Source organism: Chanodichthys erythropterus, chromosome 18, assembly GCF_024489055.1.
Source record: "Chanodichthys erythropterus isolate Z2021 chromosome 18, ASM2448905v1, whole genome shotgun sequence".
NCBI lineage: Eukaryota > Metazoa > Chordata > Actinopteri > Cypriniformes > Xenocyprididae > Chanodichthys > Chanodichthys erythropterus.
Window position 1 is genome coordinate 26,259,300 of NC_090238.1, and position 72,089 is coordinate 26,331,388.

General features: G+C 37.0%; 1 protein-coding gene across 3 annotated transcripts; it reads right to left on the minus strand.

Annotated features, from left to right (window-relative positions):
* Positions 1-1,692: 1,692 nt before the first annotated feature.
* On the minus strand, positions 1,693-52,266 carry luzp1 (leucine zipper protein 1). Of its 3 annotated transcripts, none has more exons than XM_067367482.1 (4): positions 52,106-52,266; positions 13,455-16,677; positions 6,636-6,814; positions 1,693-6,477 (listed from the first exon to the last, which is right to left on the minus strand). In XM_067367482.1, exons 2-3 carry the CDS (start codon positions 16,401-16,403, stop codon positions 6,662-6,664), a joined length of 3,102 nt encoding a protein of 1,033 aa, XP_067223583.1. In that variant the 5' UTR covers positions 16,404-16,677; positions 52,106-52,266; the 3' UTR covers positions 1,693-6,477; positions 6,636-6,661. The 3 variants fall into 3 exon arrangements, with proteins under 3 accessions (XP_067223583.1, XP_067223584.1, XP_067223585.1); XM_067367483.1 differs by lacking the exon at positions 52,106-52,266 and adding an exon at positions 25,679-25,721; XM_067367484.1 differs by lacking the exon at positions 52,106-52,266 and adding an exon at positions 20,297-20,495.
* Positions 52,267-72,089: the final 19,823 nt, after the last annotated feature.

Here is a 72,089-nt window from a genome sequence, read left to right on the forward strand (position 1 = left end):
GCAACTATACTACAAGCAAACTTATTTAAATGGATAGTTTACTAGTTACATACTAGCCTTTTTAGCTTGAAATATACTCTGTTAACTACTAGTAATTTAATACTGCAGGTATACTTCATCATATAGGCTACTTATAGTTTACTATTTATATATTTTTGCACTTTAAGTATACAACTAAGTATAAGTAAATATTAAGTATATATTTAGATATTAATTTTTATACTTGAAATATACATTCAACTGTACATTAAGTAGATTTGAAGTAAATTCTTATGTGCACTACCAGTGGACAACATAAATTCACATACTCAGAATTAGGAACATATGTTTGCTTTATAAAGTGTATACAACTGTAAAACTATGCAAAAAAGTATTTAGTAGGCTACTCTATCAAAAGAGTAAACACAACTACAAGCCAAGTATACTTAATTATACTATTGATCAAAAGTATATGTATAAGTATACAAGAGTATATGCTTAAGTATATGCTAAATTAAGATGTTTTTTGTCGGTTTAAGTCACACTGTCAAGTATACTTGTGAAATATTAAGTATATTTCTGAGAAGTACATAAAAAGTAGACAAGTATACTTTATTTTTTAGTTTAAAAGAAGTATTCTAATAGAACACTTGAATAAACTAAACTTTTTCTTTTTTTTTTTGTAAGGGCACCCTTATATGAAACACTAAAGGCCTATTGTTCACATCAATGACTATAACCATAGCTATTAAAATTAAAATTTTAGTAATCATTCCAAAAAATGATGACAATAGGGAAATCCAGACCACAACTGTGGATCAATATTGTTGGGGAATCACATTTTAGAACGATTTATTCCAGCTGACAAAAAAAAAAAAAAAAAAAAGGACAGCCAATCAGAATCCAGATGACTTTTGCAGTCCAGAAAAATGTCCAATGGTCATAAGAGTTTGACAGGCATGGTTCTTCGCTTATTGGTAAATCCCCAGGTGTAAATCTTGAATGACCTAGTTGGTGGCACCTACTAAACACAACTTATTACTGTAGCATTCATCCCATCCATCTGCCACTTATTCTTGTATATTTACAATAAGATTGCAGATGGAAAGTGAAATCTGACCATTTTAGGATGAGAGCAATTCAATTGCTATTAACAAAAAATGGTGTAAGATTTACATTGTAATTATTTGTGAAATGTATTAGCAATTTCTGAGTGAAATTTGTTTCAAAGAAGTGGCAAGTGACATTAAATTAAAAAGTTAATTGAAATTCAGAAGTAGAAAGACTGGGGAAAAAAAAATCCATATAAGGAAAGTGAAACAGGATCAGACCTCTCAACCTTCAAAATGACAAAAATGTTAGGCTAAACAGAATTATTTATTGTTGTTACTGGAATATAGTGTTGTTCACTCTAACTTAAGACCCAAATCGTTATTTAGATCTATCTGAAGAATATGTCCTGCCAGCTGAAACCAATGGGCTTCCAATGGTTTATTGTGTCTGATTACTGCTGTTATCACCAATTCATCTATTAAAAGATAACAGAGCTTCTTGGATGTACATGCAGCTCTATAAAGCGATTTATCACACCATCATTCCATTCAGTCATAGTTTTGGTAATCAACTGCCAACAAATGAACTGAAAAACCCCAAAACAAATGAATGAGCCACTAGATAAACACACAAAACCAACCCTGTTACAAACAAGTTGCTTTTTATTATAGTAGCTGGAATACATATAGTTTGCAGTTCAGCCTAAAGAGGTGTCTAGCTCCATGCACAATGCTGAAACATGCACAAATATTACAGTACAAAGGTGTAAGACTGAAACACAGAATGTGTTATTGCTGATACTGAGAGGCTGAATACAATGAGCATGTTCACCTGTGTCCTCACCGCAGGTTCACTCTACATCAACATCTGCTCGACAGCCATTTACAAGCACTGCGTTATCAGAAAAACACCACTCAGCTTCTGTCTCCCTTCTTTAACTATGCAGACCTGTATTTATATGTGCAATGTGTTTAAGAGACTGTGTAAGCAAGTATCAGTGAACTTTAATTCAGTTACTGTGTGGCGCGTGTGTGTGTTAAGGCCTAAAATCTGTCTTTGGCAGCACTTTTAATACAGCACAGGAGATGAATGAACCCTGAATGAGCAGAAGGGAAACCCACAGTTTGAGCGGTTCATAAAAGATGAGAACAGAACTGAACTATACTGAGCCCCTGGCTCAACATATCCATCTTACATTTAATAAACACTTCACCCAGACACTTCTCTTAAAATGAAAGAAAAAAGCACAAGTTGGTAATGTTTGAAAAGCTGGTTAATTAACACTTTTAACTGAGTCTAACTTTAATAGTTTATACAAATTATGAATAAAACACAAGATTGAAATTAAAAATCAAAAAAAAAAAACTCTCCAGGAGCCCATTAAGGTACACATCTACACAAATAAAAAAAAGGGGGAAAAAATCTTAACATATCTTAAACATGGCCCACTTTACAAAATTACAAGATACTTTTAAATAAAACTGATTGTAGTTTGAAAAAGCAGTTAAAAGGAAAAGCTTGTTAACAGAAATATTTACCCTTTTAATTTCATAATTGCTTTTAAGAAGCCATTCGTTTCCATGTAAACTACAAAAATACCTTGGAATGATTTTTTTTGGCACACTGTGTCAACTAAAATATATATCGCACATGGCCTTACAGGAAAAAAAAAAAAAGATGACACAAATGAAAATAAAATGCTTTGCAAACTGTACAAATCTCAACCCAGAAAAATATAAGAGGTGTCTCACAGTTGCTGCAGGTGAAATTATTCTGCTATTGTGGCCAGTGCACAAACACATGTACATATATACACATCTTTGATGGCTGTACATTCACTTAATTCGGGGATAAGCGATTAAAAAAAAAAAAGAAAAAAAGAAAGGGAAACCATATTAGAAAATTAAACCCATAAAGATTAAGTAAATAGGTTAAAAGAGTCATTTAAGTGCTGGTTAAGTGCAGATTCTGCATATTTCATGACACTATGACCTATTTTTGGCCTTTTAGGGCCAATGCCAGCTTATAATGCGGGCACAACATGTCAAGGCCTTCAAATGTTCTCTTCTGTACATTCAATATTACTTTATTGCTTAGAAATGGCTTTTATAAAATAATTACAACTACTTTCCTTTAAAAATAGTCACTACAAATGATTAAAAACCATTCTGAGTCATCACCAACTGTCAGAAGCTAGACATGATAATGCTTCTTGACTGGTGTCATAGCTTGGTTAAGTTTGGCTACCTAAGATGTACATTAAAGTGATATAGATGGTAAAACCTTGATGTAGGAAGAAGTATTTTTATGATTTAGTTCTTTTAAATGAACAATATGTGAAACTATATGACCTTTGATCCGTTCTGAGACGTGTAACCGAATCTCGCACCGATTATTTCCACAGAGAGCAAAAGACAAAAGTGGAGGAATGAAAATCAGACGTGTTAGATGACTTCTGAGGGTGAACGGTGTATAGACACTTTAGTAAATGGGGTTGAGAAATGAAGAAGAATTCCTTGAGAATTGTGGTTTCAGTCAGCCTCTTTAAAAAGACCTCTTTCAGAAACTCTGGACTGTCTTGTGAGCACATAAAATCTACGGTTTCCGACAGCTGTGGTTGAGCATTGAAGCCACAGAGCAGCCGAGAGACCTTTGCCTGGCCGGGGGGTTGGGAAAGGGAGATGTAGTCTGCTGGTATTTCCAGTACAGACTTGCTCTATATCATCACATCAATCTGGGTCATGCTGCAGTTTTAGGATCATGTTTGCAAGCTTTGAGTGGGCACAATTTTATTATAGAGGGATTTACAATTCATAATGCCTAAAACTATTTACGGAAGTTGGGAAACAGCTAAAACCTTCCCTTCTCTTCAGAATCTTGGCTGACCCTCCTGGTTCTTCTTGGTACCACACATGGACACCATCCTGGTCACCAACTCTGCTTTTTTTTTTTTGCTGCCAGCTGGTCCCACTTCCTCCCTCAGAAGTTATAAGCCCATCAAATGCAGCGCTGACCTCCGACCTGCAACCAACCCAGGGACCGTATATCAGGCCTGCTGCTGCTGCTTTAGCCAGCCAATAAAATGGCTTTAGGGACCGGCAGCTTGGATTACAGCAGCCCAGGGCACTAGGGTATTCTGAGAAAGCAAGGGCATGAGATACAGGAGCCAGCATATTCACTTCAGCCCAAGACCCCTGAACAGGAAGTAGAGGGAAGTCTGCGATATTCATTTGGAAAGACAAACGTTTGTTTTTACGGTGCCGAATAAAGTAGGGCAAATTTGAGAAGAACAAAGCCAAACTGCCGCCCGAAGTCAAATGAGTTCTTGGAAAACGTTCAGAAATTAATACAAAAAATATACATATTATACATTTTGTACGGGCAGCTTGGTGAAATGTAATACATTTTAAGTTGGTAGGCAATATTATTTAGGGAAATGTGAACTTATGTAAGCAAGACTATTTGTTTCTAAGCCATATCAATCATGTGTAGCCTCTCTATTTCTGAGACAACCAAAGCTAAGAACATTTTGTAAACATCAGAAAGATCTAGTCTGTTTTCTTATGTTTATGAGTTTTAATGATTTAAGTGCAATTACAAATTCATTAGAATGACTTAAATAAAAAAAGATAAATTGATAGACAAACAGAAATTTCCAATTTTGTTTCAAAGACTCCATCCAGCCCAAGCCAGAGGGATGAATAACTATTGAGGACACAGAAGCACGGGAAACCAGAACAAAGCAAAACTGACCGTGATGGTGAGGCGTGGATCTTTTTAAATCTGTAATAACCAAGTGAGACGCTGCAAACTGTCCACTTGAACATCAACCCCCAGAACAACATTACACATACAGCATTAGATTAAAACAAACAGAAAAATAAAACAGCCCACATTCCAGTGATATTGGAGATTGAGATCATCTGGTGGGCCGATGGATAATTGACCCTTTGTCGCCATCGTCGGATTCAAGGTATTGGATAAGAGAGATATTAATACACATGGACACTTAAGAGCAGTGTACAAGGACAAAAGGAATCTGAGCCGGAATAAGAAAATAATCATTGGTGGCACTGAACTGTTTAAAATCTAATAGAAACAGTACACAACATTTCAACTGCAGCAGCTCTATTCAATAATATTTCAACAAGTACTAACCACATGAGGACATGAGGAAGTGATGGGCATTCCGATGTTTTTTCAATGGTGAGGCCGTTTATCCAGGCATAGGCATTCCTAACTGAAGCATTCTGGATCCTTTGTGGTGTCATGCTAGCCACCCTCAAGGCTCAACAAGCTCTACGGCTGAAATAACATGAAAACACAACCCGTCTTGGGGTTTATTAGACTGACTCGGACCAGCAGAATCCCAAACGCTGGTTTTCTGTGACACACCGAGAGTTCGGGTCATTGTCTTTCTGTGCAAAGTTTGCGATTAGAGTCAAAGAGTGGCTGTAAAGAGTCTGCTCTGAAAATCCTCTATAAATGTCCAGAATTTGGGTTAATCCCGGTTAGCTACCCAGATGGACAAGGTCACATCGAGATGAGCTCTAGGTGATTGGATTCTTCTCCAGTGGTTGGGAATCCAAAGCCAGCATCCCTTCAGAGCTACCGAGACGGAGAAAGGTCAACATGCAGATGCATTTCCCAGCTTTTCTTAAAAACGTTTAGTGTCGTGGCCCTGTGTTTTTCGCTATGCTGGTTGTGAGACCATCAAATCCAGTTAAAGAAAAGATGAAGAAAACAGACAAACTAGTAATAAATTGACATGATACAAGGAGCAAATTACAAATGAGATCAAATAAACTTGGTCACCAGGCACTTTAAGATGAAAAATTGGGCATATGTACATCAATGCATAATGAAGACTGTTGGCCTTAGCATGTACTTCTAGAATGTGGCTGACAAAAAATATGTGTGATTGCCTGGATAATCAATGAATCTTAGCTGTGTGCAATAATCCCAATGAATTCCTTAATTAAACCATCCAGCAAAAAAGAAAAAAAAAAGAAGTGTGATCTAATTGAAAAGCCACAAGCTGTAACTTGCTCCTTGTGAGAATAACACATGAAATTCAAGATCTGTGGCACCAACAAGGTCTGTGTGGGGTTTTCAAAATGCTGATAAATGACCCAAAGCCCCTTTTACATATTCCCAACAACATGTCTGCACCTCTCCCTTGTCATGTTTGACGACTTTAATACACTACAAGGAGCAGAAGAGGATTCATCGCTGTAGGAATATGAGACTTCCATTCGAAAAAGCGACAGCTGGAAGATGTTGAATTCATACAGGTTGATGTACGAGTACTTCAAAGTTCCCAGTGGTCACTCGGGGTCTACCTGGAAATCTGATCAGCTGATGGGTCTGTTAAAGTCATGGCATAACTGAAGAGTTGAGATGAGCTTCATTCCTTCACACAGGGGCTGCTTTGAGATGTATCAACTGAGGTAATAAAAACACACAAGGACACTTTGGGTCAGGACTCATTAACATGAGAGTAATTAGCTTCTAGCTTGCTTTAATTAAGTATAACCCAGAATCCTCTATGGTCTCTTGCTTTTGATAAGTTTAACTGAATAAGGCTATAAGAAGACACATACCTAGTTGGAAATGTGGGTAATATGGATTAATTGTCCAGGTGTCGGTTTGACCACGACCGGCTTCCATCTGCTGTGCGGTTTCTGCTAGACCACGCTCCACGACTCCCAGGCCTATCGTACGAGTCCACGTCACCTGTGGGCTGCCTTCGCCATGGAACACTTTCTCCATCATCTGCAGACTGGGAAGAGAACAAACATACAACAAATGCGATACAGAATACTAATGACTTCAATAGACTCAAAACATTCCACTTATAATTACTCTTCCATTTATCCACCAAATTCTGTCATGTTCTGAAGGGTTGTTTAACTTGTTTACAGGTTGAATCAACTCCACTGCAACTACATAAATGTATCCACCATCCATTTAGAAATGTCCAGTTGCATCCTAAAAGGTGTAACTTCTTCCTGACTCTGTCCATCAGTGTCTGACTCCGGTTTGAACAATGTAAGGCTGAACACCGTTACTGACGTAATTCTTTTTCTTGTTTTTATTTCATTTTTAATGCATTTTATATCAGTCTTTTATGTATAATCTTTTTATTTCTGACTTTTAATGCATTTTAAAACTTGCTGTCTGGTTGAAAGAACTGGGAGAATTAGGAAGTAAGCATTTGTTATCCCTAGATGGAGCTCTGACAGAGTTAGTCCAGGAAGATTTGTCTGTAAGTGTAAACGCACAACTACCTGACAAATATTTTTACAGTTATCCCTCCATTTAAACGCACCTGACAAATATGAATAGTTATCCCTCTGATAGATAGATCCGTTCAGATCTGCTCTGACAGACAACAAAAAACTCCCTGAAACTTCCTAAGTCTTCCATCCAGATAGCGTAATTTTCTGTTTTTACTGTTATTTCCATTTCTTATGTGTTCCATTTTTATTATTTATCGGGTTCTTCTTTATGTAAAGCACTTTGAATTACCATTGTGTATGAAATGTGCTATACAAATAAAATTGCCTTGCCTTGCCTTACTGACAATCGTCATTTTGACTGCGTGAGATTCTCCAGCTTTGTTGTTGTTGAGCAACCGCGGCATGGGCTGTTAAAGCTCTGCCCTCTTCTGGAAAGGGGGCCGGGAGCAGCAGCTCATTTGCATTTAATGGGACACACCAAATAGGGGCAAATTTGGCAAGCTACCATATAATAAATGATCTGTGGGGTATTTTTTAAGCTGAAACTTCACAGACACATTCTGGGGACACCAGAGACTTATATTAGATCTTGTGAAAAGGGGAATTAGAGGTCTCCTTTAAAGACATTAGGGCAGCATAATGAAACAGCATAGTGAAAACAGAAAACAGCATAGTGTGGCCCAGATCCGGCCCACATCTGGTACATGTGGATTACACACGGACCAGATGTGGGCCGGATCTGGCCCGACACCATGTTGCTGTCAGGGATTCTAATAATCACAATAATGATAATAAACAATATTCTTTGACCAATTATTTATACGCGACTTTCCTATTCATTTGTGATTGTATATTGTATAAGATAAATTTTATAGAAATTCACAGACTGACAAAGAGATTTTTTAATAAGCGAATGTACTTATTAATAATATGTACATAATAATAAAGCATTTACAGTAGAAACTTCCAGGACATTTTCCATGACTTTTTAAAACATTAATTTCCACAAATTATCCTGGCAGGAAAATCACAGTTTTAAAATTCTCTGATATTTTCAGATTTTTAATGTCTGTGGTAAAAATGTGTAAATCATGTAAATTTGCTGGGTTCTAAAAAAAATAATAATAATCTGTGTGAACAGAGCAAGGGCCAAAAGGTCTCAGAATTCTTAATTTTTCTACAGACCAAACTTTTATGAGATGTCAGAGGAAAGAAATTGCTCAGACCGCAGAACAAGTCCTAATATAGAACAACTATTGTCTCTTTTCTTTACCATGAAGGTGGAGACTTTACACAGCCAACCAAATGGTTTATGACGTCAGTTATAAAAAGTTCCCAAATGAGGCAGCAGGATATGCCACATACTGCTGTGGAATTTCGTACGCAGCAGACAGATGCTAATTGTCCATAATAGGGCTTGAAGCCTACTGGGATACGAGAGGTGGGTGTACAGGAAACCAGTTACGATGCATTGGCTGCCAAATGGGCAGGCGCAACCTTGCAACTTCCTGTGTCACTCAGGAAGGGGCAATGGGTGGAAATGACAAAAGCACAATCATACAGAAAGATGTCATTAAGGAATGGGCTCCATGTAAGACCATGGTACAGGAAGTTTAAAACATCTGAATATTAGTATTGTTAGTGCTGAAATGGCAAATGTCTATTTTTCTTTTCTTTTTTTCTTTTTTTTTAAATAAAAAAAAACAGATCAAGCAATAATGTACTCAGTACCAAGAGTAGAACACATGACCTATTGCAAGACATTATGAAAAGGGTTTAATAAAAGCTAATGCAATGTGATTCAAGTATGTGTTTATGCAAGTCTGTGATTATGCGAGTTAAACTATTCTTTAAAAACATTCTTTTTTTTTAACTAAAATTATTAGTTAGTAGTTTATTATATTATATTATATTATATTATATTATATTATATTATATTATATTATATTATATTATATTATATTATATTATATAAACCTAACTGATTAAATTAAAAATACATTAAAAAGTGTCAAAAGGTAATAACAAGGTATTCTTTTAGGTATCCTGTAATCCCATGATACCATGGCATACTGTATAATAAAGTACTATGGTATTACCTTATGAACTCATGTACCTACTTAAATGGATAGTTCACCCAAAAGTTGTTCCAAAACTGTATGAGTTTCTTTCTTCTGTTGAACACAAAAGAAGATACTTTAAAGAATGTTAGTAATCAAACAGTTGACGGTAGCCATTGACTTCCACAGTAGGGGAAGAAAATACTATGGAAGTTAATGGCTACTGTCAACTGTCTGGTTACCATTCTTTAAAATATCTTCTTTTGTGTTCAACAGAATAAAGGAACTCATACAGGTTTGGAACAACATGAGGATGAGTAAATGACAAAATGTTAATTTTTGGGTTAACTATCCATTTTAATCTATAGTAGCCAACTGCCACATTACTTTTTATTCTTGTAAGGTTTATGCATTTTTAGGAACACTACAAATTAAAAAATAATGAATAACCAATTATGTTTAGTGCTAATACACTTTTTTTCTTCGCTTAGTTGAAAGTGTCTCCTCATTAAGAAATATTTAACAAGATAACAGCACATCCAAAGTGTAATAACAAATGACTGTCATTTTTGTGACTGTCCAGACAAGCTTTTAAAAGATTTTAAAAATCACACACACAGGTGCCATTTAACATTGTATGGCAGACAGTCACTTTCAGTACTCTACATTTTTAAGCAGCTAATGGCTGCCTATATATAAACACACACCATAATGAACCTGTGATCAAAATTCCTCCATAAATCACTCCAGATTTGTGTAATTTTATAAGCACGGATGAAAAGGCATTCCAGCTCTTAACATAACATGACATCTGGCTGAATGGGATTACTTTACTTTATACAGCTCTCCTTGCAGCAGGAGTATTAATGACTTCAGCACATATATTTGACTCACATAGGCTTTGTGTCAGAGACATGAAACAGATGACCTTGATCTTCGAGGACAGTCCTGGACATGTGCCTTCATTAATAATGGAGGAGGTAAAACCTCTGCCTCTGTCAGCACAATGACACCGCATCAGTGATGGACAGATTCAATCTCCCTCGAATCACTGTGGTATTGATCTTATTTATAAGACACAGTCTAGAAATCTGTCTGAAGGTTTAAATAGAGACATCCATGGCCAAGCTATTCCACTGTAGAGTACGCACAGATAAAAAAAAATATATATATATATTGATGCAATAAGATAAATAAATAGAAATAAGGGAATCACAAATTCAATACTGTATCCACAGCTGTGAATGTAAAACTTCAGCTAGTAAATGGAACAGAAGTAAATTACAATGTAACTCATAATAACCTACAAACGACTGATAAACAGACCAAATTCTCAGTGTAAAGGGTTTCTTCATTTAAACATTGATCATGTTGTATGTGTGTGTGTGTCACAATCATTGTGATAACCCAGAGTGAGGTATTTATTGAGAAGATTAGACTAAATTCAAGAGGGAAAAAAAGAAATCACATGAGTTGGAGATAAAGCTGAATGCATGCCTGACCCTGGCTGATTAGATAAATCCTTCCTAATGGACTCCAGATTGAGTGGGAATGGATGAAGTTTGCTTTCAATCAGTTGCTGAGAATATGTGGGTGCTTCTTCAAAAAAGGGCATTCATTTATTTATGCTACTTTCCACATTGATTTTATGGTTTTAGCCTCATCCAGGACCCAGATTTTCAATATAAAACTTAGATAATCCATTATAAAATATATTTCATTTTAAAAATATCAATTAACATAAATAAATAAACATAAATCATTTCAAAATTTGTCTGTAAAAGTTTTCCCAGATTTTCCCCTACTGTGACGTCACAGGTTCATATCCTCGCTATAGCACCTATTTATATAATGTCTGCACCACATAAACTTTACAAATGTTCTGTTTTTGAAAGTATTAAATGAACATAAGTGTCTCCACAGACTCCTGGCATCTGAGCCACTGAGGAGTAGATGATTTATACATGATCATGATGAAACAGGCTAATTGATAAGCTGAATAAAGTTAACTCAACACAACAACTAGGCCTACATAAATTCATCAACTAACCATTCAGAAAAGTCCTGTTGCATTCTAAAATTTTTTAACTCAATCTGTGTCCAACTTCAGTTTGAACAAATAATGCTGAACACCATTACTGACAATTTCTGACATTTTAGCTGCGTGAGATTCTCCAGTTTTGTTGTTGCTGAAGTATCTGAAGCACAAGCTCCGCCCTCTTCTAGAAAGGAGCAGTTGCATTTAAAAGTACACACGAAAACGGTGTGTTTTTGCTCACAATCAAATAGGGGCAAACTGGACACCCTATAAAACATGATCTGTGGGGTATTTTGAGCTGAAACTTCAGACACTTGTATTAAATCTTGTTTAAAGGGGCATAATAGGTCTCCTTTAAGGGAATTCATGCCAAAAATTGTTCACAATTGAAGAAAAACCCATATAAACACCCACTGGAACAACATGAGGGTGAGTAAATGACAAAATGTTTGGGCGAATATCCATTTTAATGTATAGTACTGCCACATTACATTACTTTACTCTATGCAACCAACTTTTTCTTCTTTTTTTAAATTTAAATTTTAAATTTCCAAAAGGTTTATACTACAAATTATAGTACAATATAGTACACATTCACTTCTACAGATGGAAAGATGCTTTAAAGATAAAAAGATAAAAGATTAATGATGGAGTATCCCCAACAGAGAGAAAAAAAAATGTGAGTGAATGGGGTCACAATTGCAGTATATTAACTTACAGCTGCAATGACAGTATGAAGAACCATCTGTAGAACAAAGAAAACTAACCTTCACTGAGTGATAGAGAGAAGGGAGTAAAACAAATGATCTGACCTCTGCTTATGCAAGTGCTAAAATTCACTTGTGCATAAATCTTTCAGCTTTCTCAGAAAAATGATCAGGCATTTGCCATCCATCAGGTCAAAAGACAAAGAAAACAAACATGGCATGAAATAGAATGTGAGAAACCAGAAAGAGAGGGAGAATGAAGAAGGGGCAGTTTTTGTTTTTGAAGGCGTGTGCCAGGAAGGGGCCATGTTTGAGGGCCATCTCAGTGATTTAATTAGGTCTTTGTGGGTAAATTTGAAGGCTGGGCTGTTTGAGATGTTTAATGAGAGGATGATGGTAATTGGTGCTCTGATAGGGTGCAGCTCTATTCTCTTACTTGTATTCTCAGTAAGTGAAAAAGGGTGAAAGCTGGTGAAAAGTGTCTGCTTTGCCTGTTTTGTTTTGACTGCTGGGGTGATGCCAGGCTCAAATTCGTTTAACTGTGGGGACAAAAACTGCCAGTTGACCTGACTAACAATTTTTCTAAAAACAAAGGCATGACCTCTGACCTGTCTTTCATTAGCTTTCAACATCCTTCACACATGTATCAATTTCTAATATTACATTCAAATATTACTAGTAAAAAACAACAGCTTTATTCATACAAATATTAAAAAACATGTATAGTGAAGATACATGTCGGCATACCCCAGAGTCGGCAGTGTCTAGTTTAACTCTTCATGATTTAGTAAATGTCTAGTAAAGGACAGAGACCCAAAAACTGCCCAGGCTACAACAACTGAAAAGCACACTTCCCCAGTATGGATTCCATATCAAGAAAACAGAAAACAGAGATACCTCAAGGGCCTATTTTTCTCATTCAGCAGATGGAGAACGATCTAAAAATACTTCATGCTTACAAAATTTCTGTCCACTTAACCTTCTTCCAGATGCAGAAGATTATAAGAAAAACTTCCAAATCAAACAACACTTTAAGAAACAAATGTGTTAAATTCCATGGCTAAAAAATATTAATCAAGATGGTGGCACCAAATATGTAGACAGACGTAAATGCTCTCCTGAGATTTTTAACAGGTGGCATGACAGCAAGTACACTGAAATTAAAGGGAAAAAAACTAACTACATATAGAACATACAAAATTGGATCCAAATGACCAGATATTTTGCATAAGCGTATTTTATGTTTTTTTTACTGATCTAAACCATGGCGCTAACAGTGAAAAACAACTATCGGTTGACCAAACAAATCTCTTACAGTACACTTCTGGAATCTACATTATTAGTTATGGTCAAAAGGTAAAAAGTCAGTACTCACAACGGGTTGTTTACGGCCTCTTGGTTGAAGTTGCTGAGCACTGACAGGCTCATGTGCAATAGCTCTTTCTGGCGAAGAAGTCTTTTTGTTCCTTCGTCCTGGCTCAAGGACAGACGGTGCTGCATTGTTGATCCTACGCATGTATACCTCGGCTGGGCTTGGTTTACTTCCAAAGTTAGCAACAGTGCTAGAGTTTGATGGAGTGTCCAACACTGCAGTTGCCCTATATGCTCTCCAGGTGGTTGTAGACTCACCCTCATCCTCTGAACCATCTTGCCTTATTGCTCGAGCAGATTCATCCACAGAAGCTGCCCCACGGCTCCTCCAAGTGCTCCTGACAGTGATGTTTCTCATTTCTGGCAGACTGTTATCATATGAGTGGTGGTTTTGTCTCTGGCTTCTCCAGCTGGTCACGGTGGTGTTGCTACTGCTGCTCTCAAACCCAGACTCAATGTCATTATTTAAGTCTGAAGCTTCTGAAGACTGGAGGCTGAAGCTGCTTTGAGACAGGAGGGCTGACTCCATGGGAGCATTCTCAATGTAACTGTGAGGTTCAGAGAAGTCAACATCAGTGTCACTTTGACGCAGAGTGATCTCACTCTTAGGGATGGATATTTCGTAAGGTATAGAGATGCTACCCCTATGCTCACTGCTGGGGCCGATGACAATATTACTAGTAGAAGTGTGCCTTTCCTTGGAAGGGGGCTCACTTGATAAACTACTGCTCCGACTGCTTGTTCGAGAGGAGCTGGGGTCATTGGGATAGAAGGTGATACTGCTAGTCATCTTGCTACTCAGTACTGGTTTAGTGGAGATCTTGGGCTTCCCACTGGTAGTCAAAGGCTCTGAGATTCCCCCTGACATCACTTCCTTCCTGTCAATCTCAACAATGGCTTGCTTGATGACAGCTTTTGACCGGAGGGCTTCACGAGGACTGCATACCCTGCGGATCTCAATACCTGAGGTAGTATGCATAGTCTCTTGTGTATCCTCTTCTACTGTAAGAGGCCTGTGTTGCTCCTCACTAAAGGGGCCCTTTGAGGAACCATCAGAGTAAGATTCTTGCAGCTGTGAGTATCTGGTGTACTTTGATGATGTTCTTCCACTTGTACTTGACATCAGGGGGTCACTTTGCTCACCTGCTGATCGCCTGGAGCCAGTGGATTCTGTTTCAGAGGCTGAGGAGTGACCATCAGAACCATGATCGCTCAGAACAGATGGCGATACATGAGACCTGTAAGCAGTATAGGATCCGTTTGCCTTGGACAGACTCAACATTGCAGAAGCCTCCTGATCTAAACTCTCAGATTCAGTTAGTCCTTTCTCAGGTGAAGCAAGGATAGCAGCTCTGGCTGATATTAATGCCCTATCAGACATGTTGGATTCACTATCAACTCCAGGATACCTGGACAACTTTTCCATTTGACTCCTCTTGCTATCACTGTCATTTTGCTTGACTGATGGCTTCCAAGATTTTTGGTCATTAGCAGCTGGAGGATAGCGACTAAGGACTGAAATTTTCTTGCTTTCACTGATAGCACTTGATGAGGCACTTCCAATTGTTTTGTCTTTCTTGCCATCTTTTGTCTCATTGTCAGAAGCAGTACTGGAAGCACCAGTCTTCAAACCTTTCCTGACATTATGTGCTGGACTAAGAGTCCTTCGTACAGTCTTTGGGGAGCTTTCCCTGGAGTGACAAAGGTCTTTGTTCCTCAGCTTAGTTTCTCGCCTCTGCTGAGGAGACGCATCTCTGCTTTTGTACTTGGAGGTGACTGGTTCGGAAGCAGCAGGACTCCTATTTAGGATTTTAGGTTTCTCCTGTCTGAAGCCTCCTCGTACATTGATCTCCTCATTTTCTGCCTTGCCATTTTCCAGGACCTTTGTAGTGCTGTTAATTGTAGAGTTTCCATTACTATTACTACAACCGTTGAGCTGCATTTTCATCTGCTCAACCTCATCATGGAGAGCTTGACTACGGTTCCTTTCCTGCTGGTACTTTTCTATCAGTTCAGCATTCTTGGATTCCATGTTCTTCAAGTCCTCCTCCACCAACTCCATCTGCTTCAAACGATTCTTCAATCTTTCCACTTCCTGGCTGAGGTCTTTAACCTTATTGTCTTCCTGCCCCTCTAAGCTATTTTTCTCATTCTTTGACTCATTTCTCAAATCTAGGTCATCTGAACGCTTCAAGTATTCAAAACTCTTCTTCCTGGCCAGTTTGCATGTGAGGCCTGTTGAGAACTCATCCTCAATTCGAAGATCTCTAGAATCAAATTGGCTGTGGTCTGCTGTGCCTAGTTTGTTTTTCTGACGTTCAAGCTTCTCGTTCAGCTTGAGTATGATTTTCTCATCCTCTCTCTGCCTTTCCAGAAGTCTTTTGCGTTCGTTCACAAACGTCTGAGTGAGACTCTTTAGTTTCTCCATCTCTGCAGTAAGGGATTTTTCTGCCCTGTCCAGTCGAGCTTCAGAGGTATCCACTTCCTTTACACGTGCCTTCAAAGCATCAAGCTCTGCTGCAAGCTTTTTGGTCAGGTTTTTCTCCTCATTAAGACTAAGGCACAACTGAGTACAGTCTGACTTGCTTTTACCAAAAGCCTCTTCAAGCTTCTCAAGTTCAGTCATTCTGCGCTGAAGACGTTCAATCTCCACTTTAAGATCCTTGGTAAGTTTCTCCTCCTGATCTAGTTTCTCCCTAACGTTACGACAAAGATCCTCCGCTTTCCTGACCTCTTCATCTTTGCCTTCAATTCTGAGCAATCTCTTTCGCATTGTCTCCACATCGGCAAGAAGTGAGGAATTACTCCCCTCAGCCTGAATGATTTTGTCCTGAATGTCAAGAAGTTCATCTTCAGCTTTTTGTAGTTTTCCTCTGGCCTCTTCAAGCTCATCCAGACGTCGTCCTAAGCTTTGCAACTTGTGTCTCAGATGGCGATTTGTTGTGTCTGTCATTTTTCTTTCTGATACTAATCTACTGTGAGGTATTTATGATTGCTTGATAGAGGGGTACACATTTGTATAGTGGTGTTTTCTAAGTGGCTCTAGGACTCTTAAGAAGAAATCAGAGGACAGATTCAAAGTTCAGGTCCATATGTCTTCCTCTTCCCTTTAGGAGGAAGTTTTGAATATATATATATATATATCTTTTTTTTTTTATTATTATTTATTTATTATTATTTAAGCCTCGTCTCCACTATCATTAGTGATCCAAGCGAGTTTTGATCACCTGCAAGACAAAAAAAAAGAAGAAGAAACACAAAGCTTCAGTGCCAAATATTTATAAAGCGTATAACTATGACGTCACATAAATATGATAAAACATATTTAACACACAAAAAAAAAAAAAACAGATGAGAAATGCATGTTATTCCACAATTTGTGTTTACAGATTTCACATTAATTGAATATACTAGGAATAACTATGGTTTGCTTACACACACCAACCATTGAGTTTATAACAAAAACCTGAATAAATACTGTATTTGTGCACAAATTTACATTCACAATTTCAATTTTTTTTTTTTTTGTAATTTTTAAAAATGTGTTTTTAGCAAAGTGCACATTAACAAGCACATGGAAAGATTAGGACACTAAGCAAAGGAAGACCTCGGAAGGGGGGAAAAGGATGGCAAAGGAGAAGGGACATCCACTGATAATTTCAGCATCGATTTCGTACTGCACTTTTGCTGACAACAGCATAACTCACTGACATTGGCCTCTGTTCATGTGCCCGTCTCTATGGCAACATTCATAGTGACAGCCACCCCTCACATTCTCAGGACGCTAAACAAGATTTAGAGCGTTTTACGTGCCAAGACAGTTCTGGCCACAGCAACGCACACTATAAGTAGCCTACAAGCAGTGCCTACTCAAATTAAAAATAAAAATGTGATGCTATGAGCCACTGTCTCTCACTAATTTACTGCAGATAATTTTAATCAACCAATCACAATCTCATGATGACTCAAAATGACTCTTATTAAGACTAATGCAGAATGTCTTGATAGCCGACAGCTGTTTTGGTAAAACAGCCTTATTAAATATTCCACTAAATACAGTGAAAGCCCACATTGCAACAGCAGGTCCAGAGGTAACAGAGCATTTTATACAATTTAATCTAAAGTGAATTTCAATATGTCCGTTCAACTGGCAGGCCCACCAACATGGAGACGGGCCCAAATGAATGAGCTGCTGTGTGTGGATTGCAGGAATTCTGTCATAATACTTTCATAATCCCATAATTTTATGGTGTGAGAGGCAGGCAGCAGTACTTCAGGGTTTAGAAAGGAAACGAGTCATCCAGTAAATATACCAGCCAAGCAGGATGGAGATCGAGCACATCTAAGGCAAATTTCCATGACACATGACATTCATAATCAGTCTGGCAAGATCCCTTAGTGAAGGGGCTTCTAAGGTCGGAATTAAGCACACAATGATTCCCATCCACACAAGAGCAAATAACATTGACATCTATAATGTCTACCAAGGATAACGATTCAACGATACATGCAACAGACTTGCAGAGTGGATCTACAACATTGGTCTCAAATTACATGGGCTGGTTTCATACTGCCCCCCTCAAGTGTTAAATCCTTATATCTAGAATGCATTTTTTTTTTAATAAAACATGTAGGTCCTTTCACATTTGAAAATCTAAAGGTGGGTAATAAGACATTCACTCCCCGTTGCAACTTCTACAAAAGCACAAACATGATTTCACCAAATAGGACAATCATGAAGAAAAATCCTATTGAAAAGAATTTTATAGTGGATCAATAACTGGGCTCAATTTTTTTTTCTATGCCTTGAATTCTGGTTTCTGGATGACAAATTTCATCCAGACCCATACAGAAAAACATCACCGAAACCGATGGCACTGTAAAGTACCTGAAAGCAAAGAAAAATGCTGTTTTTCTCTTGCTTCAGCTTCTTGTCTCTCACAAACTCTCTTTCTTAAGAGCACCACACATGCAATCATGCACCATATCATTAGTCCAAGCCATGCTAAGCGATCCGTCGCCCTCACGAACATTCTGTTCCCCCTGGAGGAAAGGGGGAAAAAGACTTTCCCCTGCACTTGACATCAGTTTGGTTGGCCAGCCTGAAGCTCTTTATTCTTTATAAACATCCCTTAATAATCCCTCAACCCCAGAAATCATGCCAATCACAACCACCCGAGAGACAGAGGCAGTTTATGTTTTACGAACATGGCTTCCAGATGAAAAACTATTTGTGATCACTGAAAGGTGAGGTTTAAAGTCACACTATCCTAACTGAGACAAATACACGAGAAAAATAAGAAATAACAATCACTGTAAAAAAAAAAAAATATCTATTTTGACAAGGAATAAAAAAAAATGTTGCAGCTAAAAATTAACATTTAATTTTATGTATATAAATAGCAGCAGATTGTTTCTGTAAGTGTGCAGAAACAAAATGCATAGAACAGTTACAGTCACATACATTTCTCCATTATGCCAAGTATCTGAAAGGAGGCGGATCACATGTGGTTAAAGAGTGTGACTTCTAACCCGAAGGTCATGGGTTCGAGTCTCAGTACCAGCAGAAAGTGTATGTGGGGGGAGTGAATGAACAGCGCTCTCTTCCACTCTCATTACCACAACTGAGATGCCCTTGAGTAAGGCACCTAAGCACCGCTGCAGAAAAAATGGCTGTGCACTTAGATGGGTCAAATGCAGAGCACAAATTCTGAGTATGGGAAACCACACTTGGCTGCACGTCACCTCACTTGCATCGCTCATCTGCATACAACACCTGAAACAACTAATTCACAAGAAAAATTAATGACTTTCAGTTGCTTTGTTGTTGCACATCAGTGTTATGTGTGAACATTCATTTCAATCATGTATTGACTGAATGATTTGTCAATATTGTGTGGTTAAAAGTCATGCCAAAGAAGCTCACTGAATTAAAGCGAGAACGAGGGGGAGAGAGAGAGAGATGATGAGAGTGTGTGTTTGGCCTCCTCTGAACTCGTGCAGTTCTGGCAAAAACTGACAAGCCACAAAATAGTGGCAACCTGAAGCTTGAAGCAGCAATTTTTTATTTTTTTATATATATATATTTTTCCATGAAAGCAAAAACCAGCCTATAATGTGCAGTTTGTTGTTTCCTGTGCAGTCATGTCATTTTCTTCTCCCTCTCTTCACCGCGTTTGGAAAAATGGCAAAGTAAGGACAGGAAGTCTGATGTTTTAGTGGGGCTGTACGTCTGAACGGCCGAGCAGACAGCAGGGCTACAAAAAGACTCTGGTGAAAAAAGAACAGCCTAGTGTCTAAAATAAAGATGTTGAATTGAGTTAAAGATTAAAAAAAAACAAAAAAAAAACAAAAAAACACAGGACTCCTTTAAGCACCATCAGGCAAAAGAAAAACACAAATCAATATATAAGCAAAAAGGCCCTTCAGAATACAAACTTAGTGAATATAAATATACAGTCAGCTCAAAAAGTATTTGGACACTTAAGACACACTTGAAAAAGAACTTAATGTTATTGATTTAGATAAAAACGTATCAAACGAAGTAGCATCTGCAAACAAGTGATGCTAGAGCTTTTCTCAGAACTAACTTGAGACATTTTTCTCTTACTTAACTGAAGGTCAAGGTCAACAACATTCTTATTATTTTATTCAGAAATTCTGCTAATGCGACTGAAATTTGAAAGTTAAAATCATAAATTTAACTATAAATTTAAAAATTCAATTCTAAATGATTTTTTTTTACATGACTGCATAAATGGTGCACAAAAGCAGTGTTAAACAGTCACATCTCCTGGACAACAGCGACAACAACGACAAATAAAAACAAACACTCAAAAAACTTACTTATTTACCTTTGTATTTTGAGGTTTATACCTCTCGATTTATGGCAAGTAAACATTTACACGTCCATTTTGATTTAGTAAAGAGGCAAATCCATCACATCGGCCACTGACCCTAGCAGACACAAACAAAGCACAACTCCAGAAATGTTTTCAGCCCAACATGCGCACTTAAAAAACAGGAAAGAATGGAGAAAGCAAGAGAGAGATCCGCCACACATGTTTGTTATAAACGCAGGTACTTGAGCAGAATTTATGCTGTTATTTGAGTTTCTGTGGAGATTTCTAGACTCTCGCTCGCTGTGTGTATGTTTGCAATTGTGTTTTGATTATGTGTGCATTTCTGAGAATACCAGTTTAGGTCCCTATAAAGCAGGGATACAAAATTTCACTGGCGTATTTGAAGCGCTGCATGCTGTGTCAGTGTATTTTAAGATGCTAAGCTAAACTGCGAAGCATTTGTCCTCAGGATCAGCAGATTGAACACAGCAGACGCATTACTGAAAACTGTGCATAATTGCCATTTACAATCATCCAAAGGGCTGCAAAACTCTGTGTGAGTCTGTATAACACGTTTCGTGCCATATAACAGCTGTCAGAGAAGGCCGATCTTATTGAAAAACCTCTTTCTGATGTCATAATGTTAATTGTTTCTCATTATTAGTTTTGGCAGTGAAAACAGGAAAGGAAAGGAACTGAATGAAACAATGTCTGTTACATCATTAACTAGTGGTTTTCAACTGATGGGTCATGCCCTAAAAATGAGCCTGTTCTGATAGGACTATGGACAGTGAGGAAAAATGCTAATAATTAAACACAACCAACTACATGTGCATAGTTAAACTTAAGTTAAGGTTGTGCTTCCAATCAAACATGAACAAAACTTATGGAAGTAAAAAAATACATATATGAACATAAGTTCTTTTTTAACAAATAATTAACAACGAATAGCCTATATGTTTGATTGTATGGGCATTTTTGTTCACTGTTGTACAATAAACGTCAAATAAATGTCAAATATAAAATGTAGGTCCTGAAGCAAAACCTGTCGAGAATCACTGTCATAAATCACTCACCTGAAAACTGAACAACTGTAATTTGACACTATTTCTTTCACACAAACTTGATAACTATGTTTTTCCAAAATACCTGAATGAGTGAAAAAATTTTGATGGTACAGTGATGATGATCAAATTATTTAATGAAACTGAAATGTGTGGATTTCTTTGTGCTAAGCAAACAAGTGTAACATTGACGTAAGCTTTAAAAAGGTGTGGCTGTAATAAAGCGGGAATGTTAAGGACAGGAATTTTTCCAGATGATCTTATCATTAAAGTCACAAATACGTCGAACAAATTTTAAGAGACAGTACACTGCTGTTCAAAAGTTTTTTTTTTTTTAAAGAAATTAATACTTTTATTTAGCAAATACACATTAAACTGATCAAAGGTGACAGTAAAGACATAGTGTTAGAAACAATTTCATATGCCTTTGAACATTCCATTCATACAAAAAAATATTTTTTATCATAGAACCATTTTCAATATTGATAATAAATGAGCAGCAAATCAGCATATTACAATTAGGGTGTGCACGAATATTCGAATATTCAGACAGTAATTATTATTTAAAAAAAATACTATTTTAATTGGCTGTAAATGCAGTGAATCCATGATAAATCAAAAGCACTAAAGCACTAGCAGTTATAATTAAATAAAATGGCTTGGGCTGTGGAGCGTGTTTGACAAGTTTATTATATTTTATCACATAATGTCGTCGTCTACCTCACGAAATTTGGAAATACTTAGATAAAAATGATCTTACTAAATAATCTGACAAAATCGAATTACTTTTGATTAAATGAATTAATGAAATGTAAGCTTGTTGTATATATTGCCCAATTGTAAGCTTGTTCAGAAATGGTGACAAAAACTTGATGAAAAAAATAACGTCTTTCTTGTTAAACTTCATTTAAATAAACTAATATTAGAATATTCAATTTTTATGAGCCAAAATATTCAAATGCAATATTTCTGAAAAATGCTCATCCCTATTCTGAAGGATCATGTGACACTGAAGACTGGAGTAATGATGCTGACAATTCAGCTTTGCATCACAGGAAGAAATTAAACAGTCCTCTATATTCAACATGAATTCATGACCACTTTACAGTTCTGAATGACACAGAAACCAAGCATCTGCTCCGTTTAGGTGACCTGCTTTTGCTGCTTGGAGATTACAGCACAACAGGATCTACTACAGCAGAACTACCTAAATAAAACTACAACTATTACAGTTTAAAATATCTAGATCTCATCTGGGTTCTAAGCTTTAATCCATTAGATCCACTAACATACATTAACCCCAAGAGACTAAAATAGTTCTGCCAGTTTACACTGCCTCAAATGCCATGGCAAACCTCCTGGACAAAGTACAGACAAGAGAACAAAGCCTAGCAACAAAATAAGGCATCATAAATTCATGCCATGCATACAAGCACATGGAAAGTATGAGATCATTTTGAATATAAGGTACAGTGCTATGCAAACAAAGCATAACAAAACAACCCTAAGACAGTTCAGCATTCCTGAGTCAAAGTTCAAAGGTTATTGTCCACAGAAAGACTTCTAGAGACTGCTGATGATGGTGGTTTCTTTATCCTCTTGTTTGTTATGTGTGTTTACACTGACACACTCTGAAAGGATGCATTCCTTTCATTCTCTTACTTTGACATCCAGATAACCAAAAGTCTATTGCTATTAGTGTAAAATCAGTTAACATATTCACAATGTGTGCGAGTTTGTGAAGAGGAAATGGTTTGTTAGTGTGTATACAGTCCCAGAGTCCATCTGAACCCTTTGTGAGTGACTTCCTTTAAACCCGGCGCCACTGTTCCTTCCCTATTCAGCTATGAAGCTAAAAAGTACTGAGTTCAAGCTTTGGTGTGTGTCTCACTCTCTTTTATTGCTACAACACACATTTTAATTTCAGACGCAAAAATCAGTGAATCACCTTACTATCATCAGCCATCACAACCTGCTTTGGAGCACACATCAATATCCATAACTTTAATTAGGTTGAGACATTTAACACAGTGAGTAATGCAAAAATATTATTGAGAAGTATTATTACAATTTAAAATGTTTGAAGATAAACTTTGGATTTCATGAGAGCTACACATTCCAAAAAATTTGGGACAGGTAGCAATAAGAGGCCGGAAAAGTTAAATGTACATATAAGGAACAGCTGGAGGACCAATTTGCAACTTATTAGGTCAATTGGCAACATGATTAGGTATAAAAAGAGCCTCTCAGAGTGGCAGTGTCTCTCAGAAGTCAAGATGGGCAGAGGATCACCAATTCCCCCAATACTGTGGCGAAAAATAGTGGGGCACTATCAGAAAGGAGTTTCTCAGAGAAAAATTGCAAAGAGTTGAAGTTATCATCATCTACAGTGCATAATATCATCCAAAAATTCAGAGAATCTGGAACAATCTCTGTGCGTAAGGGTCAAGGCTGGAAAACCATACTGGATGCCCGTGATCTTCGGGCCCTTAGATGGCACTGCATCACATACAGGAATGCTACTGTAATGGAAATCACAACATGGGCTCAGGAATACTTCCGGAAAACATTGTCGGTGAACACAATCCACCGTGCCATTCGCTGTTGCCGGCTAAAACTCTATAGGTCAAAAAAAGAAGCCATATCTAAACACGATCCAGAAGCGCAGGCATTTTCTTTGGGCCAAGGCTCATTTAAAATGGACTGTGGCAAAGTGGAAAACTGTTCTGTGGTCAGACAAATCAAAATTTGAAGTTCTTTTTTTGAAAACTGGGACGCCATGTCATCCGGACTAAAGAGGACAAGGACAACCTAAGTTGTTATCAGTGCTCAGTTCAGAAGCCTGCATCTCTGATGGTATGGGGTTGCATGAGTGCGTGTGGCATGGGCAGCTTACACATCTGGAAAGGCACCATCAATGCTGAAAGGTACAATCCAAGTTCTAGAACAACATATGCTCCCATCCAGATGTCGTCTCTTTCAGGGAAGACCTTGTATTTTCCAACATGACAATTGCAGACCACATACTGCATCAATTACAACATCATGGCTGCGTAGAAGGAGGATCCGGGTACTAAAATGGCCAGCCTGCAGTCCAAATCTTTCACCCATAGAAAACATTTGGCGCATCATAAAGAGGAAGATACAACTAAGAAGACCTAAGACAGTTGATCAACTAGAAGCCTTTATTAGACAAGAATGGGACAACATTCCTATTCCTAAACTTGAGCAACTTGTCTCCTCAGTCCCCAGACATTTGCAGACTGTTATAAAAAGAAGAGGGGATGCCACACAGTGGTAAACATGGCCTTGTCCCAACTTTTTTGAGATGTGTTGATGTCATGAAATTTAAAATCAACATATTTTTCCCTTAAAATGATACATTTCCTCAGTTTGATGTGTCATCTATGTTGTATTCTGAATAAAATATTGAAATTTGAAACTTCCGCATCATTGCATTCTGTTTTTATTCACAATTTGTACAGTGTCCCAACTTTTTTGGAATCAGGTTTGTATTTCTCATTAACTTTTTATAAAATACAGAAATATATGACATGTCTTCATCCAGCCATGTATGTGTGTGTTTGGTAGCTTTGCTCATCCTCATAGATGAGTAAACAGTTTGCAAGATGCTGGCCAAGGTAAACAGAGGTCTGCCAGAGGAAAACACACATATACACACTCAGACCACAGACATTCAGTGCTGCTTTGTTGCAGTTCTTTCTCCCTCTTGATGCATCATATTTTCATTTAGTTTTCATATCTCTCTCACTCACACACTTAGCAGCAATACAGATCATAATAATACTGTAGACATGTATAAACAAGCACGAGAAATTAGGGCAAACAGAAAACCACACCATCAAGTGTAGATCAAGTACAGTTCATAAAAACTCAATTTCTCATTATTTAGGAACTTCTGACAATTGTCAAACTTCTGACATTTGACAATCATTGGTATTTTCTGCTCATCACTGTACAACAATATTTGACAAAGAATGATTTAACTGACCAACCAGAATAGAGTATCCCAGGGAGCATTGCAAAAATAATTTATCCAAAGTGAATCATAACTATCTGTTGACCAATGTGTCCATCTAGACAGGAACTAGAAGCCTAGCAAGCAGATTATGGACGTGCAGACATGAGCAAACACAGCTTAGTGTGTTAACAAGCGAGCTGATTGGAACAAAAACCAACCTATCAAGAACAACTATTACTAATCACATTCTGAATCCAGTTTTGAAAACTACCCAAACTAACTACACTTAAAGACGCATTAACAGAAAAGTCAAAGTGAAGTAATAGCTCACGAAACCTACCGGAACAAACAATCATCAACTCAGAAGCACCACATGGTATATCCAAAGCTTGTTTTGCCCTCTTTCTCAAGCTGTACAGGAGCCCATTTCCTGTGAGTGATTAGAAGGGGAGAGCTCACGGTCCAGAGAATTTTCGCTCTTTGTTGTTGTTGTTTTGTCTGCGAGCAAAGGGAAGGAATGCCCGAATTAAACACGTGGAATTCGGGACGCCCAAAGAAGTACGTGGTTCAAAAGATGGCACAAACAGCAGAGTGTGTGCGTGAGAGAGAGAGAGTGAAGGAGAGAGAAAGAAAGAGTGCAAGAGAATTGAGGGGGGAGGGATGAGTGAGTTAATGGGTGATTAAAGAGAAGAAAAGAAAAACCTTGTAACATCTTTGGAATCCATTTTTTGTTGTCAACTGGCACATTAGACTGGCAGCTGAATGCTTTGTATTTATGTTCGTATTTTCTGACAGGCAGGAATGTTAAATAAAACACCTGAGTCCAACCTGAAGAACGTGTTCTCTAATGCGTTATTACACACACTCTCTCTGCAACATGCAAAACACTCGCAACCACCTCCCAAGGAATTAACCTGAATGTGATTTCAAATGACAGGCTGCTTTCACAAGTGGATGAGCAATTACAGAAGACTGATGAAGGTGAAGAAAAAACAAAACAAAAGCTCGGGTCAATGACGTGACACTCGTTTTTGGATAATAGGGCATAAAGTCAAAAATATCTGGGTAATACAACTTGTCCTGATATCATAATGAGGTAAAAAAGAATGAAATTCTGTAAAAGAAATTCTTAAAGGGTTAGTTCACCCAAAAATGAAAAGTCTGTCATTAATTACCACATGTCGTTCCACACACGTAAGAACCTCATTCATCTTCGGAACACAAATTAAGATATTTTTGATAAAACCTGATGGCTCAGTGAGGCCTTGATTGCCAGCAAGATAATTAACACTTTCAATGCCCAGAAAGTTACTAAAGACGTATTTAAAACAGTTCATGTGACTACAGTGGTTCAACCTTAATGTTATGAAGCGACGAAAGTACTTTTTGTGCACCAAAAAATAAAAAATAAAAAAAATATCTTTATTCAACAATATCTAGTGAAGAATTTCAAATCGCTGGTTCAAAAGTCACGCCCCCCAGTGGTGAACCATTGAAATTTTGAAACACTTATGACATAACGAAGCCTCGCTTACTGAAATCACGTGACTTTGATACACAATCCGAACCACTGATTCGAAAAAAAAAAAAAAGATTCATAAAGCTTCGAAGCTTCATGAAGCAGTGTTTTGAAATCGGCCATCACTATATTGTTAAATAACAGTTATTTTGTTTTTTGGCGCACAAAAAGTACTCTCGCTGCTTCATAACATTAAAGTTGAACCACTGTAGTCACATGAAATATTAAATATGTCTTTAGTACCTTTCTGGGCATTTGAAAATGTTAATTATCTTGCTGGCAATCGAGGCCTCACTGAGCCATCAGATTTTATCAAAAATACCTTAATTTGTGTTCCGAAGATGAACGAAGGTCTTACGGGTATGAAACGACATGGGGGTGAGTAATTATTAATGGCAGAAATTTTCATTTTTGGGTGAACTAATTCAAAGTAGTTTAGCAGTTTTTTATATTTTAATTACATATATATTATTTTTTTGAAAAAATAACCAATGAAAAGGTTTTTGTTAAAAAAAAAAAAAAAAACTGTTTTTTGTTGAAAAACCTTTGTCCACCAAATCAAAGTAATTTGATGTCTAAATATTAGATCATTCATGGGTCAGAGCTTTTTTTGATAAAGCAAGATTTTAATATCTCATATGAAGAGACCCCCCTGAAAAACTACTGATAATTATAAATTGAACATTGATTGATATTTATGAACTTTTTAAAAATATAACGATTAAGATGTGTACATGCATTTATGTTTAAGGTGTAGGAAAAAATTTTTTTTTTAAATCATAAGAACCCAACCTGTATAGCAAGAGTACATCTCTAATAACTTGGGACATGTCTTATTTATTTATTTTTTTTATCCAAATAAATTCAGGAATAGTGTCTGTACAAGTGTGAGGCTTATATAATCCATGTGAAGTGCCTGGCTGAGGAGGGGGAGTGGATCAAACGAGAGTGAAAGAGAGATGCCAAGTGCAAATGGTAAATGTGAGATTTGCCTGCATCATGTCCTTATAAGGCCTGAAAAAAGAGCCTTTTCACTCTAAATCCATCTGGTTGGCATGACCTACAAACACTATACCAGAAGCCCAAAATGATAGAACGGCATCATTTACACTGCATTCTCCAGAGCAAGAACGAGAGAAAAAGAGGGATGAATATATCAAAGTGGGTGGGCGTTTAATATGCTTGACCTTTGGCACTGTTTTCTGTCTTGACTTTGGGGTTGAAAACAGACGGAAAGCAAACGAACAGAAAAAAAAAAAAAGTAAAAAGAATCGCTTGAATGTGTGGTATGTTTGTGCAGTCCTCTCCAAACTGCCCTCAATAATTGGGTGGACACACACTTACACACTAAAAAACACACACACATACGCATTACTAGAGCTTCTATTCAGGAACAGGAATATGTGGTATAAGTTACACAATAGCACAACTGGTAACACTTCCCACACACAACAGCCTGCAAATAAACAGAATTCCTGGGAAGACAATTGCCTCATCATCCTGTGAAGTTACTGGATATTTGGAAACTGTCTGGGAATTCTGATATCCATCAGGAATTGGGCCGCCTCTCTCTGCTAAAGAATTCCTGATTCTGTTTGTCAATGTGTGTGTGTGTGTTTTGTAAGACAAAGACTTTGTTCTGCAAAAGGCACTGATGCCGCAGCAGGAGGCTGTGTCTATATCCTATTATGGGTGGGAATGAGTCAGGTCAGAGTCATGTTGACATAGTTCCAGGCAGCACGGCTGACAGACTGACAGCTTTGGGGCCATGGGTAGAAACTGAAATAATAATCGTTAACTGACTGATTGCACAGTTTATGGAAGACTGATGACTGCTCAATTTGTCATATGACCAGTGTTTGACATGGTGAGACAGAGCGAGTCTATCTGTACAAAATACGACTAAAATTAAGAATCATGCAAACTTATTATTTAATCAAAAGTCTGTATGACTTATTTCTTCTGTGGAACACAAAATGCGATTTTTTGTAGAATATCCTTGCCACTTTTTCCTATATAAGTGGACTAAAAATTATGAAAAAGCATGATAAAAGCATTATAAAAGTGCTCCATATGAAACATGCTATATTACAAGGCTTATGAAATCATACAACATCTTTCTGGATGAACAAACTTAAATTTAAGACACTAGGGCTGGACGATTTATCGCATGTGATTGTCAAGCGCATTTCTTCAGTAAAGCCGGTTCCCTGATTACCGCTAAATCGCCATCACCTGCTTTCAAATGGAGCGCCATTTAATAGACAGAGCTGTAGTTCACTGACAAGCTACGCAATATCGCGTTCATTATCGAAGGCGATTCATCTGCGATAATTATCGCGATATTGCGTAGCTTGTCAGTAAACTACGGCTCTGTCTATTAAATGCCGCTCCAGGTGATGGCGATTTAGCGGTAATCAGGGAAATGAAATGCACGTGACAATCGCATGCGATATATTGCCCAGCCCTATAAGACACTATTTATAGAAAATATTGCATTTGCCCTATCTCTCCTTGGCAGGTTCATTTGATTTCTTGAGAGTATTGGTGAATAAATCATTATTTTGAGTCAGATATTTTCAATAAATCAGTTGATACAGTTTCAGTCTCAATGACTCAAGAATTGTACTGCATGTGTTTTCAAGTTCAGCTCAATGAACACAACAGTTAACAGCTAACTAGAAAGAAAGATAATCGGTGTATAAAAATTTACATTTCAGTCTGTTCATCATCCAAAGCTATTGTATGACTTCAGAAGATTTCAAAAGAATATAGCACACAAGTCGTATGTACTTTATAAAATAATTTTGGAGTTTGAAAGCCCTCATTTAGATCATCATTTAAAAAAGAACGGTCATAATAATCTAGAAAAAAAAAAAATTCATTCATGTTCACCATAAAAAAATAAATCGTGTATGTTTGAAACAGGATGAGTAAATGATGAAAACTCTCTTTTTTGGTTTCTCTCCTTAATAAGCAGTAGGAAATTGTTAAAATTCCATTTCAATAAATTTAGATTTTAAGCTTCCATATTTCCTTTTTTTAATAACACATAATTGCCTCTTCTCTAATTAAGACATTTGTAATGTATTAAAATTTTAATAGATATGTATCGCACTAGATAATTATAAACATTGGTGCAATACAGGCCGATATTCAGACAGATTAACAACGGGTTTCCACAGTTCTAAATGACATAATGCGGTATGGAATTTAACCAGCTGAACGCAGGTATTCATTTTTCGGTTATAAATATCAAGAACCAGCTAATGACAGGGAAGAGGACGTAGAACACTTTTAATTGGCTAGACAAGACAGACTTTGATTCAGCCACAGTGACGTCAGGCATGAAAGAAATTAATGAACTACTTTAAATGGATTGAGAAGATAGCCATAAAAAGGATGAAGAGGAAATGATGAGTGTGTATGGGGGAGAGACAGATAAAGAATGAGTGCGTAACAGAGGAAGAGGAATGCTGAAAATGAGAAGCATCGTCATCCAGACCATGAAGAAGATGTGTTTATGAGTCAGACACAGCAAACCTCACTTAACACAAGCCAAAATCAACAACATCCCTCTTTTAGGAGCATCAGTGGTGCCAAAAGCCCCTCAGACTATTCACAATACAAACGCCTCGTCACAAGGATCTAAACCACCAATCTATCAGGCTGAAAAGAGGGAGAGAGAGCGGAAGGTCTGCTAAGTCCATGCTGCTTTACACTTTAAGAGAGAACTAGAGAAAGAGAGAGAAGAGACAGAGGACCTGCAACATGTTAGCCTGTACATTCCTCTCTCTGAGAACATGTATATTTTCACTGATCACAGAGAAAAACAATCCAGCACAGAAGGGCCGTGAGAACCCATGCTGAACGAGAGAGAGAGAGAGAGAAAGAAAAATTATAGGTCTTTCAAGCACACATAAGCATCGGACACTTCCAAGAACCTTGAAGTGAACTAAACCAGAGCTTTACTAGAAATATGAAGATGGTAAAATAAATATACACTGGGATGTCAGACACCACTAGTGAAAATCATCTATTTTGCATTTTTCAAATAAAAAATAAATATGTTATAATTATTATAATTATAAAATTTGTATATTATTTCATAACAATAAGAGAAAAGCTGAAATAAAATTCATGTTTTTTAGTATTTGGATCTTTTGCTTGCATAAACGTAACATTTTAGGTAAAACCCGATGATCACGTTATCTAACATGATTTGGGAATGTTCCAAAATCTTATTCATTTTACATTATTTGGTTTGATTTTCCAGGTTTAAATCCATAATTTTCAAAATATAAGCCAAGGTTTAAGCAATAGTTCACCCAAAATTGGAAATTCTGTCCTCATTTACTCACCCTCAAGTTGTTCCAAACCTGTATGAGTTTATTTATACACAAAAGAAGATATTTTGAAGAATGCTGCTGGTAACCAGTCGACTGTAGCCATTGACTTCCATAGTATTTTTTCTCTACTATATGGAAGTCGATGGCTACCGTCAACTGTCTTGTTACCCATGTTCTTCAAAATATCTCCTTTTTAGTTCAACGTTAGAAAGAAACTCAAACAGTTTTGGAACAACGTAAGGGTGAATAAATGATAACAGAATTTTCATTCTTGGGTGAACCATCCCTTTAAAAACCTAAGGATAGCTTCAATGGTGGCAACTCAGCTTGAAAGATTTGAAAAGGTTTCATGACTTCAGAAGGATTATGCTGATGAAGGTTCTCCCTCAGAAGGTGAGAGCACACCTCTAATACCACTTTTCCACCAATCGATTTGAGCATGTCTAAGGGGCCAGAACAAAGCCAATGTCTCTAGCGCAGGACCAATTTTTTTCCTTCTGTGTTTGTAAAAATGGAGTAAGAGACTGACAACAAACTCTTACTTTAATGGCAAACACAAGCACGGGTGCCTCCCGCTCTGCTTACAATTAATCAAGAAGTTAATAAGCTCTTAAATCAGCATGAACATGTTGCTCTGTACATCCTAACAAATGCTGAAATACTTCACAAAAGCACTGCTGACACTCAATCAGGCGAATCAAAACAAATCGGCTAAACATTGTGTGTCTAATGAGGTTTTTAATCAAAGAGCAACCGTTGACAGATGGAAAGTCGGACGTGAGAAACAGACGTAGAGTTATTGTCCCACTCTTGGACTGAGAGTTGATGACGGATGATGACATAACAAGGACTGACAGCAGCTCTGGAATCCAACCGCTGAGTAAAACGCCGGCCAACTTTCAGCTCTGATTTCTCTCTTTTATTCCCCCATTGCTTTCTTTTTCCTCTTTACATTCATGTTCACTCTTTCTTTCTTTCTCATTCTGTCTCGTTGTCAGAAATGTGGCTACTAGAGCCTGTTACTTGTTCAGAGGCGAGGAGAGCGTCTGGAATTGAATTTCCCCATGTGTTCCGCTTACAAGCTGCTTCCTGTTTCAGTGTGTCTGCACTGATATCACCCCCACCCAATCAATCCCACCAACCACAGCACAGGATTTATGAAAGTCAGCTTCAGGATGTTGATACAGGTGCCTGCACCGCCCCTCTTTCTCCCTCTCTCACATACATCCAGATGCTCTTTAACCTCTATCTACAGATTTGATTTCTATCTCTCCATCTAGTTTTGTCTCCCATGCGTCTTTGTTGTAGAGAGATAGACCTTTGTACGCCCGATACATGACACAGAAATACATTACTGTCCAAAAGAGTTTTTAAAAAAATAATAAAAAATAGATTAATACTTGAATTCAGCAAGGGCACATGAAATTGATCAAAAGTGTCAGTAAAAAAAAAAAAATTAACATTAACAATGCTGTTTTTTTTAATCTATCTATTCATGTAAAAATAAATGTTTTTTCGCCAAAAATATTAAATGAAATGAAATATTGAGTTAGCGTTCGGATGTAAACAAGGAAGCCTGCACTGAGTTCACTACGTATGACAACGGTTCAAATTGTTGAATAAAGTTGTTATTTTTGTTTTGTTTTTGCGCACAAAAAGCATTCTCATCGCTTCATAACATTAAGGTTGAACCACTGCAGTCACGTTGACTATTTTAACCTTGTTTTCAATCAAAAGGTGCAATGATGTTGCTGCCTATGTGTGGATCAGATACCCTCGGATTTCATCAAAAATATTTTAATTTGTGTTCCGAAGATGAATGAAGGTCTTAAGGGGGGGAACGACATGAGTGTGAGTAATGAATGATATAAATTTAATTTTTGGTGAACTAACCCTTTAAGAAGCACAACTGTTTTCAATGATAATAATAAGAAATGTTTCTTGAGCACCAAATCAGCAAACAAAGCCATGTTCGGATGGAACGATTTTTTTAAACAATGTTTGAGTAAAAAAAAAAAAAAAAAATGTATTACCCGTTGTTTGTGATTTCATATACTGATTCAGACAGGACTAAGCATGCCTTCTCCATCGTTTTTGATTTTTGTTCTCTTGGTGTATCTTCTGAACTATGTTGCAATGGTGGATGCACTATTTCTTTTCCGATCCTGCCCAGCGAATGTCCCATTGATGACACGATGTTGAAAAAAATTGTATTTGGAAAAAAATTTTATTTGGAAAAAATTGTACTGCGCATGTGTCGAACTCAGTCATCCGCACACATCCGTGGTTAGTATACTTTGAAAGATGCGCGGAAGCGACTACGTGCAAGATGCGTCCGGGCGCGGAAAGTGAAGTATACCTGGGGCTTAAAGGTGCTCTAAGCAATCCTGGGTGGAGTAACTTCCTGTTGACGTTCGAAGTGTTGTCAAACAAAACAGAGGCTAGCTAGACCCTCCCTCCTCCTACTCCTCCCCCTCCCCTCCGTGCTTCCTGAAACAGTCATGAACACGCATTTAAAATCTTGCATCCACGCATTCTTGTCGGTTATTGGCTGGAGCATGTTTATCATGTTTCGTGTTCCAGGCTGCACCAGGTAGTTTTGAGCTTGTGGCGACTACAGAGACCGTGTTTTTTTACAGTGTGTTCAGGGGACAGGCAGCTAGCGGATAGTGAGGAGATGTTTGCTGTATGTGACAAAAAATGTTTTGGCCTAAAAACGCGTGACATCACTTAGAGCACCTTTAAGTGAGCAGAGAAATCTAGATAAGTAGCTTACTGATAACACTGATATTAAAATGTCTTCTGTTTTTGTGATTTGGCTCTATTTATTAATTTTATAATTTTATTTTTCTGTCAGATATCATCCATATTGAAATGAAATGAAATGAAATGAACGCATGCAAAAGATTGGTGGGCAAACGGTAACTCAGGTAGGTCAAAAAACAAATGAGGAGAAGTGTTAGGATAATACAATATTGGCAATCACAGACATTCACATTCGGACCGTTGAGTTAACCGAAAAACACTAGGTAATTTGCTCTGGAATTTTTACTGAGGTTGTGTGAGAAAAACACAGACATGGCAGATTCGGACAGGATTAAAATCACAAAGTAAGCCTGTGAAACACAAATTTCTCTAACGACCTCCACCGTCCGAATAGCGCTTTAGAATGATTTCTGATGGTTCATGCGACACTGAAAATTGGAATAATTGCTGCTGAAAATTCAGCTTTGCCATTAGAGGAATAAATTTCATTTTAATATTTATTATAATAGAAAACAGTAATGTATCATTTACTTTATTTGTATTATGTATCATTATGTGCATTCTGATAAAATCTTTTGCATTAAATATTAATTATTCCTAATTTCCTTTCCTTCCATAGGCCAATATTAACAATATCTTATTAATAAATATCTTGTTTGGTAAATAGGTGGGGGGATAAAAAAAAAATGTCTCTAAAAACTGTCAGTATAGATCAAAAAAGAAGAACTCTATTTAGGCCTTTTAGTCTAACTCAGACAGATTGACAGCATTAATCCAATTAACTTGACACCAATCGACAAGAAGTGGGATGGTGGATCTCAGAATATGTGCGGCAGCCATTCCAATGGGAATGCAGGTCACCAGACATCACCAAGGGTTCTAAGAGCTTGGTCGTATCCTGTGTGTGTTGTCAGGGAGACCATGACATCAGTGATTGTTTTTTATCATTTCATTATAGCAGCAGCAGAGGCGCTCCTCTTTCAGTGAGATAAGAACAGTTTTGTTGCAGTGACACATGGAGATGGCCAGACATTAACTAACCACAGCAGAACACAGCATCTAACTATACAACAACAACTAGTGGGTCAGTGACATGAAAGTCATTTTGTCTATTAATTTATTCAAAAATACATTAAAGGTGCCCTAGAACTTTTTTTTAAAAGATGTAATACAAGTCTAAGGTGTCCCCTCAATGTGTCTGAAGTTTCAGCTCAAAATACCCCCATAGATTTTTTTAATTCATTTTTTTAACTGCCTATTTTGGGGCATAATTAGAAATGAGCCGATTCAGGGTGTGTGGCCCTTTAAATGCTGACGCTCCACGCCCCAAGAGCTCACGCTTGCCTTAAACAACATTAAAAAAGTTCAAACAGCTAATATAACCCTCAAAATGGATCTTTAAAAAGTGTTCATCATGCAGCATGTCTAATCGCATAAGTACAGTGTTTATTTTGATGTTTACATTGATTCTGAATGAGTTTGAGGCTATGCTTCTTGGCTAACGGCTAATGCTACACTGTTGTGGAGATTTATAAAGAATGAAGTTGTGTTTATGAATTATACAGACTGCAAGTGTTTAAAAATGAAAATAGCAACGGCTCTTGTCTCCGTGAATACAGAAAGAAACGATTGGTAACTTTAACCACATTTAACAGTACATTGGCAACATGCTAACGAAACATTTAGAAAGACAATTTACAAATATCACTAAAAATATCATGTTATCATGAATCATGTCAGTTATTATTGCTCCATCTGCCATTTTTTGCTATTGTTCTTGCTTGCCTAGTCTGATGATTCAGCTGTGCACATCCAGACGTTCTGCCCTTGTCTAATGCCTCAATCATGGGCTGGCATATGCAAATATTGGGGGACAGTTGGTGTTATGTTGAGATTCGCCTGTTCTTCGGAGGTCTTTTAAACAAATGAGATTTATATAAGAAGGAGGAAACAATGGAGTTTGAGACTCACTGTATGTCTTTTCCATGTACTGAACTCTTGTTATTCAACTATGTCGAGGTAAATTAAATTTTTGAATCTAGGGCACCTTTAAACACACTTTAAAAATACAATATTTTGAAAACTCCTCTTCTATGAACCGATAATGCTAAATCGTTTCTGCATTTTGGCCTACAAAGTGTTGTCACACCTGCACCACTCTATAAAATAATACATGATATTTGAAAAATAAATTTAATTTTAAAATAAATTAAGTACACTCAAGTTTTCAAGGTGTAAGGAAAAGTACAAAACAGACCCTCACAAATCAGCCTGTAACAAGTTCTCTCTGCTACACACAAAGGCAATACATAAAATCAACCTCAGACAAACAAAGACTCATTTCTGCAACTCACATTTTATAATTCATCACAATTATAGATAATAATCATGGAAAACCACCAATACGCTCCAATCTCAACATCAATTTTTTCTTTATCCATTCCTTAATAAGCATGCAAATGGTCTGTAACACAGTCACCCATACAGTCAAAATATTTATTTATGAACTGAGTACAATTTCTGGAACAATCTATGCGATCATACAAGGGAAAGACACAAGAAAGAGATCAGTATCCACATGATGAGCTGTTAAAACCTAAAGTTTCTGCTGAGACAGAGAGATTTGTTTAATGGGCAAAACTCCTGCTGTTTTTCTCTAGTAAATACTCTTTTAAGTAACTTTCAACTGTCCTCAGTACAGAACAGAATTCTGAGTGTTACAAAAGCCTCATCCATAGCATGTCCCAGTGGGCAAAAAGTGGACCTTGAAGTGAGCTGGAAAGGCTTCTAAAAAATGCTAACTATGCCCCTTTTCCACTCTCCCTCCCCAAAGATCAAGTCCAGCCCATCTTAACCATCCAACCCAGAGCATTCCTGTGTTCTCCAGCCCCTTTAACAAAACACAGTGTGAGAGAGACGTCAAACACATTAATAACACAACTTTCCACTCAGCTGACCCAAACATCCCTTTTAAGGCCAAGCAGTTCAGATTTCTCTTTTCATTAAGTTCCAAAAATACCTCAAGAACAGAGAGAACGAAAAAAGGGAAGAGAAATCATTGCACTGCCTGGTTTGAGCTGACATCTCATAGCTTTGATGACTAGAAAAGAGAGTGAACGGCCCTTACAGACTTGGACAAACCTGATAAATCCCCCCTGAGGCCTCAGACATAAATATATGAGCCAGTCCAGAGGATTCAGACTCACGAAAGTAATATGACACAAGTTTAAAGATCCCTGCTCTTGAACCTTTAAAATGTTTTGAATTCCCATGTTTTAGGTTCCATCTTATCCACTTTATGTCTGACAATCTTCTTTACGCAGTTTATTTTTCAACAGCAAACATCCAAGAGATGTAGTGGAACTTAGTATTCAATTAATCATAAATAAACCAATCCAGATGGAAAAAATAATCTATTTTGACTGTGAAAGTCTTGTTCCGTCCAGTCGCACATTATTCCTAATGTTAACATTTTGTCCATTTCTCTAATAAATGTTCTTCAAAATAGGAAAACATATTCTGAACATCTGCACACAATGTGTGCCATTCCTAGAGGTCATTTCTATTTTATTATGCCTTAAAAGAGCTTTTGTAGAACATTCTTGGAAGACATCCTGAATGTGTTTGGCTTTGTCTACACCAAAAACAAAAAGTTGGTTCTGAGATCTTATACTGCTTTTTGTGAGGTTTTATTTTCATTCACAGTATCTTTTTGACAGAAAATGGTCCACAGAACTCAGTGGGTCGTCCTAATAAAATAACTTTTTTTTTTTTTTACATTGCCTTGCAGAGTAAGTTATACCAGGCATGACATCTGAACAGGAAGGGACATGCAGGGCAGAGTTTTAGGCATGAACTGCCCTTTCAAACGGCAAAAATTCCCAACCATATGTAAACCATTACAGAACTCAGGAAAATGTTTACAATCGTGTGTCACAGTAGAGACATGTTTTCTATCAGAGATAAGGTATAATAGACCTCGAACCATAGCAGACCAAAAGTGCGTCAGCCTCAGTCTCAACATATTTGCACAGTTCACAGGTCAGAGCTATGCTGCCTCTAATAAAAGATAGTGCAGTTCCGCTGTCCCCGGATAAACCACACTAGAGGCATCTTGCATGTAGTGAGAATAAAGACAAAGGATGTGTTAAGTTGTACCTTAAAAGGGGTTGTTCTGCATAAATGGTTTTGTATGATGCTGAATCATGACCAGAAAATGGATGCAGCTGATATAGTTCTCAGTCTTTGACTCCCGCAATGCCAAGCAAAGATAGTACCTCAAAATGCTAATCAAATGATGTTCCCATTTGTGGCATCCCTCTGGGCAATGTATTAGGCCTATTCATTTTTAAACAGATTAAGGGTTTGCATGCATTTGATTACAAAAATAAGCTTGCGTCTGTTGTGAGGATGTGTGTAGGGGTGGAAAACACTTAGTTCTGTTTCAGAACGTAGGCACATGCAGCAACAAAAACGAAGTGTAACTGAAAGAGCAGCTTCTGCGATTCAATTCAGGAAACCGTTATCAAGAGTTGGCCACTAAAAAAGTAGGGGGTGTACCAAAATATTGGCCACCAAAACAGAAAAAGATATTTTAATATCTGATAACAGAAACACGGACAAAAAAAGCAGCATTCACGTGACATGATCTTAGTTTAATTATATCAGTCTTACACAAACTTAAACAATGTCCCAAATGGTGAACTTGATATGAACTTGCGGACATCATAATGGCCAGAGCACTACTAACATGGACTACTAACTAGCATTACGTCAAAGTGCAGACTCTGGTGGTGGACTGCAAGGGCTTAGGGTGATATTTAGGACAGGGCCCAAGTACACTCAAACATTTGAGTGCTGCTGCCCACTATAGAGTGTAAACACTAAAATTAATTGATTTATTGAGAGTGGTGTGACAATGGTAATCATTTCATCGGACGAAGAAAAAAAAAAAAAAAACTAATGCAACAATAGTGATGGTGGGTGAGTGGTGGTAATGGTGAAGACAACGGTAATAAATGGGCATATACACACACACACACACACACACACACACACACACACACACACACACACACACACACACACACACACACACACACACACACTTATACATTTACACATTTTTATTTCACTTCTGGAATTATGGAACTACTAGATTGTTGGTCACTGCACTATTATAGTCTGTACATCTGTCTGTCTGTCAATAAAAAAAAGAAAAAAAGAGTGTAAACACAATGGTTATGGCAGGCAGATGTTCAAGATAAAGGAAATGTTATGCACATTCATCTTGCTGCATTAAAGTACAGTAAACATGAGTATTATAAAGGCAATGACTCACTCCCCAAGTAGTCTTTTATCTGTCAGATCTTTGACAGATTGGTTTATTCACTGTTTATTCAATAACACTCACTTGAACTTTATAGCACTGTGTGTAGACAGCAACGTGGCTAAAACGTCAGCTAAAACTAGAATTCATGCATCAGTGAGAAACTGTGCAGAGGGAGGAAGGGCACGGACTCTTTCCCTGCCCATGCCTGAACCTCTCTGCTGGAAATCAGGTCAGTGCTGGACCCGAGAGCATCTGCTTGTGTTTCCATGTGGAGGCAGTGCAGCACAGGATGAAAAAGACCAACAGCCTCATGGTAAAGGAACAGGGGTCACTGGATATGACTTTTGGTAGGACACAACAGGGTTTTTCCTGGGTCAAAAAAGGTCTTTGGTGGTGGCAGAGGAACACTGTCATCCACACACACAGTGCAAAGTAGTGCCCTACTCATGTGAACTGTGACCCCAGTACTGACGAATCCAAAATAAATGCAGAAATAGTTTGTAATATTTATTCATAAAATAAGAAAAATAAAAAAATCACTGTCAGGACAGATCATAAGACAAAGTACTTAGTACTTTGTGTACATTTATAAGTAAAATATCTCTGGGTGAATAATTTATTACTGTCAAATGGATTCAATTGTGCATTTAAATATGGTTGTCATTCCAGAAACATTGTATGTAGTTAGTAGTATATACTACATAAGGAAAGTGAGCAAAGATCGCTGCCATTGTAAACACTGAAGCTGTCGATTACAATGCGAGGTACACTCTTGCAAAAACTCTTGTTATAATCAATTAATCTGTCTACACTGTGCAATGAATCTCTTTTGACATTGTGTTTATATTTTGTTAGTTATAATGAAAGGATCTGCGAGCATGCAGAACTCATGCTGAACAAAAACTCTACCATTTTGGATGGTGTTGAGTGGATTCAAACAACTTAAACAATTCTGATTGGTCATTGCGTTCACACACTCAACAGATGTCTGTGATTGGATGTGACAGATATGCAACAATACATTGTGATAAACAGGTAGGGCTGGGCGATATATCGCATGAGATTGTCACGCGCATTTCGTCAGTAAAGCCGGTTCCCTGACTGCCGCTAAATCGCCATCACCTGCTTTCAAATGGAGCGCCATTTAATAGACAGAGCCGTAATTCACTGATGCAATATCGTGCTCTTTATCGAAGGCGATTCATCTGCGATATGAACGCGATATTGCGTGGCTTGTCAGTGATCTACGGCTCTGTCTATTAAATGCCGCTCCATTTGAAAGCAGGTGATGGCAATTTAGCGGTAATCAGGGAACCGGCTATACTGATGAAATGCGCGTGACAATCGCATGCAATATAATCGCCCAGCCCTATAAACAGGAATATTTACCTACATATATTTTTACTGAAATATTTTAACACTTAAAAAATGCCAAACAGAGACTTGCGTGAACAGTTTTGAGTGATGATGACAATGAAATCACTGAATTGTTTGAGTTCAGAATCGGCCCATTGAAAAAGGCAGTTGGAACTGATTCAAATAAATCATTTTTGCTACTAAAGTTTAGAATAGAAATGCTATACATTGAGTTGCAAAAATTGTCGCTTTTTTATTTGGACATTATAGGGATCGTTCACCCAAAAAATTCTGTCAAGAAACGCGATCGCTTTATATGATGAACAGATTGAACTGAGGCTTTTATTCACATAAATATTTATAAACTCACACATCAGTTGTGGGGAACGGAAGCTCAAGCATGTTTGCTTGATGTGCAAGAGCCATTGAATTTCATACTTGTGTGTTAAGCAGGCTCTGAGCTTGCGTAAGAACCAATGAGGTTCATTCTCGCACGTCAATCAGGTTCATTTGAGCTTCTGTTTATGTTTGTTGATCAATGTTTATATGTGAATAAAAGCCTAAATTCAATTTGTTCATCATAAAAAGTTATCGTCTCTTCAGAAAATTTGGACTAAACCACTCAATTAATATGGATTAGTTTTACAATCTCTTTATGAACTTTTTGAAGCATCAAATTGTCAGTTGAGTAGCTGTCTATGGAGGGACTGAAAGCTCTCAGATTTCATCAAAAAGACTTTCATTTGTTTTCCGAAGATGAACGAAAGTCTTACGAGTTTGGAAAGACATGAGGGTGAGAAATTAATAATACAATTTTCATTTTTGGGTGAACTATCCCTTTAAGCTTCTTAAATAACCTTACTATCTATATAAAAATGCATTCAAATCATTGCAATATTTTCAAATATAGCCAAAACAAATCAAGTAATTTGTAGTGATTCTTTCTAAGACTAAAAGTTGGAAAAACTCTGTATGAGGACTATCAGCCTTCTGTAGCACACTAGACTTTACAAGACAGGAGAAGGAAATCAGGACAGTGCTTGAGCTCCATTAGCCAGATCCCTGATGGAATTCCCCATCATCTCCACTCAATACAAACATGCACAGAAGCTAATGAACTTAAATATAATCACTTTTGTGCAGCGGTAGAGCGCTACAGCTGTGTCCGGCGTGCTGTCCCGGATACTAAGGGAACATTACACTATCACAGAGCATGTGGGCTGCTGTGTGTGCATCATTTCGGTTCAGCTGCTATTTCCAGAGACCTTAGAGATATTTCAAACACACCCACTCTCGCACGCACACTCCTCAACAGTGTCACTGGGGGTGGGAAAAGGGTTAAAGGTCGATGAGGAATCATTTTCTGATTGATTCATTTGAGATGCACTTTACTACTAGGTGTGAGCAGTGATCTGTCTTGGCTGACCACTAGTAATCGGGTCACCAACACAGATCCTAATTCCAAGTGTAAAATACACACCTGCTCTTCAATGCACACTAAACCTTCTGTATTCTGAACACATACTCAAATGTAAACACGGGCGTGTTTGTGCGCAGGTAAGAGTGAGAAAAGGTAGGGCGTTTTTGAAGAGAAAAGACATTTGACATCCTTTACAGATGACTTTGAGTGCTTAGAGCTGGGGAATCTGATGAGCTCTTCTCACAAATATTTTCTATGATGTAAAACATCACCGGAGGAGCAGGTCTGAGCAAATCCAAGTGCATTGGCAATCCCAGATGCAGTGCACTACCTAGGATATCAACTCTTGCTGTGTGCCTCTTTGTAACTGCTGTGAGCGCTTCCATCCTAATAGTGGTCAACTGACGTGGATTCTTTTTTAGCTGATGCCTATAACAAAGGTGGCCAATGAACAATATAAATAATACAATTATACAATTTACATAATATAAATTTAATGACAGTAAATAAAATATGCACAAAACTGCATCATTTAAAACAATGTATTCATAATAAAAACTAGATTTTCGAAAACAGTTTTCTGTCTAACACAAGACAGAATGATAGCAAATGTTTATCTGGGACACAGCAGGCCCCACAAATAGTAACTTAAAATCTGTGAGACTACATCAAATAGACATGTAGGAATCTTCTACCTTACAAAGATCTAAATTTAAAAAAAAAAAATCTGATGAAAAGACTTCAGAACAGAGTTTAGGCTACTTGCAGAGATACTACTGCAATAGTCAGTGTTGACTGTGTTTCCGGTGTTCAGAACACTGGTTACGTCCCTTGCCCATCGTGGCACTGTCCCCACTGTCGTTTGATTTTTTTATAGTAATAAAAAACATTTAATTCAGTTAGAAAACAGACACTGCAATTAAAAACTGAATGCGTCTGCTCAATTCAGCACGAGTCGAACGAGAGTTTTGCTATATTTTAGATTTAAACCCAGTGCTAATAGGGAGCCTGCAAAGGATTAGTTGTTTTTCAAGTTGTTGTGTTTTTCATTAAGAATAATAACTGACCATTCAAACAATTACCGCTATCGAATTGGCGCTAATTTGAAAGCTAAGGTAAGTGTCTACTGGAGTAGACCATTTTCAATTCATTCCTATGAAACTCAACTTCAATAGAAATTAATTAAAAATGCTCCCTCTTTTTTATGTTTGAATAAGCAATTAAAAAGTGAGGTGCAAAAGAGGGAACCCCCCCCCACCGGTATTACCAGTTTTGTCACACATTGATTAATCAGTGGGAAAATTTCCTCACCTAAACCAAACATAACTGTTCTATTTCTTCTCTTACGTGTCAGTCTCCGATGCTTTCACACTGTAAACACAGTGCAGCACTTCCGGGTTCTACGTCAGAACGCCAGCTCAGTATTGGCCTGCTCCTGCCTCAGCACTACACGCATGCCTTGAGGTGATCATGTGAACAGCATCAGAGATTTACTTATTTTTGTTTTGTTTTTCGCACAAAAAGTATTCTCATCATTTCATAAAATTAAGGTTGAACCACTGTAGTCACATGGACTTTTAACAATGCCTTTATTAGCTTTCTGGGCCTTGAAAGTGGTAATTTGCGTTGCTTTCAATGGGGGATCAGAAAGCTCTCGGATTTCATCAAAAATATCTTAATTTGTGTGTTTTGAAGATGAATTAATGTCTTATGGTTTTTGAACGAAATGAGGGTGAGTAATTAATAACTAACTAATTTTAATTTTTGGGTGAACTAAACCTTTAAGATCCATCTTGGGTGATACGACTGCTGTTAAAACCTACCTCTCAAATTGAAAGACAGATTAATGTGTGTTCATTAGTGAAATTTAATGGACAAAATATATCTACTGTCTATTGTCAATAGCGTAGCGATGTGAAGCACAGCTCACACAGAAGCCACTTTCAAGCCAAGCAGCTCTCTGTTGGTCAACACAGGGAATTTGTGAGAACAACCTGAACACAATGGGAAATCTGCGAGGGGAAATCTTTCACTCAAAATTCCTAATCACTTGCATTCCTATTGAAGTGACTGGATATCGCCTTCAAACATTTACTGAACAATGGTAAATGTGACCGCACCTTTTAGTGTATACACTACAAGTGTGATTTGTGACTACCTAGTATTACAAAACATTCTGGACCACGTATACACCTGAATTATCACACTTGTGATCAGATGGCCCCAAATCAATTTTGCAGGAACACAAAGTACACATTTTGTAAAATGTCTGTGGGTTTTTTTTGTTCATACAATGAAAGACAGTGGGGTGCGAAACAACTTGGACCCCTTGACTTTCTATGTATGTATGTTTTCCAAAATATCTTTTTGCATCATACAGGTTTAAAACAACATACAGGAGAATAAATCCCTTTAAAACCAGGTGTAAACATAGTCACAGAAGAAGCACTCTCAATTTGAGTCGTGTGAAGATCAGTCCTTAGGGCGAACTGGGACAGCTGGACTGGTTCAGTGTGCGTTTGTGTGTGTGGGAGGAGCTGCTGTAATCTTCTTGTGTTCACACTTTAACACCTCTTCCTCAAGCTAGATGTCTGTCAGCGAGCTTTCCCACTCCCTGACAGCACAAAAACGAAGAGACACTCAGCTGAGCACCAGATTTGGTCATCCTTCTAATAAACACCTCATTATGTGTCACAGTTTGCAGGAACACAGAGTATTACTAAAAGAGTTATGTCATTTTTTTCAAGATTGTATATATTGTTCCACTATAAAATGGTAATTTTCAAAATAAACAACTGGTTGTTAATGTCAGAGGGATGGGAATTTGTTTAAACACTGTCAAAAATCTAATCCGCCGATGGCGTTTAACGACCTTACCATTTTGGTAAATCTGGTAAAATACACAACAAATTTCACTTCCTTTTAATTTGAGGAGAAGTGTCAACTCAAAGCCCTCATTCTCACAGAGAAAGGAGAACAATAATGTCATGTAAAGTACCAAACTGTTCAATAATGTCCCTGTAAAACTAAAACGGTTTTGATTACTGAGATTTTGCAACAGAGAAATGCTGACAAAACGGTGTCAGAATCTATCAGTTCATCTGAACAAAAAAAAAGGGAAAAAAAGAGAGGGAGCAACAGGACTGAACCGCAATATTTAATTTAAACCTCAGACTAGTTATTGAGCCTCTCCATAATCCCTGGGTCTGGTGCTAAGTCTGGTAATTACTCTTATTGGACACCGATAACCATCACAAGCTTTTCGCTGCATGTTTCCACTGAGTGGAAAAGCAATCAGCAGACTGGCAAAACCAGAAGCAGGACCTGCTTATAAAGAAAAGTGGAGAGGGAGGGCAGGAATTACAGCACACCGGTATTTGTCGCTTGATCATCGTACAAATTGTCTTCTAACTTTCTCTTGGGCGAGAACTGCCCCTTCCTTCATTTTCACATGAACACCCACCCATCCTGTTTCAGCTGACAAAGTTCACATGTACTGTTGTATAACCAAGAATAACAGCTCATCATAAAACAACCTTTGCCCTTCTAAGGTGAGAGACAAGTGAAATGGCATAGCAGGTCATGAAACACGAGAGACAGACAGAGATAAGATACGACAGAAACAGACAAAGAACAACACAAGAGTGTCGGCCCGCATTTGGCAGAAAGCGAATACATCCGGCTCTAGAATACAGTCCATATTTCCAGCTGAAAATACATTAATATAGTGGCTCTCAGCTGGTTTTGTTTCAGGGCTTAGATTTTACAAGTGGCAACCAAACACAGTACCATAGTTAATGCTTAATATTGTCTGGGTCATTTTTTGTTTTGTTTTAGTTTGTTTATGCTGTTAAAGGCAAGCACGAGCTCCGTGGGCGGGAAGCGTGAGCATTTAAAGGGGCCGCAGCCTAAATCGGCTCATATTTAATGATGCCCCAAAATAGGCAGTCAAAAAAATTAATTAAAAAAAAATCTATGGGGTATTTTGAAATGAAACTTCACAGACACATTCAGGGGACACCTTAGACTTATATTACATCTTTTAAAAAGACGTTCTACGGCACCTTTAATACATTAGCTCATCTGATCATGATTTCTGTTTCTTCAGATTGCTCTCCATTGACTGTGGAGGTGAAGACGACAACTCCAATGATTCCACGCTCATTCACGTCATAAAGCTACGCCTTAGTTATTGTTTTGAAAAAGTGGCCTCTAGTGGCAAAACTTACATACTGTGCCTTTTACATTAGAAAAATATTCTATTTCAAATAAAAGCATAATACTTTCTTTTCATCAAAGAATCCTGGAAAAAAATGTATCTCAGTTTCTACAAAACTATTAAGCAGCACAACTGTTTCTAACATTAATAAGAAATGTTTAATGAAAAGCAAATCAGCATATTAGAATGATTTCTGAAGGACTATGTGCCTGAAAATTCAGCATTGACAGAACAGGAATAAATTGCATTTTAAAATATATTAAAATAGAAAACATTTACTTTAATTTGTAATAATTTTTTATGATATTACTGTTTTACTGCATTTTTCATCAAATAAATGTAGTCTTGTGAAGCATAAAACACTTCAAAAACAGTGTATATTAAATATATATATATATATATATATATATATATATATATATATATATATATATATATATATATATATATATATATATAATAAAAACAGGAGTATCTAAATATCTAAATACATAGTACATGATTAACATTGTCATTTCTCCTGTCCGCAACCTTATCAGAACATCCTGTGACACCCATTCTTTGGGTCAGAGCCCAACCCTGAGGACCACTGCTCAAGGAATTGTACAAAAGTGAAACTAGGTACAGCACAATCATAAATTCAAACAATGTAAAACTACTTTCAATTGCATTTTTACGAGCATTAACTCCAGACAATACAGAATCTCCCTTTGGTTTTAAACAATCCCTTTGACTTTCATGCTGAAACCAACACCAATTCTGTCTCTATTTCTTTTCTAGTCAGTCATTGAACGCATCTTAAACTAAAGCATTAAAAGCACAGATGCTGCTTTATCAAAGCACTCACAGGAAAGTGCAAATATTTGATCTTGACTCCATAAAATCCCAGGGATAGAGCAAGATAGTCTAAGTCTAAAGGTAAAAGAAGTCCTGTAAACTATCAAGTGCCAGTAACTGTAGCGCTATTTAGTTGAATGGCCTAGTTTATGTACATACTACATAGACAAGTGTTCTGGAGTCACTATATTACTGGAAAGCCGTCAGTGCTCTACATTTAAGTCTGGGACAGGTCATGGCAGGTCCTCTCTGTACTCTTCTTCCCTGTTTCTGCTTTATTGGCCCCACCTGCCTAATGTAATGGAGCATGTATGGGGCTTGCTGTTCTCTCTGTGCTTAGTGTTTCATTTTTCTGTCAGCTCCCCAACCCCCCAACCATCACCACTGCAGCTTACCTGACAAATGAATACTCATGTGTATAATATGTGTTAGCAGGGTTTTGTTCATAAACGAATAAGTGTTTTCAATGGGTCTTTTAATTAAACAATTAACTGCTCTTTCATTTTTTTCCTTCACTAAAGTCTCTCTCTTTTTTTGAAGCAATCCACTGCATTCCTGCCTTTAAAGTTGAACTATAGTAAAAACAAATAGCATTTGATCAAACATCATTCGTAACTTGGACCTACTGAATGAAAACTTCCCCATTTACTGAACGAATCATTAGTTGGGTCCCAAATTACTTACTGCATACTATGTACTCCACCGTCTAGTTAAGAGTGTGAAGAGTCCGACATTCCAAGTTTTTTTCCCAGTTAAACAGGCTATATGTAAGAATTTTCATGCTTTAATCTCTTTTTATTGCCTATGTGTGAACATTTGTAATGAAACTTCGAGACCTTCACTGACTTCCTAGGTTGTCTATGAAAGCCTGTAGACTGATATTTATGTGAAGGTTTTGGGACATTTTTGCCAGGAAATGTAACATCTCAATGTTTACACACACTCCCGAGAGCCTTTCTTCCATTCACTGATACATGAAACTAATGCTTGCCTTGTACAATGTTCAGGATAATGCTGAAAAAGCTATTCTGTACTGTAATGTCAATGTGTTATGCAAAGAAAAGGGATTTATTCAAACTATAGTCTCACATAGCTAGATTTATACTCTACAGTCTCAAGTATCCTTTATAATCAAACTATCATCAAACAGTGTAATTTTAAATTAATTGCAGAGCTTGTGCAAACACATCCACATCGCTATGATCAAATGCTTTCTTAAATACTGTTTTTTCACCGCTGTCATTTTTGTTACGTTGAGAGAGAAACGCACAGCACATATTTACGTTCATCTTAACGTAGCTCTCAGCGCTTTCGTGGGCGGCGTCTGGATTTTTGTTAACAGTATATCGCTGGAAAGGTATTTCCAACCTCTTTTTACTTCCAAGCGAAGAGTAAAAAAGAACTTCGCCATGCGTGCACATCGAGTGTGAGTACGAGCAATAAGTTGCTGGCTGCAGTTCACTTAACAGCCACCAGTGTTACTAATAACATGGTTTTCATCTGGGTATTTAAAGTGCACTTTTTCTTTTTCTGAGTATACACACAGCTCACACTATTACAAAACGGCATAGAATCCATAAGTATGAAAAGAGAGACACACCTACTGTTTTGGACATTGAACTAGACATTTAATTTCCGTTTACAAATAAACTGGGACATTTTATGTGTGAACAAACTGAATGAACACACTGAATGTCAACAAAGCAATTCAACTTGGAAATGTTTGTTTCGTGAACAACCAAATTAACTAGGATTTTTTAAAATTTGTTAACAAATCTAATTTATTTATTTACATTTCAAATCTGATGACTTCTCAGTGGCATGATGGGATGGTGAAGTAATTGCCTCATATTTAAGTAGTAAAGTATAATTTTGTTACCATTTCATAAATACGTAGGCCCTGTCCTCAATGGCACACTAAACACTCATGGCCTTCCTACCAGTCCGCACTTTCGTGACGTAACGTCGCTTTGACTGTCAGGAAGAAGTCTGCCGTGGAGCTCGCACCAGTGCGGCCTCAGCAAAAGTGCGCATTGAGGGCGCATATCGGCCGCAAAGGGTGCGCGAGCAAAATTTTCCTGAATTTACTCTCCCACATTAGTTTGTAGCATTGATCAGCGGTTTGCAGAAGCAGCAATGGCATCGAGCGATTTTTGCAGGTTGTGCAAAAAAACAAACAAACATGAAAGTGGTATTTACACCCACTCAAGCGATTTGTTTGCTAAACTAAATTCATTCAGCATCGTCGAGAGGTTAAAAGGAATTGGATTGACGGTCGTGCTTGTCGTAGCTTCTCTATCTTCATCGTGTTATACCCGCCAATAGCGAGCAAGGTGGATAAGCCAGTCTGTGATTGGTTCCCGCAAAAGTGTAACAGAAGCAGTAGAAATGAATGTACAGGTTTCCAGACTGAGTTGCTGAGCGAAATTAAATCGCCGGCAGATCAGGCTGAGTTTACCCAGTCTAACGCCTTCCCTATTCTACTTACGGAAAAAAACGGAACAGGAGCTGCCTAAGATGTCGTTCCGTAAGTAGAATAGGGAAGGCGTAGGACATACAGCGTAAGCTTTTTGAAGAATACGGAAAGCGAAAGCACGTGCAAGGCGATCATTTGTGTTTATGAAGCATATACATTTATATTTTTTTCGAAAATGACCGATCGTTTCATTGAAGTCCACTATAAAGGCCCTTTCACACAGGACGCGGCATGCGCTGCGCTCGCCGCTGGGTTCAGCGCAGTCCTTCAGATACAAATCGATTTGCGCTGCGCTGGCCAGAGCACAGTAGGCGGAATTTTCCAAACATGTATCAGGAGTTTTATACATAGTCACTTGATTGTTGTTCCACCTTTCGGTCAGCAGTAAAGTATATGTCCCGGGCCGTGCTAAGAAGTGAGCAATAGCAATAGCCCTGCTTGTAAGAAGAAGAAAGAAAGCAGCTCTTGACAATGTCTGTCATGTCTCCATGACACAGCTTTTCTCCTGATGTCAATATACGACCAGCAAACTTGTATTGTATAGCTCTGGAAATTCCAACACAGTAAATAGCTGTTCGTCCATTTTGTTTTCCGATTGTTTGGATGCCCGTTGCTATTGGTCGCGCGGGTAATCGTCACAGAGCGCAGCGGCAAAAGTTGAACTATTTTGAACTTTGACCGCGGCGTGCGCGCAAGCTGCGCTCCGCTGCGTCTGCGCTTTGGTCGACGCAGTTCTCACGCGGCGCAAGCCATTGAAACAAATGGGTTTCATAGCGCAGCGCATACCGCGTCCTGTGTGAAAGGGCCTTAAGGAGAATAATCCTGGAATGTTTTCATCAAAAAAACCTTCATTTCTTTTCGACTGAAGAAAGAAAGACATGACATGGGGGTGAGTAAATTATCAGGAAAATTTTATTTGAAAGCGGACTAATCCTTTAAAGAAGGGTGCTTGTGAGCGCCCCCTTTGCGGCTGCTATGCACCCTCAATGCACAGTTCTGCTGAGCTTGCAAGACTGTGAGAGGACTTTACCCAGCAGTCAAAGCGGCATAACGTGCGGACTCAGAGGAAGACCGTGAGGGTTTTGGGTGCCATTTGGTACAGGGCCAAATGGGACACCCTACGGTCTCGTGGACTTAATGGACACGCACACGCAGCAGCCATTTTCAGTCCACAAGACCGAAAGTGCATAGAAGTGTGCCATTTGGGACAGGGCCTTAGTATTCAGCCATTCTGCTTATCTGCCATACTTTTGCATACTACGTAGTAGTACGGGATGCGGGCACTTACGTCTCGCAATCTACGATGTAACCTGAAGAGTCACTGAACAAATCAGAACAAACCTTTTTAGTGAACAAATTCAAAATCACTGAGATGAATAAAAAGGTTTGTCTCTATAATCTCAGACATGAACACACATCAATATGCACAGACTGCCAAAACACATTCTTGCTTCAATCTTCCTGACATCCCACCATTCCCTTACAGTACGCAGGTCAAAAATAAACACCCGATTTTTAGGCCAAGGCAAAAACAGGATTTTCCACTTCAAATATAGGCCTGAATATGAGCCATGTAAGGTTAAGCTTCTGTTTAAAGACATCAAACGCGTTTAATTGTGCCTGTCATCGTGTGTGAACGCACCTCGCATCTCTAATAACGGCTGTCAACATTAATAGCAACGGCTTGAAATACATTTTCTATTCGTGTCCGTCAGTAGTGCAGTACGAGACGCACACTGCGTCAAAAAAGCTACACGTTACGAAACATAAATTCAAATTTAACACGGGATACCTGACAAGCGAACATGAGCTTCAAAATCACAGTCCCACCCCGGACTTTCTCGCATTATTCTGTAGAAACACGTTGTGTTACGCACAGGGAAACTGCTTTTTGAAGGAATAAAATCACATTATTTAAAGTCTAACAGAGACAAGTTCTCCTAAACTCTGTGGTATTGTTCTCAGAGAAAGCGACTTTTCCTGTTTAAAAAACAATATTCTAGGATAAGTCCGGTATACGTGGCGAGAACTTTAAATCGATTTGACATTTCAATGCTCGCGAGCAACAAATAAAGTGGGAATCGAGCGTAATTGTTGTAAATGTAAACTTTATTTCGCTACATAGTGCGATGCAGCTGACGTAAAACATCACAATCTGAATACTGAGGGAATCTCTGGTTCAGCCCCCAAAAATTAGAACATACTCCATTATGTTTGAGTTGTTGCTCGTCTACTAAACATCCGTCGTTTGGAAAGTCCCGGTTAAGTTTACAACCGCACCGCTACGAGGCTACCATTCCTACATCAGCCACAAAATAGCTTGACTAAAATCACCGCAGTCCGGCGTATCGAGCTCCTGCGCTGCAGCGAACAGGAGGGGGAGGAGGGTGGCAAACTTGCCGCAGTTTGGAGTTGTGTCTGGGGGCAAGCTTCGACCATTCATCTCCCCTTCCACTAAACTAGCCAAATAGCCCCGCTTCGGTTTTCTCTTACCTTGAGCACCAGAAGAAGAAGAATGGTGAGAATTTTTCGGAGGTAGCTCTCTGGAAGGACAAACTACTCAGTCGCGTTTGACTTTTTGAGGATGAATAGATCAGCTCTCAGCAGGGTCCTCGCTAGTTCCTTCACTCACCCCCCTCCCTTGCGCCGCAAGATCAAACCATCACATTCCTTCGAGATCCAAACAATGAAAAAGGTGGGTTTTCCTTTGCCAAGAAAGACCCACCCCTAGAACGACTACGCCGCCTGTGACCGCGGAAAGAACGCCCTGCCCGGCTAATACGGTCCCGCCTTCCCCGAAGTGGGAAAAGAGTGGATCAGACAAGCGCCGAGCTCTAGAGGAAGCTTGAGGAATAACGGAAACCCAGTTCACATCACAAGCTGGACTTTATTTTTTAAGCACTACAGTTAATACAGTTAAATACATTAAAACATTAAAAATAATAATGCAAATGAATTAAATAGAATATGAAATTATATAGAAAAAATACAATGGATAATATAAAAACGTAAAAGAAAAACAACATATGAAAACAGCAATATTCTCATTTAAATAATAATAATAAAAAAAAAAACATTTAAGCTATGCTAGTTCATATGATTCTAAATGTTTTAAATGGCATTTTAATAGTATTTAATCAAATTTGAAATTATAATAATTATTGCACCATGATTAGGGCCAAGCCATAATAAAAAAAAAACTACTTTTTTCTCATAATTTAATTTGTTTATTCTCAACATTTTATCTCGACTTTTTTCTCGAAATTTAAAAATTTTCTCATAATTTAACGAATTTGTTCTCGTAATTTAACGACTTTTTCCTCGTAATTTAATGACTTTATTCTCAACATTTTATCTCGACCTTTTTCTCGAAATGTAACAACTTTAATCTCGAGATTTTTTTTATTAGTATTATTGCTTGACACTAATCCTCTTCCGTAATAAAAATAAAAAATAAAATATAATAATAATAATAATAATAATAATAATTTACACTTAACTGTATTCTTTTATTCAAATTATTGTTTTTGTGTAAATATATATATGGCAGATATATATATATATATATATATATATATATATATATATATATATATATATATATATATATATATATATATATATATATATATATATATATATATATTGTGCAAAGAAATGTTATTTGTTACAGTCCACTAAACTTCCACTTTGACGCTTCAAAAAAAGTTTATAAAGAGATGGTAAAACTAATCTATGAACTAGTGGTTTAGTCCAGATTTTATGAAGAGACTTGATCGCTTTATGAACATTCATCAACATACACATCAGATATGGTAAACGGAAGCTCAAGGATTCTTGCTTGATGTGCAGGAACCAATGAGGTTCATTCTCATGCGTTACATGAGAATCTCTAGTTTGAGCCAGGGCCATTAAGAGGGGCATCGGTTTGAGCTTCCCAAGAACCAGTGAGGTTTGTTCTTGCACATCAAGCAAGTATATGGTTGAGCTTCTGTTTATGTTCGCTGATCAATGTTTATATGTGAATAAAAACCTAAATTCAATCTAAGTGAAGAGAACTGCTCAATTCATAAGTAGTTTTACTATCTCTCAGATTTCATTTAAAATATCTTCATTTCTGTTTAATAGATGAATGAAAGGAACTACATGAGGGTGAGTAATTGAGCATTTTTTTTTTTTTTTTTTTTTCATTTTTGGGTGAACTTACCCCTTTAAATGCATTTAAAAAATAGTAGTCAGAAATAGTGCAAGCACTACTGAAAAAAAACACCAGTCCAGAAGAAAGTTGACTTCCTAGGGTTTCCAAAGTAGGATCTGAACCAGCATTTGATTGCTGGTGTACAGCCTTAGCCCGCAAGCAACCACCAAAATCACAAACACCATTATATTTTTAGCAACTACGCTGTTTTAGATTGCATTCTTTTTACTCTTCATTAGAGTCATTTCAAAGCAATGCATAGTGGTTTCTCATTAGAAAACCAACTCTCTCGTTCCACTTTTTTGATGTTGAGAAGAGAAGGCGTGACAGTGGTATTTTCAATAGAGAATTCAGGACAAACATTTATATCCACTCCCAATGCACACAATCCTGTTTTTGGTCCAAAAAGAAAGGAAAGCATTTATTTCTGAAAGCAACAGAATTAGTGTGGTGGCCAGGATTCATTCTTGTGCTGCAATTTACTATTTAAGCACTCAGTGAACCAGGCATACATTTATTATTATTACAACATGAAAAGTGTATGAAAAAGTAAAATCTGCCCACCATGGTAGGACAAAACACAGCCTGGGGCAAAATATAATAATAATAATAATAATAATAATAATTAAAACCCTAAACTCTTCTATGCTGTCATGGCTGGCATTTAGAGGTCCATGTATATGGACTAAAAACTATAATGAATAGTTGCTTTCAACATATCAAAATAAGATAAGAGCCATCAATGAACCAGACTCACTATATCACAGTCCAAGCTTCATACTCTGTTGGGGATGGCAGTTAAAATGACTCTTTCTCCAGTGGCAGTGATCCTGAATAAGCACATGGCAGAAATAAAAAAGCTATAAAAAGCCTACCGGCCTCAGAGTGGCTGAAGTGTAACCAACCAATAGTTACACCTGCCATAGTCAAGGATAATCTTCACCATATGCTTTGGACTTGCCTGTTTTAGGAAAGTCATGTGGTATTATATTATCCTATTTATGTTTTTGCCATTTAACAGTATTTTTTATAATTTGCCAATTTTAAATCTACACCATACTGGATTATATCTCTTAGTTAACTGCATGTTGCAAACTTCAAACATTTGGTTAAGAGGGTTATTTTGCCTTATGTTATGAGTGAAAATCTGGAAATTATTGTCATCTTTTATTGTAAAATTAAACACCATTTGATAAAACTTTGATAATTGCCTTAATCCTTTAAACAGCTGAGAAGATAGTATTTATTTTATAAAAATCTCTAGTTTATAATATATATGACATCAGCTATGAGAGTCAAATTGGTACTCAAGATCACTAATTTAGTGATCTTGTCCATCTATTGCCAAAATTATGAAAAAAAAAAATAATGAATAGAAAATTATTGAAAATATTCAAATTAGGGACGTCAAAATCAGAATGTGTAAGCTTGTGCATTAAAAAAAATGTCAGAAGTCAAAAGTCAAAACCAACACATTGACGTTTTTCAATTGGATTGCCGTTTATTGTCTTTAGCATGCAGTGTAAAGTAGGCTATTGCACCCAGTTCCCTGATTATTATGAATGAATTTTAGTGAATGAAGAACAAATTTATACTCACATCATGTTATGTATTATGCATGTCATCGTCTTTGACAGACAGCAAGTTGAAGCCGCTTAGGCTGCCATTTTCTTCTTCTTCTCAGAAAGCGATGATGCATTCAAACATCTGGTAGTGTGGGCTGTCAAAGAAATAGGTGTACTCTCTGGACCTCTGCTTCTGGTAAATACTACCGTGTATTGTACACATTATTTTTTGACAGACATTGACATCGTGATATTCAAATCAAGTGGATTTGAAAACAGATGTGATGGGGCAGATGGGGCAGTTGTGGCCTAATGGTTAGAGAGCTGGACTTATAACCCGAAGGTTGTGGGTTTGAGTCTCAGTACTGACAGGAAAATGTAGGTGGGGGGTGAATAAACAGCGCTCTTTTCCACTCTCATTACCCACAACTGGGGTGCCATTGAGCAAGGCACCTAACACCCAATCGTTCCCCGGGCACCAATATCTGACACAGAACCTGGAAGTGCTGAACATAAACAGCGTAGGAGAATGACAAGATATTGTTGAATAAAGTCATTATTTTTGTTTTGTTTTTGCACACAAAAAGTATTCTTGTCGCTTCATAACATTAAGGTTGAACCACTGTAGTCATGTTGACTATTTTAACTAAGTCTTTAGTACCTTTCTGGATCTTGACAGTGGTGGTTAAATTGCTGTCTATGGAGCAGTCAGATACCTCTCTGACTTCATCAAAAATTTCTTAATTTGTGTTCTGAAGATGAATTAAGGTCTTACAGGTTTGTAACGATATTTCCAAACATTTAAATTGCAGTTTTTTCTAAATGAAACACAAGAGCTATTAGTTTTGAATGATCTGTTTAATGTAGGGAACTGTGTTTAGCATTTTGCAAAAAGATTGTTTTACAATTGCAAGCTAAGTGTAAAGCATATGATGTGCTCGCAATTTTGCAGACTTGGTCTGAAGATTTGGTATATGAATGAATGGTTTCACTGAGTGGGCCTCAAGTGCCCCTTTTAGCGTACAACAATATTCAGTGATGATTTCTCCAGAACGTTTTGGATTAAGTTTGAAATGAATAACTACAGCAAAGTATGCAATATAGCAATATATTTAGCTTTTATTTATCTGCACATCTGAACACCTGCAGTTTTGGTTATGAGTTTGAATGTCAAGGGATAAAGCACAAGAGGCTTTCAGATCTCTCTCACTCCTACACAAGCTTGTCATCGGTTAAATCAAAACAAAGTCCTTCACTCTTTAATTATTTTTGAATAAGGCCACTGCATGTCACAGCAGGAGAGGCTGTAGGTGGGGAGAAATCACAAGTTCACACTGTTTGGTGAATGGTGTGCTGAATATGTGTGAAAATTTGCTCTTACATAATACCACTAGGTTGAAGGTGATTTCACCAAGTACAACATGTTCCTGTATCAACAAAGATGTTGATCCAGAAACATGTTATACTAACCATAACCAATTTCAATCAATCAGATTTGAAGGACAAGTCAAATTTAGGCTTACAACAAGAGCACCATTCTTATTTACATATCATTTCCCTCTGATTTTAAGGATACGTTATGGATTTAGGGGTAGGGATAGGCTTAGCGCTAAATTTTCAGACAGGAATGTTGCTCCAGGATCAACAAAATATGCTAATCCAGGAATATATCTTACTGAAAAATCATGGTGACCAACATACTAGACACTGACTTGGCTCCCCACCTTTGCAAGGTGGAATTTGAAAGAAAAAAAAAAAAAGTATATGATTGCAGACAAAATATTTACTTGATCTGTCGTTCCCTCAACAACCTTAAAAGAACTGCAGTATATTGAAGTACAACTGCAGTAAAACTGTATTGCAGCTATACTGCAATATTGCAGTTTTTTGTGTCCAAAAAACTGCAGTTTCTATACTTTGCAGTATAATGAAGTATAATCACAGTACAACAGAAGTACATTGAATTTCAACAGCAGTAAAACTGCAGTAATCTTTTGTAAGGGCATATCGAGGCCACTACTTCACATTGTGAGTTGATGTGACGTTCCCATTAATTAATATCTCGTGGCAAAGGACATATTTTCATGTTCCCTCAAGTTCATATGTCGCAGCCACAACAAAAATAAGTGAAATGAACATGTCCCCTCCCAGTCACCGTACATTTGAATCCGAGAATCCTCAGTGGTTCTGATGTTAAACAACCTTAATCACGTGAAATGCATGCTTGAAAAGCATGGCATGATGGGACATGCCCAGGTATCATGTCACAACACAAGGGAGAGGTCTTGAGTGCTGGCATATTTTGCACTCTCTCCCACATTCAAATGTCGACTTGCAGATATAAGGAAAAAAGATTTATATTAAGCTGTTTTTATCTTAAGTGCCAAGCTGTGAATCATCCATAATACCTGGACACTCAGAGAAGCCTCTAGGCATATTAAAACTCTCAGCCAAACAATATCTAGTATCAGAACTAGACGCCTCACCGTCTTGTCTCTCTCACTATTGTTTACGAGAGACGTAAGCGATCCGTGTGTTGTTATGTCATGTCATTGCGAGGGGAGTTTGTGTCCAGTAAAAAGTGCTCACCATGAATGTGCTTTGGTTTTTTCTGGAATGTGGCTCCGTCTATCTCAATAATATCTCTTGATGCCTTTGGGCTGTAGGCCAACATTCCCCAAAGAGCACCTGGGTGAATTTGGCCCATCACTTTCCTAGATTCCATCTGCAGGACCTGCCCGCAAAGGAATGATTGAAGTTTTAAGAATTGCAATGAAAATGATGGTGTGTTGCCCAGACAGAGTGCATTTTAAAAGTATTCACTCAATAGTGTAGTTCCTTGGTTATGTGGAAATAATTTTATTACCAATAACAGAATTGTGAGTGTGATACTGTTAAATACACAAGAAGTTAATTCTGAGTACTTTAACTTATAATCAACATTGAACAGACTTGAGCTGAATAATAACACCATTGCTGCCTGTAGAGCTGCATATACTGAAATTGAATTTTTGAATTTTTTATAACATAACTGTTAATTTTCTGTTTATTAATGTTAAAGGTGCCATCAAACGTTTTTTTTACAAGATGTAATATAAGTCTAAGGTGTCCCCTGAATGCGTCTATGAAGTTGCAGCTCAAAATACCCCATCGTTTTTTAAAATATTTTTTAACTGCCTATTTTGAGGCATAATTAGAAATGTGCCGATTCAGGCTGCGGCCCCTTTAAATCGCACACTCTCCGCCCCCCTCCCAAGCTCTTGACTCTATCATTGCATAAACAAAGTTCACACAGCTAATATAACCCTCAAAATGGATCTTTACAAAGTGTTCGTCATGCAGCATGTCTAATCACGTAAGTATGGTATTTATTTGGATGTTTACATTTGATTCTGAATGAGTTTGAGGCTATGCTCCGTGGCTAACGGCTAATGCTACACTGTTGGAGAGATTTATAAAGAATGAAGTTGTGTTTATGCATTATACAGACTGCAAGTTTTTAAAAATTAAAATAGCGACGGCTCTTGTCTCCGTGAATACAGTAAGAAACGATGGTAACTTTAACCACATTTAACAGTACATTAACAACATGCTAACAAAACATTTTGAAAGACAATTTACAAATATCATTAAAAATATCATGATATCATGGATCATGTCAGTTATTATTGCTCCATCTGCCATTTTTCGTTGTTGTCTTTGCTTGCTTACCTAGTCTGATGATTCAGCTGTGCACAGATCCAGATGTTAACACTGGCTGCCCTTGTGTAATGCCTCAATCATGGGCTGGCATATGCAAATATTGGGGGCGTACATATTAATAATCCCGACTGTTACGTAACAGTCGGTGTTATGTTGAGATTCGCCCGTTCTTCTGAGGTCTTTTAAACAAATGAGATTTATGTAAGAAGGAGGAAACAATGGAGTTTGAGACTCTGTATGTCATTTCCATTAACTGAACTCTTGTTATTCAACTATGTCGAGGTAAATTCAATTTTCAATTCGATGGCACCTTTAAGTTGCTTTAAAACAATCTGTATTGTATAAAGTGCGATATAAATAAGTAACAGTTTACTTGACATGACTTGACATTTTAGACACACTATTGCCAGTTACTTTACAGATCAAAAAATAGTTCCAAATGAAGCCTTTCCTGCCAGTATTGAGACTCAAACCTGCAACTTTGAGTTACCAGTCTGACTCTCTAACCATTAGGTCACGACTGGCCATTACAGAACTGATTAAAGGGTAAGTTCACACAAAAATGTTAATTCTGTCATTAATTACTCACCTTCGTTCATCTTCAGAACACAAATTAAGATATTTTTGATGAAATCTGAAAACTCAGGAGAAAGACTCCTCAATAGAAAGCAATTTTTTAATTATTAATTACCACAGTCAAGGATTCAGAGAGCTCTCGGATTTCATGAAAAATATCTTCATTTGTGTTTTGAAGATGAACGAAGGTCTTACGGATTTGGAACAACATGAGTGCGAGTAATTAATGACAGAATTTTCATTTTTGGGTGAACTAACACTTTAACTAAGTAACAGACGGACAAAAAAAAAATCTCAGAGACCATAAAAACCATAGTGAGAATGTTTCATAAAGATGGCTTGTAGATAAGAGCTCTGTGTTTTTTAACTGTGCACCGTGGTTTGTTTGCCACAGCAGTGTGTTTCTCATCTCTGATGCAGGCAGTACTACCCATCATAACAGCAGTTTGGCTAGAGACTATCGTTAACCTTAATCCAGGATTTAGTTTGTGGCTCCATCAGGGCTAGGGCTGTGTGTTAGTTTGTGTGTCTGTGTTGTGTGCATGTTGTTAAGGTTAATATCTATTAAAAATAAAGTAGCATTGCACGAGGCAACATATTTCTTCTATAAACACGTATTTTTCCATCTCTCTCTCTCTCTCTTCAAATTTATGAGCTTTGTCTTTTAATATAGGAAAGTAAAGAGACAGGAAACGGCATAATTTTGTGAATATATGTAGCTGTTTTATTTACTGCGGAACTGGATTGTTCTTGATTGATCTCAATGACTGTCGTGAGCACTGTGAGACAACATTTAAAAGGGATTGTTGTACCTGTCTGTCTGAAGGGGGAGTAACTGCTGTCTGATTTTCTATTGTTGCATATCCATAGCTAAACCTTCAGTGCTAATATTTGTGTGCTTGTTTTACTTGAATTGTAAATATGGATAAATAGATCATTCACATTCAGAAAGCTGTTTAGGGGGTGAGTGCTATTACTTTTGCTGTAATATTTTATTTTTATGTTCAGTTAGTTTGGTGATTTAAATCATGATGTGTTTTCCACTCACTTGGAAATGAGTATTAACTAATGTTGCAGTCTCACCCTAGATGGGGTCCTAATTAGCAATTATGAATGATGTACAGAATGTTTTTTATTATTATATTTGTGGAATTAATACAGAAGTAACTGAATAACAGACAATATCCTTGATAAATTGATGCCCCCATGTGGCCACTATGAAATCTGTAGCTTGAAGAGAGAGACTACTTTTTTTAGGCTTTAACGGGCACTTTTTTTTTTTTTTTTTAGAACATATTTAGTGTAAATAAATTCTGTTAAAAAGTTCTCAATTTGGGTTTTTCATTTGGGTGCTGTATTTTAGCACAATATCTCTGCATTGTACAAGGCATCATCATATTCACATTCATAATTTTAGGATATGTAGAAATAAATCATAACTTCCCTTGCAAATAAGTTAAAGTGTGCTATTAGTATACTTTTAAACTAAAAAGAAGTATACTTCGGTCTATGAAATTGTATCATACTTTATGTACTTTTCATAAATATACTTAAAATTAAATTTAATAATCTTGACTTAAACTGACAAAAAGTCTAAGTATATTTGGCCTATACTTATCCCAGGTGGAAAAAAAAGTACATTTCCAAAATGTGCTTAAAGTGCTTTATTTTTTGTGCACTAATTTTGTACTTAATATACAAACAATTCCTCTTTAGTACTTCTTAAGACAATCTTAAGAACATCTACTCAACTGTGCTATTTTTAGACAGCATGAAATGTGAACTAAAATGTGCTTTTAATATACTATTTCTGTATTTAAAAAATGTATTTAGTTACCACTTATAGTGAACCCAGAGTGTACTACAAGTCAAGTCAAGTCAAATTTATTTATATAGCACTTTTTACAATTGGTAATTGTTTCAAAGCAGCTTTACATATCAGAAGCACAGAAAAAAGAGAAGTGGTTAAAAATAAGCTGTACAAGCAGGCGTGGTAATATGTAACATATACAAGATGGTGCTACATTAAGACAATGTCGGCTGACTCCCAGGGGTGGAAAAAAACCCTTAGGAGAAAAACCCAGCGTGCTAACACTGGGAAAAAGTCCTAGGAGGGAAAAAACCCCTTGGAAGATATATATAATATATGTAAATGGATATGGAGATCAAAATCTGAATTATACATTTTTATTATAGAGATTAAAAATAGATTATATATAAATATATGTAAGCGGATACGGAGATTAAAAATCTGAATTATAGATGCAGCCAGAACTGGATCTGTAGGCCCATTGGCTCCTGGGCTACATTGTAGTCAGGTCCAGACACAGGTTCTCCATCTGATCTGGATACGGCCTAGATCCAGCACCCGGCAAACCTCAGGATAAGCAGAGAGACTGATATTAGCGTAGATGCCATTTTTATTCTGATGTACAGGTATATACCGTATATCTAGTGTTATAGGAAATGTTCTCGGTTCCGGCCGACCTAATTATTGCAGCGTAACAATCCTTTAACGGATTAGAAAAATGATAATGTATTGATAATGTGTCATGTGTATGCAAGAGCGTATGCGTGTGTATGTTTTTAGTCTAGATTTAAACTGACAGAGTGTGTCTGCTTCCCGAACAATGCTTGGAAGATTATACCAGAGTTTAGGTGCTAAATAGGAAAAGGATCTGCCGCCTTCAGTTGATTTTGATATTCTGGGTATTATCAACTGGCCTGAATTCTGAGATCGCAATAGACGTGAAGGACTATAATGCACCAAGAGTTCACTTAGGTACTGGGGAGCTAAACCATTTAGAGCTTTATAAGTAAGTAGCAAGATTTTAAAATCTATACGATGTTTAATAGGGAGCCAATGTAATGTTGACAGAACTGGGCTAATATGGTCATACTTTCTGGTTCTAGTAAGAACTCTAGCTGCCGCATTTTGGACCAACTGTAGTTTGTTTAAAAGCCGAGCAGAACAACCACCCAGTAGAGCGTTACAATAATCTAGTCTTGAGGTCATGAATGCATGAACCAACTGTTCCGCTTTTGTCATTGAGAGCATATGTCGTAATTTATAGCGTTATTTTACTGTCAAATGTGGAGAGCACATTATTGTGACGCGAGAGCAAATCTGTCCGCTCGCGCGCAGATTTCCTCTGCTCTCGCGCAAATCTGGACACGCGCGCTCAAATATAGTGCTCTATTGTGAACTGCCTCTCCTCTCGCTCAGATTTTGCGTGTGCACGCTCAAACTGTTTCCTGTGCGCTCAAACTGCACATGTGCGCTCACGAATCTCTCCGTGCTCTTGCAGAAATTAATGCTTTTGGATTAAACGCTGTCAAAAGTTATAAACCAATCAGAAGAGACGACTGAGCCATGAAAATGACACGTGGAATCTTATTGGCTGAGAGTGAACTGTGCCTGGAATTCTTTCGACAAAAATATATATTTTATTTCTTTACAATTTAATAATATTTATGAAATGTAACCTAGTCTAACTGCATCACATTACAGGTCAAACCCCTATTTATCTAAACAAACAAAAATGTTTCTTAAAGTTATTGTGGTCATACGTTTTGTGTTGAATTTAAAAAAAAAAAAAAAAAATAGGTAACATTTTACAATAAGGTTTTTATTAACATTAGTTAATGTATTATCTATCATGAACTAACAATGTGCAATACATTACTGTAATTACTAATCTTTGTTAACGTTAAAAATACAGCTGTTTGTTGGTTGTTTAATTCACAGTGCATTTACTAATGTTAACAAATACAACATTTGATTTTAATAACGTATTAGTAAATGTTGAAATTAACATTAACAAATATTAATAAATGCTGAAGAAGAGCAATTCATTATTAGTTAATGTTAACTAATGCAGTTAAATAATGTTAACGCAACCTTATTGTAAAGTATTACCAACAAACATCTTCTGATTTAAGACCGAACAAGATCAGGTCAAATCATCATTCCCTTAATACTTAATGTGGAGATCACATACCACCATAGTCAATTTCTTTTGAGGTCTGGAATTAATGATTCTGATACATCAAATACATTTTAACAGTCACTGGTCACCACTTACTGGCAGAACAGTGTAATAACATTAGTTTCAACGTTCATTTAGCTAATTTTAATTGCTGAAATCAGTGTATATTCAGACTATAAATTGTAATTGCAATACTTGCATTATTATTTAATGTTTGCAACACAGATGTAGCAATAGTGTGTTGTTGAAAACACTTTGTGAAGCTGTTTAAAACATATAGCTTTACATGACCACTGCTTTCAGCGGCAATGCAAAAGCAGGTTTAAATATTCTGGTATGATTGTAATTTCAAAAGGTTTAATAGACATAACCGAATCATTGTCATTTAGTAATAAGATCGCGTTCTTTTGCTTAATCGTGCATACACAAGAGCTTAGGTATTTTTGTATGTCATGTTTTATACCAGACCTCAAAAGAAATTGACTATGGTGGTATGTGATCTCCACATTAAGTATTAAGGGAATGATGATTTGACCTGATCTTGTTCGGTCTTAAATCAGAAGATGTTTGTTGGTAATACATTACAATAAGGTTGCGTTAACATTATTTAACTGCATTAGTTAACATTAACTAATAATGAATTGCTCTTCTTCAGCATTTATTAATATTTTTTAATGTTAATTTCAACATTTACTAATACGTTATTAAAATCAAATGTTGTATTTGTTAACATTAGTAAATGCACTGTGAAGTAAACAACCAACAAACAGCTGTATTTCTTAACGTTAACAAAGATTAGTAATTACAGTAATGTATTGCACATTGTTAGTTCATGATAGATAATACATTAACTAATGTTAACAAATAAAAACCTTATTGTAAAATGTTACCTATTTTTAAAATAAATTTCAACACAAAACGTATGACCACAATAACTTTAAGAAACATTTTTTGTTTGTTTGTTAGGATAAATCGGGATTTGACCTGTAATGTGATTCAGTTAGACTAGGTTACATTTGATAAATATTATTAAATTGTGAATAAATAAAATACATATCTTCGACGAAAGAATTCCAGGCACAGTTCACTCCCAGCCAATAAGATTCCACGTATCATTTTCATGGATCAGTCGTCTCTTCTGACTGGTTTATAACTTTTGACAGCGTTTAATCCAACAGCAAATTATTTTCTGCAAGAGCACGGAGAGATTCGTGAGCGCACATGTGCAGTTTGAGCGCACAGGACACGTTTGAGCACGCAGGAAACAGTTTGAGCGTGCACACGCAATATCTGAGCGAGAGGAGAGGCAGTTCACAAGAGAGCACTATGGGAAGCCAAACACACCAAAAGTGGTACGAGGCAGCGGGGTGTTACAAAGCTCGCGCCGCGCTGACATGTCATCTGCGCGGATCAATGGACCGAGCCGCGCGACCGACTCGTCAGCGCAGCGCGGACGTGTTTTCTAGCGCCACCCAATGGGCAGCGCGGCGCGAGCTAATCTCATCCAATAGTATCCAGCGGCAGACCCGCATCACCAGTTTCAGAACCGCAGTTTCATGATGTCTACAGTATTTAACAACAATACTTTCAAATAAAGTCATTTTTCTGTTCATATAGGCCTAGTATGCATAAGATATCATGATGTACAAAGAGGAGTTTTAATTACCAAGTTAATCGATAATGCAAACTATGTTTTGTTGTTTGAAGGCATGAACTAATTTGTATAAACTGTGAACAAATACTTTTAACCATATAATTTTGAAAATATATTAATAAATGTGTAACCATATAGTAAAATGTCTCCCTTGACTGTATGTGATATTATTTCCTTATGTTCATGTTGTGAACTTCTGACAAATAGTATAAAGACAGAGGCATTAAATTTAATGTCAAAATATAAGCCTACATGTATTTAATCATTCCAAATCATTACAAGTGAAACATGCATTTAAGCCAATGAGACATCAGAAGGTGTATATGGTGAGTGTATGGTATTTCTGTCATGATGTGGTGAACGAATTTATATTTATATATTTATATTACTAAGTATTTGTATTACTAAGTGTCTGCTAGGCTATTGAATCATTTACATTTTATCATTAAAGATTTTTTTTGCATTTGTCAAAGATATGTATCGTGTTAATATTAAATAAATATTAATAAAACTTATTCATTTTGTTTTCAGGGATGAAAAGACAGGGTTTTCTGCAGAAATGCCATGATATGGGTTATAATCTTTAAGTGTTTTCAGATGATTATTTGTTTTTTGCTTGTTTTTATTTTATTATGAGCAGTTTAAATATGTTTTAATCCTATTACTTTAGAAATGTTTTATATCCTATTTGTTTTCAACACACGTTTTACTTGTTCAAGGCTTTTTTTTAAATGGTTATTTTTATTTGACATTAAATAGCCTACGTTACATAATATAAGTATTATGTGTAACAATTTGAACATGAAGGAAATAATACGATCAAATATACAGTCAAATGTTACACATGTATTAATATGTTTGAATTAATAAAAAAATAATAATAAATAAATCTTCTCAAACTCTGTGTCATTGTATTAGCCTATTTAAAACGTGGAGAAAATAATTTAAAAATAAAAACGGCGTAGTTGTAGCCTATTCTCACAGTAGCCTATACACGACTGTGTTTGTATCCATTCATTGACTTTAAGCATATAGGCTGTTTTAAAATTTTGCTCTTTGTACATCATGATATATTATGCATATTAGGCCTATATTAACAGAAAAATGACTTTATTTAAAAGTATTGTTGTTAAATACTGTAGACATCATGAAACTGCGGTTCTGAAACTGGTGATGCGGGTCTGCAGCTGGATACTATTGGATGAGATTAGCTCGCACCACGCTGCCCATTGGGTGGCGCTAGAAAACACGTCCGCGCTGCGCTGACGAGTCGGTCGCGCGGCTCGGTCCATTGATCCGCGCAGATGACATGTCAGCGCGGCGCGAGCTTTGTAACACCCCGCTGCCTCATACCACTTTTGGTGTGTTTGGCTTCCCATAAGCACTATATTTGAGCGCGCGTGTCCAGATTTGCGCGAGAGCAAAGGAAATCTGCGCGCGAGCGGACAGATTTGCGCGAGAGCAGAGGAAATCTGCACGCGAGCGGACAGATTTGCTCTCGCGCATTACATTTATATGCTCTCGCGTCACAATAATGTGCTCTCGATATTTGACAGTAAAATAACGCCATAGTAATTTAGATATATTTTTTAGATGGAAGAAGGCGGATTTACAGATACTGGAAACATGACTTTCAAATGAAAGATTGGTATCAAAGAGCACACCCAGGTTCCTAACTGAGGACGAAGATTTAATGGAGCACCTGTCAAGTGTTAGAGAGTATTCAAGGTTTTTTCGTGAGGAAGTTTTTGGTCCAAACATTAGGATATCAGTTTTTTTCTGAATTTAATAATAAGAAATTTCTTGTCATCCAGTTTTTAATGTCAGCTATGCATTCTGTTAGTTTTGTGAATTTGTAGGTTTCGTCAGGGCACGAGGAAATATAAAGCTGAATATCGTCAGCGTAGCAGTGAAAACTAACACCATGCTTCCTAATTATCTCTCCTAAGGGCAGCATGTACAGAGTGAAAAGCAACCCTGAAAAGCAATCCTAGTACTGAGCCTTGTGGTACTCCATATTGAACTTGTGATCGATAAGACATCTCTTCATTAACTACTACAGATTGATAACGGTCAGATAAGTAAGATTTGAACCATGCCAAAGCAATTCCACTAATGCCAATATAGTTTTCAAGTCTTTTTAGAAGAATGTTGTGATCGATAGTGTCAAAAGCAGCACTGAGATCTAATAACACTAATAGAGAAATACAGCCACGATCGGATGATAGGAGTAGATCATTTGTAACTCTAACGAGAGCAGTCTCGGTACTATGGTAAGGTCTAAATCCTGACTGGAAATCCTCGCAGATATCATTTCTTTCAAGAAAGGAACACAGTTGTATGGATACTGCCTTTTCTAATATCTTTGACAGAAAAGGTAGATTCGAGATTGGCCTGTAATGTACTAAATCTCTTGGATCTAGTTGAGGTTTTTTAATAAGAGGTTTAATAATAGCATTCTTAATAGTTTTTGGCACGTATCCTAGTGTTAAAGATGAATTCATTATATCAAGAAGTGGACCTACGACCTCTGGAAGCATTTCTTTCAGTAGTTTAGTCGGCATTGGGTCTAACATACATGTTGTTGATTTTGATGATTTGATAAGTTTAGATAATTCTTCCTCTCCTATAGCGGCGAATGATTCTAGTTTTACCTCAGGGACACTACAGTGCACTGTCTGAAGCGAAACTGTAGACGGTTGCATGTTTATAATTTTCTCTCTAATATTGTCAATCTTGCAAGTAAAGAAGTTCATAAAGTCATTACTGCTATGCTCTTTGGAAACGTCAGCAGTTGAATCTCTGTTTCTTGTTAATAGCCACTGTATCAAATAAATACCTAGGATTATGTTTGTTTTCTATTAAGAGATTTGAAAAATAAGTAGATCTAGCATTTCTTATAGCCGTTTTGTACTCAATCATTTTTTCTTTCCACGAAAGGCGAAAAACTTCTAGTTTTGTTTTCTTCCAACTACTTTCAGCTTTACTCGTTTTAGAGCCCGAGTGTGCTCATCATACCATGGCGTTGGATTAGTTTCCTTAATCTTCTTTAGACGTAAAGGAGCGACTGCATCTAATGTGCTGGAAAAGAGAGAGCCAATAGTTTCTGTTGCAGCATCGAGTTCTTCTAAGTTGTCAGGTATACTAAGGCGATGAAACTGCTCGGGGAGATTATGTAACTAAGTGGTAACTAAATATATTTTTTAAATACACAGATAGAATATTAAAAGCACATTTTAGTTCATATTTCATGCTGTCTCAAAATAGCACAGTTGAGTACACTTAGATGTTCTTATGATGATCTTAAGAAGTACTAAAGAAGAATTTTTAGTATATTAAGTACAAAATTAGTGTGCGAAAAATTGAAAATAGAGCACTTCATGTATAGAAGTGTACTTTTTTTCACCTGGGATATCTCGATCAAAAGATTGAGTATACTTAAAAGTATAATTAAGTACAGTATTCTAAGTATACTTTGCTTGTAGTTGTGTTTACACTTTTGATTGAGTAGCCTATTAAATTTTTTTGAAAATATTGATTTATAAAGAAAACTTAGAAGTATATTTGCATTATACAATTACTAAACTATAGTTTACAGAATACGCTTCAAAGTGTATAGTTTCCTAAAATAAAAAATATCAGCATACCTATAAGTTCACTTCTAGTATATTTGAAGTACAAACAGAAAAACGTGGTTGTAAACTAGTTTTGTACTCAAAGTTTACTACTGCTAAACTTAAAGTATACTTAAAAGTATACATTTATACACTAAAAAGTGGGACAATTTAGTCCCAAGTAGTATTCAAATAATACAATTGCAAGTATACTACTAGTACATTGATATGAGTATACTTAAAAATATACAATAAAATGAATTTGAAGTATAGCCTACTTAATTTTTGTATGGGTTGTGGGATTGTTTTTGTGAATTTTTCAAAAACAAGCCTATTTTATTTATTTATTTATTTATTTTTATTTAAACTTCAGAAATTTCAGAAAAACAGATTGAACCAGCTACATATATATTTTGAAAACATTTGATGTGTATATTGTTAAAAGTTATACTGTGAAATACTAAGTGGTATACTAATATGCTTTTATGCATTTTTATATATTATTTAATTTTGCCTAATCATTCAGAAATCTGATTTCTCTTACATGAAGATTTATAACATTTAAGAAATCACCTCTGCTAAATGCACAAATGTAAATGTGTCTTCATTAAACATGAAAAGGCCTGGAAATGTAATTCAGGGTCAATGAGTCAATGCAGAAAAAAGAAAAACTTAAACCTTTGTCTCAACCATTTGGTAGGATATATTTAAAAAAAACTGTTATTGCTTTTATTGCTCCAAGGAACAATAAAATCATTCTGGGTGTGATCATTAAATGGTGAAGTGTAGCTGTATTTCAAGTGTATTGTTTAGAACCGCAATGACATCACTAATAGAGACAATGGTTTGGAGAAAAAAAAAGTGAGTATCTTGAGTGAACAAACCGCTAATGATGGCATTACAGAGATGATAATTTCACATGAACCCATGTCAGGCTTTAAGGACCCATTAGCGGTCTAATTATCAAACAATATCCGTCCTCTTTCTTTGCACTAATTTGAATTTTTTTCCGCCTTACTAACGCTTTCAAATGGAGCCATTATGGACTTTTTTTTTCCATCAGCAAACTCCCTTTGCAGCAGTAAACTCTAATAGAAAACACTCAGCAGGCCAGTTTTTCTTTCCGGATATTTCATGTAATGAAGGCGTTACTTCATGTTTTGACTTGACACCCTGCATGAAATATGTCAAGACTTGCCTTGCCTGTGTTGTTCAGGACTTCCCCAAATGTGCACATGGGAAGAAATTATATTTGAGTTCACTTCAGCAGATTGCTATGGAAGCCCGTTTCCGTCACAGTTGAGTAAAAAAAAAATTAACTTTCAGATTAATGAAGGAATATGACAAGTTTTAGTGGGTTTACCTAGACATAGGCGCTGGAAAGCTTTTCTATAGGCTAAACCGGCCCTAAAACACTTGCCCAGTTATAAACCTGCATTCCAGCGATATTCCTACAGAAAACACCTTTTAAGATGTTTATGACTCAATACATACATCTGTTTGAAATCCATGGATCACCACTCTGTGTTTCTGCTTGTTCATACACAAACATACAAATGAATGTTACAAAAGAAGAATATCCCGTCTCATATAGGCTACTTATAATATATGAATCATGTTATTTATTTAATGATATTATAGATTACACTTTTGAACGTGCCATGGATGCGGAGTTCTCGCATTTGACCAGCGGATGTCGCTAGCGTGTCACTGCTCCGCTGCTTTGCGCATGCGTAGAAGTTTCTCATGGAGAAACAAAGGGTGTGTCTCAATCAGTTCCCTAGCTCCCGAGCTCGTGAATCAGTATATCGTGTACACGAATTCGGGCACTGGTACGGACAGTAAAAGATGCTGGTTCACTACACATTGGGACACTTATGACTCTATTTCCGGCGACGTGACAACGTCCTCATTGTACAACATCACTATTGGTATTTATGAACAATAACAGAGCTGATAATTTCTGACATTACTTGTAATGTTATTTTAACTACATTATGATTAATTATTTGCTTGTTACTTATACGTGCAACATTTCAGCCGTGAATAAATTATAAGTGTTAGCTAGATTATGTTCATTACCTGTCTAGCGATGTATGTTTATGCTGAAATATAATAAAATAACGGTTTGTATTTTTAAAAACATCTATCGCGTATCGTTATGTGTAGTGAGGTGGCTCACGTGATTCAAGTTTCGCGCTTCAGAACTCCCGTTAAGGGAGCATAGTGAGCATCGATGCTTCCTGGTTTTCACGGTGCATTGTGGGACTTTTCAGGGAGCGAACGTTTCAGTGCCCTGGAAGGATTCTGCGAATGAGACAGCCCTTAAAATGGCCGACTCCCTGGTCAGTACCCTTGGTGCGTTCCAAACGGGATATAGCGCCCTCCGAAGGGCACTTCGGAGTGAAAATAATCATGGCCGCCATATTGAAGGGTCGTTCCAAACCAAAGTGCTCAAAACTGGCCACTTCAAAGGGCCCTTCGGAATGAAGGATTTCGAAGGGAACAACTGATGAACACTTCGGGCCCCCATGATCCTTTGCACAGGGAAGTTGTTTGACGTCACAGAATTGGTACAGGAGGTTAGGAGTTCGATTTTAACTATAAAGGTATGTATAATATTTTTCTGTACTACTGTAATATTTATACGAGTTTTTGGTACATTATTATGGTCAAAATGACATTGTACTTCAAAAAAAAAAAAAAATACTTTACAGCTCATTTATCAGTCCATTCAAATGTTTCAAATACATAGATACAATATAGCCTACATGCGGTAAACCTAAAATAAATAAATAAATAAATAATAACGTTAAACAAAAGGCGCAGCTTGCACAATTTATCATCCTTGATTGTCTCGTTAAGATGACGCTGAAGTGCGTTCCAAAAGAACAGTTTTTTTTACCCCTACACCCTTCATCCCTTCGAAGCTCTAACTCCGGAGGGTAAACCCTCTGAAGGCATTAGGGCATAGGGATGAGCCCTTCCGAATGGAACGCAGGGCCTGACTACTGAACTAGGGAGCTGATTGAGACACAGGGAAAGTCATTCATATTATTACGAGAAAATTTCTCATTATTATGAAAAACTAAGTCATTATTATGAGAAACTTTCTCGTTATTATGAGATGTTAAGTCATTATTACGAGAAAATAACTTATAATTACGAGAAATATTCTC

What these genes read in the sequence shown, in the direction of transcription:
- luzp1 (XM_067367482.1), bottom strand. Translation starts at nt 16,403, where the DNA reads ATGACAGACACAACAAATCGCCATCTGAGACACAAGTTGCAAAGCTTA. An exon ending in GAGGCCGTAAACAACCCGTT is followed by an intron (nt 6,815 to 13,454) that starts GTGAGTACTGAC and finishes TTCTCTTCCCAG; the next exon opens with TCTGCAGATGATGGAGAAAG.